The 72,089-nt window shown below is 38.4% G+C and overlaps 2 protein-coding genes across 2 annotated transcripts in view; both read right to left on the reverse strand.

Moving 5' to 3' along the window:
- Nucleotides 1-17,230: 17,230 nt before the first annotated feature.
- LOC117971030 (myosin heavy chain, fast skeletal muscle-like) lies at nucleotides 17,231-41,649 on the reverse strand. The gene is made up of 41 exons (XM_034918957.2): nucleotides 41,619-41,649; nucleotides 40,482-40,531; nucleotides 39,206-39,421; nucleotides 38,682-38,825; nucleotides 38,434-38,590; nucleotides 38,096-38,123; nucleotides 37,896-38,010; nucleotides 37,712-37,804; nucleotides 37,540-37,603; nucleotides 37,349-37,447; nucleotides 37,152-37,255; nucleotides 36,940-37,078; nucleotides 35,900-36,018; nucleotides 35,658-35,807; nucleotides 35,393-35,563; nucleotides 35,004-35,307; nucleotides 34,578-34,651; nucleotides 34,365-34,452; nucleotides 34,162-34,279; nucleotides 33,929-34,052; nucleotides 31,294-31,430; nucleotides 30,624-30,879; nucleotides 29,491-29,733; nucleotides 29,222-29,398; nucleotides 28,988-29,133; nucleotides 28,734-28,824; nucleotides 28,256-28,645; nucleotides 28,048-28,174; nucleotides 27,838-27,956; nucleotides 27,550-27,746; nucleotides 27,278-27,461; nucleotides 25,876-26,041; nucleotides 22,965-23,089; nucleotides 20,972-21,280; nucleotides 20,673-20,876; nucleotides 20,455-20,580; nucleotides 20,053-20,223; nucleotides 19,872-19,976; nucleotides 19,637-19,732; nucleotides 18,331-18,462; nucleotides 17,231-17,789 (listed from the first exon to the last, which is right to left on the reverse strand). Exons 3-41 carry the CDS (start codon nucleotides 39,407-39,409, stop codon nucleotides 17,769-17,771), a joined length of 5,817 nt encoding a protein of 1,938 aa, XP_034774848.2. The 5' UTR covers nucleotides 39,410-39,421; nucleotides 40,482-40,531; nucleotides 41,619-41,649; the 3' UTR covers nucleotides 17,231-17,768.
- Nucleotides 41,650-61,978: 20,329 nt separating this feature from the next.
- Nucleotides 61,979-72,089, reverse strand: part of LOC117971031 (myosin heavy chain, fast skeletal muscle-like) — a 21,581-nt gene continuing 11,470 nt past the window's right edge. The window contains exons 23-39 of the mRNA XM_034918959.2: nucleotides 72,081-72,089; nucleotides 71,847-71,937; nucleotides 71,369-71,758; nucleotides 71,159-71,285; nucleotides 70,948-71,066; nucleotides 70,669-70,865; nucleotides 70,397-70,580; nucleotides 69,447-69,612; nucleotides 66,354-66,478; nucleotides 65,367-65,675; nucleotides 65,069-65,272; nucleotides 64,852-64,977; nucleotides 64,450-64,620; nucleotides 64,269-64,373; nucleotides 64,052-64,147; nucleotides 63,028-63,159; nucleotides 61,979-62,497 (exon numbers count right to left, since the gene is read on the reverse strand). The exon at nucleotides 72,081-72,089 is cut by the window's right edge and continues 137 nt beyond it. Coding sequence (XP_034774850.2) covers nucleotides 62,477-62,497; nucleotides 63,028-63,159; nucleotides 64,052-64,147; nucleotides 64,269-64,373; nucleotides 64,450-64,620; nucleotides 64,852-64,977; nucleotides 65,069-65,272; nucleotides 65,367-65,675; nucleotides 66,354-66,478; nucleotides 69,447-69,612; nucleotides 70,397-70,580; nucleotides 70,669-70,865; nucleotides 70,948-71,066; nucleotides 71,159-71,285; nucleotides 71,369-71,758; nucleotides 71,847-71,937; nucleotides 72,081-72,089 — 2,572 coding nt within the window. The 3' untranslated portion in view covers nucleotides 61,979-62,476. The remainder of the gene's footprint in view (nucleotides 62,498-63,027; nucleotides 63,160-64,051; nucleotides 64,148-64,268; nucleotides 64,374-64,449; nucleotides 64,621-64,851; nucleotides 64,978-65,068; nucleotides 65,273-65,366; nucleotides 65,676-66,353; nucleotides 66,479-69,446; nucleotides 69,613-70,396; nucleotides 70,581-70,668; nucleotides 70,866-70,947; nucleotides 71,067-71,158; nucleotides 71,286-71,368; nucleotides 71,759-71,846; nucleotides 71,938-72,080) is intronic.

A 72,089-nucleotide genomic window follows, 5' to 3' on the forward strand; every position in this document is an offset into this window, starting at 1 on the left:
ACCTATGTTTGGCAACTTGGCCTCAGGCTGTGTGTGAATGTTAGAAAGTTAGTGTCACATGTGCGCAGCAAAACGGGGACACTGAAGTAGAGCAATTTTCATCCAGCAGGTGGGCACTCAAGTGATCCTCAAGTTTAAAAGTGAGCGGGGAATGGAAAGAAAGGGGGTTCCTAGCTTTCATCTGTGTAACACCCAAGGAGCATTCAATGTGAGAATGAACAGGCTGGGAGAAGCCGAGCAGCTTAAATCCAAGGAGAGGGGCTCCCGAGTGGCGCATCCGCTAAAGGCGTAGAGTGCAGGATGCGCCCTATAGCCTGGAGGTCGCCGGTTCGAATCCAGGCTATTCCTCTGCTGACTGTAGACAGTAGCTCCCAGGGGGCGGTGCACAATTGGCTAAGCCTTGCTGGGGGGGTTGGTGCCAGAGCTGTGACACTGTATCTTTGGGTTGGCTGCATGGCAGGCCTGCAGAGTGAAAATAAGCAGTCAGCTGATGGCACACTCTTCGGAGGACAGCGTGTGTTCGTCTTTGCCGCTCCCAAGTCAGCACAGGGATGGTAGCGGTGAGCTGAGCCTAAAATACAATTGGACATTTCAAATTGGGAGAAAAACGGGGTAAAATTGGTGACTACTAAATTGCTATAAATGCAAAAAATCTCTGTAGAGGTAAACAGGAATCGACAAATGGTAAATAGAGAACAAATAATAACAGAATTGTGGAAACAACAGGGTTTGTACCACCTGCTGACTGAATAGGAATCCGACCGATATGGTGTGGAACTCCTCATTATGATGATAGCTTCAGCCTGTATACAGCAGATTTTGTTTTGACTGAGAAAGTGAAATGTGTGAAATTATACCGTCCAAAAGAAGATGTAAATCACCACTTTACTAAAGAAGTACATTATAGTTAATGAACAACTAAGGAATAATTATTTTCATTATTGTGAAAAAATGTCTGCATTAGTGTGGTAAAGATGGCTTTGAGTGGCGTGGGTGGTGACGTCAGTGTCCAGGAAGAAGCACACAAACAACCAGGGATACGGGGTTGAAACGGTTACATGACATAACAGCGAGTCCAAAACTGCACCGACATCACCGCGAAGGACATTACATTACCGACCATTACAGTGACTGCCCATAACAGCGCTACGACATCACCATGCCAAACTACAATTCCCAGAAGACACTGCAAAGTTCACAAAAGCGTCACTTCCCAGGAGCTCGGACACACGATGCAGTTAGAGCGGGGTTCACCACAGATTTTCTGATTGCAGAAGACAATAGTTTTTGGGACCAAAATAGCGCCAACAACAACAACTGTTTATTTCTTCCTTGAGAAATGGACGCTCTGAGAAATGGGATGGGGGGCTGTTAGTAAACAAAGAAAAAACATTCGCACATCCAAGATCAACGTTTCGATCTGCAAGAGATCTTCATCAAACCTGATATGCAACTGCTTTACAATTGTGCAATACGAGTCTCCCTGACACTGCTAAGTCATATTAAAACCTGCATACTGAGGGGGCGGGGGAGTTCCTGGCAAGTGACGTGTTTGTGAACTTTGCAGAGTCTTCTGGGAAATGAATTATAGTTCGGCGCGGTGATGTCATAGCGCTGTTATGGGCAGTCGCTGTAATGGTCGGCGCTGTAATGTCCCTCACGGTGATGTCATGATACGGGTTGAAACGGATGTAGCCGTATATTTATAAAATAAAAAGACTTTACAAAAAACACAATCAAAAGGGCAGGCGAGCCAAAACCAAATTCACAAAAACTAAATACAAAATGAAGAAACGAGTACCTTTATAACTACTTCACAAACTTAGTCGCAATCGCCCATTTGGCACTCTCTCTCCTCCAACCAACCCCTTAACAATCCCACAGTGGGTCATTTTATACTGTGGCTGGAGCCTTAATGACCCATCAATAAAACAATTACCTTATTAAGGCTCCAGCCACATTCTTCACAAGCTGTTTTAGTGGATGGGGAATTAATACCATCCTTGTTACAACACACAATTCAAAATAATAATACATAATACAAAATAAATACACAAAACTATAATAATAATAATAATAATAATAATAATAATAATAATAATAATAATAATAATAATTTAGATAACTGTTCATTTTGTGCTGATTATGTGCTAACTGCAAGGCTACTGAATATTACATTTCTTGTAATGTAGTCAAACAGCTGTTTTGGACATTAGCAAACACACATTGCTCAAAAGGAATCTTGTCAGCGTACCCAAACAGAATTGGCTTGATATTTTGCATTTAATTACCCTGTAACATTACCCAATCTTGGTACTAGTCCCATACTAAGCTGTTGGGTCGCTGGTTGTTCCAATTTAGAACTACCTGAAGTAGTTAGTGAAGCTAAGGAACAAGAAGACATTTCTGGAGCCAATTATTGTTTATTGCTCTAATATAGTGGTGGGTAACCCACGGCATGTGATCCGCTTGCAGCCCACAAAGCATGTACCTGTGGCCCCCTTGTCCAGATGAAAAAAAATTACAAACCCCTCGGCCCGCATCTACCTGCCCCACTCATCCATCCAAAAAAAATCTGTAAGAACGAAAGTGAGTTAATGCTCTCTTCCATGGATGAATATAAAATCAAAACAAGAATGTACACTGCTTCTTTAAAAAGTGAATAATTTACTGTGTTAACAGAGTGCTGTTGCAAGGTATGACATTTCAGTTCACGCAAGAGTTTTGTTGCTGGTTAAACCCGCCAGTTTATTTGAATTCTTCTCTGTGGTGATAATTATAGTTTCAAAAAAAGGAGAAAAAATAAATGGATTGATTTGTGACATTTTTGATCTCACATACCTAACTTTTGGGGTGCATTGCATAATCCACCAGGAGGCACTTTGTGCAAAGCTAGACTAGGGAGATGGACTGAAAGCTGTTATGAACAAAATGGTGCATACTGTTAATTTTATGTGAACGCGGCCATTGCACAAATAAACAAATAATAATATATGAAAGCGGTTGTAGGTATGTCACACTTCACACATTTCCCGTTTAAAATTAACTCAACACTTTCTACTGTCCTTCATTTATTTTGAACATTTGTAAAACCATATACAGCAGGTAGCCAAGAGAATATGGATTTAATTGAAACAGAATTGAATAGCATAATTCATTTTTTCATTCAAACTGCAATGATGTTATACTGCAGTTTTAATACAGCCATGTTATATTAAATGCTCCATCAATAAAATCATTTTATTTTCATATGGTAAGCTGTAATTCTACCTGTGCTGAGTCCACAGTTTATCGAAATATCAGAAGCATGTTTTATAGTTCGTAATTGGCAGTAAACGTACATTTCAAGGGGCTTAACTTTCCACTGCAGTACATGGTAGGAATTATCGGCCATAAAACTGTTCCCTTGACTGCGCTCTACATTTGGATGTGTGACAGAATCTTAGAATATTTTTCTGCCAGGTTCTGCTCAGGACAAGCAGATGGCAAAATGTGTTTTAACTCTGTCAGCCAAACTTTTATAGATTGAAACACATCCCACATTAAACGTTACAACCATCTAGTGCATCAATGCTTGCCTATTTCCAATTATTTGATTAATGTTTCATACCCTCCTGTCCCTACCTTTATAAAAGTTTCCCACAGTAAAAGCATAGCAAATTGTAATAAGCCATAGTGAAAGCATGTTAAAGTATACAGTAGGTAAGCACTGTAAATCATAGAGAGGTGTGGTAAAGAACCCGATTTGACTGTAATCAGTGCATTCCATAGGCATACTCAAGTCACATCAGACGCATTTGAATAGTCTCTGTGGTCCCCCATGAGCCACACATGAGGTCCGTAGGTGATCATTAACACACTGAATGGTGTTCACAGACAGACAGGCTGCATCCTGTAGCAAAATAATTATAGAAACATGTTATACTTGGGGCTTCTGATTTTCAGTTTTAACCGATAAAACCCGATAAAACACCCCTGATACAAAAAAAATCAAATTGGTGGGTAGGCAATAAACACTGGAAAACACCGGAAAATCTGTGGAAATGTTTAATCAATTCACATTGACTTTACCTTTTTTTCCATTAAAAAATAATGTCCCGTCTTCCTGACTTGTATCTATCATTGATTCATTCTGAATACTTTAAACCTGCTCCAACTACTGAGAGACCGCACTTTCCTACAATTCTATTGGAGACTCCACTTGCGAGATTTAAAACGAGCTTACAACCAGGATGGAGGATTGTTAGCGGGATTTCAAGCTGTAATAGTTAAGATACGGATGATTTAAAACAGAATTGTGGCAAAATGTACAAAAATGCCTACACACAAAAACCCCAGAATAATGTGCCCGTGACCAGGGATTTCTCTGTGGAAGACAGCAAAGGAAAGAAGGTACAACTTAAGCGTGCAAGTACTGTCGAGTTACTACTATACATATTTAGACAGAAAAAAAGCTCAAACATTTTGGAAAGTAATCGAAAAGATTAATTTCATACAGTATATCGAAAACGAAAGCCCCGAAAAAAATGATTTACATAAAGCTCGAAAATAACTAAAAAATAAGCACCGAAAAATACAATTAATAAAAACCACAAAACAGAAGCCCCAGTTATACTCAGTCCAGAGACAATTACTATTCAACTTCTATTACACATTTTAGAGACATTACAATTATATGCTTGATGTCAGTTATTATTAAAAATCCCTTGTGTATTTTTTTAAATTAAAATAGTAATTCCAAACATAACACCATGAATTTCATGGAGGTGTAGAGAACAAAAGCTGATAATATCAGAATTTTATCTTTTGCTGTTTTTAAGATATTATTGTTTTTGTTAAATAAATGCTGTTTAGCTTATTTGCGTATGTGTCGCTGACGTCACTGAGAAGGGCAGAAGAGTCAGGCTTGAGGTTTTCTATCTCCTGTACCAGCGTCCCCTTGCAAGCGTTTTCACAAAGGTGTTTATATCAAAGTTGTATATAGAGATTATAGACAACATTATAAATTTGTTAAAGTGACATACACCCACAAATACTTTTTTTTAAAGGATTGTTCTGGGTCATATCTCTAGGACCCTGGGGGCTAACCCCCCCATTCAATATCTCAGGGTCATGTCTGGGGCTCCTCTTTCACAGGGAACCAAAATGGTACGTGTCTAACTAAACTGCTTAATTTTTTTGAGGATGCAACATTGACAATGGATAATTGCAAAGCATATGACATGGTTTATTTAGATTTCCAGAAAGCTTTTGACAAAGTCCAGCAGAAAAGATTAATTCTCAAACTAAACTCAGTAGGGATTCATGGAAATGCATGCACATGGATTAGGCAGTGGTTAACATTTAGAAAACATAAAGTACTGATTAGAGGAGAAACCTCAAATGGAGCGAGGTAACCAGTGGAGTACCACAGGGATCAGTAGTAGGTCCTCTGCTATTCCTAATCTACATTAATGATTTAGATTCTGGTATAGTAAGCAAACTTGTTAAATTTGCAGACAACGCAAAAATAGGAGGACTGGCAAACAACATTGCAGCAGCAAAGGTCATTCAAAATGATCTAGACAGCATTCAGAACTGGGCAGACACATGGCAAATGACATTTAATATAGAAAAGTGTAAGGTACTGCATGCAGGCAATAAAAACGTCCATTATAAATAGCACATGAGAAATTGAAGAAGGGATTTATAAAAAAGACCTTTTATAAAGACCTTTTATAAAAAAATTATAAAGTAATGTTAAAACTTTACAATGCATTAGTAAGACCTCACCTGGAATATTGTGTTCAGTTCTGGCCACTTGTTACAAAAAGGATATTGCTGCTCTATAAAGAGTGCAAAGAAGAGCAACCAGAATTATCTTGGGTTTAAAAGGCATGTCGTATGCAGACACTCTAAAATAATTTAATCTATTCAGTCTTGAACAAAGACTATGTGGTGATCTGATTCAAGCATTCAAAATCCTAAAAGGTATAGACAATGTCGACCCAGGGGACTTTTTTGACCTGAAAAAAGAAACAAGGACCAGGGGTCACAAAATGAGATTAGAAAAAGGAGCATTCAGAACAGAAAATAAGAGGCACAATTGTGAGGATCTGGAACCAACTCCCCAGTAATGTTGTTGAAGTTGACACCCTGGGATCCTTCAAGAAGCTGCTTGATGAGATTCTAGGATCAATAAGCTACTAACAACCAAACAAGCAAGATGGGCTGAATGGCCTCCTCTTGTTTGTAAACTTTCTTATGTTCTTATGTTCTTATCTTAAAAACTACAAAAGATCAATTCTGTGAACACCATTTAATGCATTAATGATCACCTACGGACCCCACGTGTGGCTCATGGCGGACCACATAGACTATTCAGATGCGTCTAATGTGACTTGAGTACACCTATGGAATGCACTTATTAGACAATTCGGGTGCACCACCACACCTCTCTGTGCTTTACAATGCTTAGCTACTGTATACTTTAACATGCTTTCACTATGGCTTATTACAATTTGCTATGCTTTTATTGTGGGAAACTTTTATAAAGGTAGTGTCAGGAGGGCAGGAAATAATAATCGAATACTTGGAAATAGGCAATCATTGATGCAACAGATGGTTTTAACGTTTTATGTGGGATGTGTTTCAATCTATAAAAGTTTGGCTGACAGAGGTAAACTCATTTTGCCTTCTGCTTGTCCAGAGCAGAACCTGTCAGAAAAATATTCTAAGATTCTGTCACACATCCAAATGTAGAGCGCAGTCAAGGGAACAGATTTATGGCCGATATTTCCTACCATGTATGGCAGTGGAAAGTTAAGCCCCTTGAAATGTACGTTTACTGCCAATTACAAACTATAAATCATGCTGCTGGTATTTCAATAAACTGTGGACTCATCATAGGTAGAATTACAGCTTACCATATGAAAATAAAATGATTTTATTGATGGAGCATTTAATATAACATGGCTGTATTAAAACTGCAGTATAACATCATTGCAGTTTGAATGAAAAAATGAATTTTGCTATTCAATTCTATTTCAATTAAATCCATATTCTCATGGCTACCTACTGTATATGGTTCTACAAATGTTGAACATAAATGAAGGACAGTAAAAGTGTAGTTACATTTTAAACGGGAAATGTGTGAAGTGTGACATACCTACAACCGCTTCCATTATGTTATTATCTGTTTATTTAGCAGACGCCTTTATCCAAGGTGACTTACAGAGACTAGGGTGTGTGAGCTATGTATCAGATGCAGAGTCACTTACAACAACATCTCATCTGAAGGACGGAGCACAAGAAGGTTAAGCGACATGCTCAAGGTCACACAGTGAGTCAGTGAGAGAGGCAGGCGTTGAACCATGGACCTCCTGGCTACATGCCCTTTTCTTTAACTACTGGCCCACACAGCCTCCTTATTATGTAAGATTAATTTAATTATAATTGTCTCTGGATTGAGTATAACACGTTTCTATAATTATTTTGACACACCATTCAATGGTTTAATAATCACCTACATACCCCATGTGTGGTGCACGGGGGAACACATAGACTACTGAAGTGTGTCTGATGTTTCTTGATAACGCCTATGGAATGCACTGATTACAGTCAAATCAGGTGCATAAAGCATATTTAAAAACATTGTAAATTATATTAAGTGCATAGTATAACAATGTGAAAAGCTAATGGAAAACTTCAAAATTATAGTGTAAAAATACTGTGGTAAACTTTTATAAGGGTAAATCTGTGTCCACCAGTTTCAAACTATGTCCTGTGGTCTTGGTCTCTGTCATGTTCTTTTGATAACGCTTGCTAAGATTGAAGCATTTTAATCCAATCTCCAGCTCTTAGTTACAGGCTTGTGACAGGGTAGCGTCAGCCCAAGAATTTACCGGCAGGGAGAGAGACTCATAGCTTTTTCACACTTCCATAAGAACATAAGAAAGGTTGCAAACAAGAGGAGGCCATTCGGCCCATCTTGCTTGTTTGGTTGTTAGTAGCTTATTGATCCCAGAATCTCATCAAGCAGCTTCTTGAAGGATCCCAGGGTGTCAGCTTCAACAACATTACTGGGGAGTTGGTTCCAGACCCTCACAATTCTCTGTGTAAAAAAGTGTCTCTTATTTTCTGTTTTAAATGCCCCTTTATCTAATCTCCATTTGTGACCCCTGGTTCTTGTTTCTTTTCTGGTCGAAAAAGTCCCTTGGGTCGACATTGTCAATACCTTTTAGGATTTTGAATGCTTGAATCAGTCTGCATACGACATGCCTTTTAAACCCGGGATAATTCTGGTTGCTCTTCTTTGCACTCTTTCTAGAGCAGCAATATCCTTTTTACAGCGAGTTGACCAGAACTGAACACAATATTCTAGATGAGGTCTTGCTAATGCAATTTAAAGTTTTAACATGACTTCCCTTGATTTAAATTCAACACTTTTCACAATATATCCATGCATCTTGTTGGCCTTTTTTATAGCTTCCCCACATTGTCTAGATGAAGACATTTCTGAGTCAACATAAACTCCTAGGTCTTTTTCATAGATTCCTTCTTCAATTTCAGTATCTCCCATGTGATATTTATAATGCACATTTGTATTCCCTGTGTGCAGTACATTACACTTTTCTCTATTAAACAAAACTTCAAATGTCAAGGAGCAAGCTAACAAGGTAGTTAGTAAAGTATGTCAAAGATGAATCATACAAATGGTGTTGTTTTCTAAAGTGAACATTAGAATTCTCCATAGTGTATTAAAATGGTTCAGAACACGTTCCTTTTAAGGCATGCTTTTCAGACTAACAGTATACTGAACTGCAGAGACCCACAGTGTAATTTATTGGTTATATATTTTTTAATTAACATAACTCCAGAGTTCAAAAGGTGTTCTACATGTAACAACTACCAAAGAATCTATTATTCTGTGGTCATCAACAAACTCAGAGATAGCTGTTCAGAACTACATGTCTGATACATGTAAGAAATAGAAACTTTAAAACTAGCAAGTGATTCTAAAATAAAAAAGGTGCTCAAAACAGCTTAATTCTTTATTCACAATGGTAGCAAAAGGCTTCTTTTCATTTTGGTAATATTTTCTTTAGTTTGCTCATCAATGCCAGCAAATGATAGAAGTGTTTCTTCAGAGGATTTGAATTGCATTGTTTCAAACTTTTGTGGAGCTGCTTTTGCGAGCTCCTCAATAACATCGACATTATGATGAGAAAAAGCTACAGAGATTATTTTCACCCTTTGGAATGTTCTCAACACCTTCTTATACCTCTCAATAACTCCTTTAGGGTCTTTGGCTGTAAAGAAGTAGAAAAAAAGTATTTAATAATTCAATTTTTAAAAAGTATTGAATATTTCTTAATAGTGCACACTATTTTTTAGATTGCAAGTTATTGTTATTATATATATATATATATATATATATATATATATATATATATATATATATATATATATATAAAATTACTGTGTTAACAGAAAAAAAAACACGTTTTTATATATACAGTAGATGCCGCAAAAAGCTGTCATTAACCGAAAGTTGCCAATATGTGAAAAGCCCCCGTTTTCACTTGTATTTTTATGGTACACCGATATATACTGTAGTTGTACAAATATGTCTCTGGAATACATGCGTTTTAAATGTGAGTGTTAAAAAATGAACAGGAGAAACACAAATTACCCAAACATAGAACTGTTTACTTCACCTGTGTGTAAAACAAAAAAAAGGCAGTAGGCTTAAATAGTACTACAATTGTCCTTACAATGAGTAAAGCAAACATGGAAAATGTGTTGTACTTACAATCAATTCTAAAGAACACACTTTAAAAAAAAAGAAATTGTCCTACGTGGTCTGCTTTTTACAATGTATCACCTCCCGCTGTAAATCCTCAATTTTGCGTGTAGTAGCCAGTTTAAATGGCACGATTCTGCCTCAGTCCGCCAGAAATACGCAGTTGCCAAGTCAGTGTTGTAACAGCTGCATGAAGTATCCACGTGCATCATGTAAGTGCGCTCTGCAGCACTGTCAGCTAGTAATAACGTTTCAATAAGCGGTGTGCCGTGGCTAATATCGGAATTCGAATAACATTAAAGTCTATGGGACGGGATTGGTTCCTGGGAAAATGTTATTAATAATAGCCATCTTGCTTACACTCACTTACAGATGTACAGCTATAACTATGAAACTGAGAGACCAATTACCTGCGAAAAATCCCAAGTAGTAAGTAGACGTGCCGATGAAGGAAGATAGCAAAACATGAAAAAAAATACCCAAAAAAAGAAAAAGAAAATCACTGTCTTTATGCTCAGTCGCCCCGACTGACACTTCAAATAATGTATTGTTAGAGGTTTGTAAACGCTAAAGAAAAACACAAAAAGACACGTGTGCACATTATCCACCCCTCTCTGACACAGATCTTGAACAAATTATTAAAATCCGAGACGTCACTGAATTTATTTTTTATTCCTCACGTCTGTTCTGCTCAGTGTGTCTGCACTGACAGAAAGAAAAAAATAACTCTGTGCCGTCTCAACTCTGCCCCCTGGTGTATTCTTTTCTTTGGCAATGTGCACACTATCAGCCCATCTTGCTCGTTTGGTTGTTAGTAGCTTATTGATCCCAGAATCTCATCAAGCAGCTTCTTGAAGGATCCCAGGGTGTCAGCTTCAACAACATTACTGGGGAGCTGGTTCCAGACCCTCACAATTTTCTGTGCAAAAAAAAAAAAAAAGTGCCTCCTATTTTCTGTCCTGAATGCCCCTTTATCTAATCTCCATTTCTGACCCCTGATCCTTGTTTCTTTTATCAGGTCGAAAAGTCCCCTGGGTCGACATTGTCTATGATTTTTAGAATTTTGAATGCTTGAACCAGATCACTGCGTAGTCTTTGTTCAAGACTGAATAGATTCAATTATTTTAGCCTGTCTGCATACGACATGCCTTTTAAACCCGGGATAATTCTGTTTGCTCTTCTGTGCACTCTTTCTAGAGCAGCAATATCCTTTTTGTAACTAGATGAGCAGAACTTAACACAGTATTCTAGATGAGGTCTTACTAATGCATTGTAAAGTTTTAATATTACTTCCCTTGATTTAAATTCAACACTTCTCACAATATATCCGAGCATCTTGTGGGCCTTTTTTGTAGCTTCCCCACATTGTCTAGATGAAGACATTTCTGAGTCAACATAAACTCCAGGTCTTTTTCATAGGTCCCTTCTTCAATTTCAGTATTTCCCATATGATATTTATAATGCACATTTTTATTGCCTGCGTGCAGTACTTTACACATTTCTCTATTAAATATTAAATTTCCCATGTGTCTGCCCAGTTCTAAATGCTGTCTAGATCATTTTGAATTACCTTTGCTGCTTGTGACAAGTTGTGAACGGTGTAGTGCAAAGGATGTACAAACAGAATTCTCCCAAAAATAATCCTTTTATTATCACAACAAAAATAGCACAAAGTAATCCAAAATCAAAAATAATAATCCACCTTTCTACCAGCGATGGTATCAGGGTAAAAACAGAAAGTGTCCAGTCTCTGAAAAATAAACAAAACGACACTCCTCAACTACAATCCTCCGTGCATGAAAATGTGCTCTTCTCCTCCGGGATTTGTGGTGCGTGCGCTGTACTGTGCTGTGCTCTGGGGTTTGTGCTGGGTTTGTAGCTACAGCCTCCCGTCCTCCGGCTCCTCTGCAGAATACACAAAAACAAACACAACAACTCCTTCTGGTCGTTTAACCTCTCAGCACAAGGGGAGGTTTTGACATAGCTGCTTCCCTTTGTTCCCAGCAAACTCCTCCCTGCAGTCAGCGCGTCGCCATGTTTTCTCCAATTGAGGGCTGCCCCGCAGCTGACCGCCCCTCCTAATATGGACACCTTCCGGTTTCCACCTACCACCGAGGTTGCAGATCTCGGAGGCAGCTTACCTTCCCCCTTACACAGAGCCCTTTCTAATCGGGAGGGAGATTTACAGCATCGATCCTTTCTCTCTTTATCACACTGCTACAACAACAACTCCTCCTATTTTTGTGTCGTCTGCAAATTTAACAAGTGTGCTTACTATACCAGAATCTAATCATTAATGTAGATTAGGAACAGCAGAGGACCTAATACTGATCCCTGTGGTACACCACTGGTTACCTCGCTCCATTTTGAGGTTTCTCCTCTAATCAGTACTTTCTGTTTTCTACATGTTAACCACTGCCTAATCCATGTGCATGCATTTCCTTGAATCCCTACTGCGTTCAGTTTGAGAATTAATCTTTATGGAGGACTTTGTCAAAAGCTTTCTGGAAATATAAATAAACCATGTCATATGCTTTGCAATTATCCATTGTTATTATTATTATTATTTATTTCTTAGCAGACGCCCTTATCCAGGGCGACTTACAATTGTTACAAGATATCACATTATACAGATATCACATTATTTTTACATACAATTACCCATTTATACAGTTGGGATTTTACTGGAGCAATCTAGGTAAAGTACCTTGCTCAAGGGTACAACAGCAGTGCCCCCCACTGGGGATTGAACCCACAACCCTCTGGTCAAGAGTCCAGACCACTACTCCACACTGCTGCCCACATTGTTGATGTTGTATTATAGTTTCCATAAGTTACATATAATAGAAGTCAGGCTTATTGGTCTGTAGTTACCTGGTTCGGTTTTGTCTTCCTTTTTGTGGATCGGTATTACGTTTGCAATTTTCCAGTCTGTCGGTACAACCCCTGTGTCAAGAGACTGTAGCATGATCTTGGTTAGTGGTTTGGAAATAACTTCTCTCATTTCTTTGAATACTCTCATTTCTTTGAATACTATTGGGAGGATCTCATTTGGCCTAGGTGATTTGTTTATTTTAAGAGCTCCTGGTCCCTTAACATATCTGCCTCTGTTATGATAGTTATTTAAAACTGGATAGGAACAGGTCGACATGTGGGGCATGTTGTCCGTGTCCTCCTTTGTAAAAACCTTTTGAAAAGTAATCATTTAATATATTTGCTATTTTTTTTCTTCGTCTATGATTTTGCCATTTGTGTCTCTTAGACAGTTAACCTCCTCTTTGAATGTTCTCTTACTGTTATAATATTGGAAAACAATTTGTCATTTCCACCATTTCAATTTCGTCCGTCATGCTCCCCACCGGGTTTTCTCATTTGATATGGGGGAAGTTATAATCCCCCATTAGTATGGCTTCTCCTTTGCTACGCGCATTTCTAATGTCATTGTATAACAAATTATGAATTTGGCAGTCAGTAGCATGCTCCTTTTATTATGCCCTTTGAATTTTTTGTCCATTATTCTGACCCATGTTGATTCTCAGTTGTTTTCTTTGTCCAGATTTAACACCTGGGCTTCAAGACTATTTCTTATGTATAGCGCTACCCCTCCGCCTCTTCTGCCCTGCCTGTCTTTCCTATACAGTGTGTACTCACTAATATTATATGCGTCTCCATCACTCTCAGACAACAATTTTTCTGTAACACCTATCACATCGTAGTTACTTGTTAGTGCAGTAGCTTCAAGTTCTAACATTTTGTTTCTGAGACTTCTAGCATTAAGATAAATACATTTCATGGCTGTCTTACCTGAGTTGTTTGATGTGGTCTCCCTTCTGTTTTTTTTGTTTTTTCCCCCCTGAGGGCCTAAGTGTGGGGTGTAATGTTGTTCAGAGGTTCGAGGGTTAACTATTACCCTTAGCTGATATAATGCTATAGACTGAAAAGCATTTCTTATTCAGTTATATATATATATATATATATATATATATATATATATATATATATATATATATATATATATATACAGACGTGCTCAAATTTGTTGGTACCCTTACAGCTCATTGAAATAATGCTTCATTCCTCCTGAAAAGTGATGAAATTAAAAGCTATTTTATCATGTATTCTTGCATGCCTTTGGTATGTCATAGAATAAAGCAAAGAAGCTGTGAAAAGAGATTAATTATTGCTTATTCTACAAAGATATTCTAAAATGGCCTGGACACATTTGTTGGTACCCCTTAGAAAAGATAATAAATAATTGGATTATAGTGATATTTCAAACTAATTAGTTTCTTTAATTAGTATCACACATGTCTCCAATCTTGTAATCAGTCATTCAGCCTATTTAAATGGAGAAAAGTAGTCACTGTGCTGTTTGGTATCATTGTGTGCACCACACTGAACATGGACCAAAGAAAGCAAAGGAGAGAGTTGTCTGAGGAGATCAGAAAGAAAATAATAGACAAGCATGGTAAAGGATAAAGGCTACAAGACCATCTCCAAGCAGCTTGATGTTCCTGTGACAACAGCTGCAAATATTATTAAGAAGTTTAAGGTCCATGGAAATGTAGCCAACCTCCCTGGGTGCTGCCGCAAGAGGAAAATCGACCCCAGATTGAACAGAAGGATAGTGCGAATGGTAGAAAAAGAACCAAGGATAACTGCCAAAGAGATACAAGCTGAACTCCAAGGTGAAGGTACGTCAGTTTCTGATCGCACCATCTGTCGCTTTTTGAGCGAAAGTGGGCTCCATGGAAGAAGACCCAGGAGGACTCCACTTTTGAAAGAAAAACATAAAAAAGCCAGACTGGAATTTGCTAAAATGCATATTGACAAGCCACAATCCTTCTGGGAGAATGTCCTTTGGACAGATGAGTCAAAACTGGAGCTTTTTGGCAAGTCACATCAGCTCTATGTTAAATATGGAATAAACAATGGTGGATGCCAATTACTTTTGTCAGTTTCAAGTTATTTCAGAGAAAATTGTGCATTCTTTGTTTTTTGTGGAGGGGTACCAACAAATTTGAGCACGTCTGTATAATCAATAGAATTCAATAATTTTTCTCTTCACTTTCAACTCCAGGGGGTTGCCCCTGTTCAGCAGGCACAGACACCTCCCCGACCCTTGTTTTCTGATGTAACAGCCCCAGGGACCTCATCCCTCCCCAGGGCCACCCTCTTATCTGAGCTGGAGTCAGCCAATGGGCTGCGAGAGAATGCTGCCACCCGTGTCACACGGGGAACCCAGGCCTCCTTGTGGATGCCCCATGTTACAGGTGTCTAATAACACTGTAGTTCTGATTTTATTTTGAAGTAGTTTGCTTGTGTATAGTTTTATATATTTTTTTCTTTAATCACTTATTTTAACGGAGCACTCTTATGTAGAATTGATTTGTATGATGTGTTTTTGTATTTATTAGCACTAATGTTTTAAAATCACCCAACCCCCATGGAGAAGACTACGCTGCGATCTGATTCAAACATTCAAAATCCTAAAAGGTGTAGACAATGTCGACCCAGGGGACTTTTTTGACGTGAAAAAAGAAACAAGGACCAGGGGTCACAAATGGAGATTAGGTAAAGGGGCATTCAGAACAGAAAATAGGATGCACTTTTTTACACATAGAATTGTGAGGGTCTGATAGCAACTCCCCAGTAATGTTGTTGAAGCTGACACCCTGGGATCCTTCAAGAAGCTGCTTGATGAGATTCTGGTATCAATAAGCTACAAACAAACAAACGAGCAAGATGGGCTGAATTGCCTTCTCTCGTTTGTAAACTTTTGTAACAGTGAGAGAACTGGACTGGCCGTCTGACGCATGCACGATGCTGCAGGAAGGGGGCGGCAGTCCCGTGGGGTCTGCCTGCCAGTCATGGCGGTGACACGGAGAGGTGGGGAAGGGTGTGTGTGTGCTTTTCCCCTCTCTGAGTGGCTGGGAGGCGGACTTTAATGGGATTGCTAACCTATAAAGTAACACTCTGTTGTTTCCTCAGATCTGCCCCTTTAAACTGGAACAGCGAACAAGGCGGTCTCGCGTTGACTACCGAAAGACGGGAGGATAACAAACGCCCGGAAAGAAAAATCAAAGAAAATAATTTGAAAGAAAGAAAGGGAAAAGTGGGGGATCGTTGGGCAGCCCCAGTATTTGTTGTACAGTGAGACAGCAGAGTGTAGGACGGAGTCCCGGGTCGTACGGGTAGCGGCGACTGGGGAGATTCACGCTGCGAAGTGCAGCACATTTATTTTGTAGTTTTTCCTTACTGTGTTTTATTTTCCCTGTTTCCTTTTGCCTTTTTCGTTTTTATAATTTGTGAGCACCTGCGAGTGCCGGACTGTAGCTGAGTACCCTGCCGTGGTATTCCCCGTTGGTTCTGGATACCATAGCTGGTAGCCAGACCACGGACCACAAGCGCCCTCTACGGGCTCAGAGAAATCGGTACACCTCACCAGAGTACAAAAGAAAATAATAAAACCAAGCACCTGTGTGGTGTTGTCAACTACCATTTCTGTTTCCCGTGTCAGTGAATACCCGCACCCTCCCACACTTTTTTATGTTCTTATGTTCTTATGTTAATGCAACGGAGTCCCACCCCCTTTCTAGCTGGCTGACTTCCCTTGGACCCTGGGAAAGAACTGTCAGGCCAGCCCATCTAGGTATCTCTGTTCTCACTGCTTAGCGCCCTCACAGGTCGGGAGGGAGATTTACAACCAAGAATCATTGTATTTCTGTCACACCAACTAACAGAGCATCACACATATGTCGATTGTGGGTGATCAGTTAATTAACCCCGATTGACAAATTAAAGCACTACTTCAGATAAACAAGCTGCCCTGAGACAAGGAAGTAGGCTGTAGGTACAGTTTGTGGAGTGTGCTGTTCCAGCACTGGCATAAATGCTACCAAACTGCTGGGGATTTTCATTTATTCATTTTTTGTTTGTTCTTTTTATGCATTTTACTTACATTTCAATTACTAGGAATATACCCCTTGTGTAAGTCATCCCATTTTAAAGGGGTCCAGGAAACACATTGTTGGAATAAATGCAAGCAGACATCCTTGACCTCATTCAGTGTTGGTGTGATTTTCTGAATCAGCTACCCTATCAAATTCCCCTCTCTTTTTTGTGATCTCTGCAATTGTTCCAAGTGGGTCTGAGTGCAGCTGCTCAAATATTGAGTTTAATTCATATTTTCAAATCTCTGAGCTGTTTTGAAATGGCCAGCTCAAGATCATAGTTGACATAATTGCTGTTTTCTTAGATTCTCTATTAAAGTAAGTGAAGTGATGTCTATGCAGTTGATGTGTGCAGCAAGGCAATATATTTGCTCAAACAATGCTTTTTACTCTTTAATAAAATATATTTCTCATATTGAGCAGCCCAATAATTAAATAATTTGTTTCATGTGCAGAATAAAGACTAGCAGAAAAAAACACAAACCACAAAGCCTTGAGTAGATGCTTGCATGCCACTTTTATTCTCAAAACTACTAGTGCTGGACAATAATGACATTTTCTGTTATCAGCTGTAAATTATCACAATAATCATTATTATTATTTGTTTATTTAGCAGACGCCTTTATCCAAGGCGACTTACAGAGACTAGGGTGTGTGAACTATGCATCAGCTGCAAAGTCACTTACAACAACGTCTCACCAGAAAGACAGGGCATAAGGAGGTTAAGTGACTTGCTCAGGGTCACACAGTGCGTCAGTGAGTGAGCCGGGATTTGAACTAGGGACCTCTTGGTTACAAGTCGTTTTCTTTAACCACTGGACAGCCTTATTATCAGCTGATAAATCAAATATAGAACATTTCTTGTACCGTGTCTTTTTTTAATCAATGCAAAAATATGATCGATAACATCACAATAATCAATTATTGTTTCAACACTAAAAACTACCAGCGCTATTACAGGAACTAGTTCACTGTGAAATTCATATTTTATGAATCTCTCTACATTTCAGCTTGAGTCTTCTGCTGCTCTTCTACTCTGCTGCTGCTTTAACCTTTTGGAAAAGAAATAAATGCATCATTAAATACTGAGGAAAAACACAAACACAGATTTACTGATTTACTAGTAATTAAAAAACAGAAACATGCTAGAACATTACACAGGACACACTGCTTGACACAGATATTCCTGTTTATATATAGTTAATCAATGTAATGAAAAGTATGAGCTTACATGTGGATGTGTTACTGTTCCAGAGTTCACTGTTTATGACAGCTTTGTTTGTTATTGTGTAACAGACAAATCCTTTTGTGTCACTACCTGACAGGAAAGACTATACAGTCAGGCATGGACCCTGTTCATAGTGTGCACCCTGAGGCACACCTCTGTTAGGTTACAGGTTACTTTATATAGTGTGTAACACTACACTCAAGAATAGAGTTCTGAGATGTAAACTGTGTTTCGGCTACTCCTTTGAGTAATCAGTAATTGTTTAGATATCTCATATCATAAAACATGGTGGTGTAGTGAGACTGTAGTCCAGAAACTGTGTGTGTGTGATACCCCTACCACTGTGATTTCACCTTTTAACTTACCTTTCCCACATCACGGGTTTTAGTCCTCAGCTTGTTGACCTGGGATTCAGCGATATCAGCGCGCTCCTCACTCTCCTCAAGCTCGTGCTGCACCTTCCTGAACCTAGACAGGTGGGTGTTGACTTGTTCCTCCTGAAAGGCAAATACAATGAACAGGAACATTTGTTTTACTTGTGAGGGCCAGTGCCTATCAAATACATCAGGGGTTGAATTAAAATGAAAAGTAATGTGTTACTGTCAGATCTTGTGACTGTGCATATCCACACGGACAGATTTAATTGTCAGTTTATTTGCATCAGCAAAGCCATGGATCATGTTTTCTGTTTATAACACATTCTCAGGAGCGTGCCGGAGCAATTGAAAACATAACTTGATATGAACAATATGCACTAGCCAGTGTAAATGAACACTGAGTGTATCCATTTGAATTCAGTTTCTTAAAATCAAATTAACTAGTAGGTAAAGCTGCCATTTTAAATGTTGAATATGTTTTGACATGCAAATAAATAAAGTGCTAAGAGAAGGGAATCACGTCTATCATACAACTTTAAAGAATGTTTTGTTAGTGTGCATCCCAGTAATTTTTGCACTTTGAAGCCGTGGTATACAGTAATCCAAACCATAGCTACTGAAATGCTGCACCACATTAAAAAGTCTCTCTATTGGCTTGGGGCTTAGTAAAATGCATTTTGGAGTTTTATCCCTGAATTTTTCTCCAATAGATGCTAATTTAGGGCAGCAGTGTGGAGTAGTGGTTAGGGCTCTAGACTCTTGACCAGAGGGTTGTGGGTTCAATCCCCAGTGGGGGACACTGCTGCTGTACCCTTGAGCAAGGTACTTTACCTAGATTGCTCCAATAAAAACCCAACTGTATAAATGGGTAATTGTATGTAAAATAATGTGATATCTGTATAATGTGAAATAATGTATAATGTGATATCTTGTAACAATTGTAAGTCGCCCTGGATAAGGGCGTCTGCTAAGAAATAAATAATAATAATAATAATTTATATTTGGTTTATAAACATTTTGGGCAATTGAGTGTTAATTCGGTTAAGCTTTGCCTTTTGATCACTGAATCTCCCAGCAGAAAAAAGCAAAAGCTGCTTTATAAAAATTATTTTAAAATATCACCCAAGTCTTTTATGCTAATAAAAAAAAAACACTTTGCATGCAATTACATCATCGATTTAATTCTATCAAAATTATAATGATATGTCTGCAAAGGGGTTAAGGGTAGTAATTCAAGAAAACAACAATGTCCTAAAAAAAGGGAATATATGAAAACAACAAAAGTGTCACTTACAGCTTCCTCAGCCTGCCTCTTGTAAGTCTTCACTTTCAGTTGCAGCTTATCAACCAGATCCTGAAGTCTGAACACATTCTTCTTGTCTTCTTCAGCCTGCATGCAATAAAATAATAATAATAATAATAATAATAATAATAATAATAATAATAATAATAATAATACATCACAAATGTCTAAGCCTGATAATGTAATGCTGAGACTTCATCAGAACTTTCAGAAGCTGGTGTATTACCTGGTAGGTGAGCTCCTTGGCCCTTCTTTCATATTTCCGGACTCCTTTAACTGACTCAGCACTACGTCTTTGCTCGGCTTCAAGCTCATTTTCCAGCTCGCGCACCTGGAAATTATTGTAAATATTAAACCCAGTTCAGTTTCTTGTACAAGGGAATTATTAGTCTGCATGTTCAGCTCACCCTGGTCTCCAGTTTCTGGAGCTGTTTCTTTCCACCCTTCATGGCCAGCTGCTCAGCCTCATCCAGACGGTGGGTCAGGTCCTTCACTGTCTGCTCCATGTTCTTCTTCATTCTCTCCAGGTGAGAGCTGGTGTCCTGTTCCTTCTTGAGCTCCTCTGCCATCATGGCAGCCTGATAATTGAAGAAAGTAGATTAATGGAATGAAGTGATTTAGAACTGTAGCAGCAGTAGGAGTGGGGGGATTGTAAGGGATTCAGCCACTGGAGCTAAATGCAATAGCTTGATGGTAGAGCTCTGACCCTGAACACTATAATCAGAAATGTATACCTTATACTGGTCTGTTGAATAGCTTGGTCACAATTGGAGAGGCAGACAGACATACGGACAGACACTGTGACTCACATCAGTAATAGATTTCTTGGCTTTTTCTTCTGCATTTCTTGCTTCTTGGATGGCATCCTCTACCTCACCTTGCAGCTGGGAAATGTCATTCTCAAGCTTCTTCTTGGTGTTGATAAGACTGGTATTCTGTCAAGGTAAAGGTTGTAAGATTATGACAACTGATAAATATAAAAAAGAACAATAATTTAAAAATTAGGTGGGAAACAAAATCTTCCAACCTGGGAGTGCAGCAGCTGCACACGCTCACTGGCATCAAGGAGCTCCTGTTCAGCCACTTTGCGGCCTCTCTCTGTCTGTTCTAGGGCAGCCCTCATCTCTTCAATTTCAGCCTGCATCAGGGTGTTCCTGCGTTCTACCATGGCGAGCTGTTCCTTCATGTCTTCCTGTCCTCGGAGAGCATCGTCAAGGTGCAGTTGGGCATCCTGGACAAAACACAGAAATCAGTAAAATCATTAGGAACATTTTTAAGACAATGGAAGTGTACTTTAATAGCTGCAATGACAGAAACAGTCCGCACCTTGAGTTGACCTTGGACGTTTCTCAGTTGTTTCTGAGCTTCAGCTGCTTGGCGGTTGGAGTGACTCAGCTGAATTTCCATTTCATTCAGATCTCCCTCCATCTTCTTCTTCACTCTCAGGGCGTCGTTGCGACTCCTAATTTCAGAGTCGAGAGTGCTCTGCATAGAGTCGATCACTCTCTGACTGTTTCTCTTCAGCTGTTCAAGCTCCTCGTCTTTCTCAGCGATCTTTCTGTCAACCTCAGACTTCACCTGGTTCAGCTCAAGCTGGACGCGAAGAATCTTTGACTCCTCATGCTCCAACGAGGCCTATAAAAAGAAAAAAAAAATCAATACATAAATAAGCATTGTAAAAATTGTTATAAACATGTCTGTGTTCACATTACTCCAGTTGTAGGAAAGACGTTGGTTTAGCTACCCTAGCTTTTGTTATACCTGAATCATTCACATTTCTATGGTTTCAAAAATCATACCTAATATCATACCTAAAAACATGACATCATGCTGAAGTCATCACCAATTATACCAAGTAAACAATATTTAATTTAAAATAATTGTACTTACACGAGACTGCTCCTATACCAATGTGATGCATGGATATATTTAAATGTTTACTAACAGCGTTGGTTACTTGAAAAATATTTGTTTAACAGTAGCACATGCAAACAGATGTGATAATACTGAGCATATGATTGGAAATGACAATAACACCTAAAAAGCTACCTTTTCCTGTTGGTGATCATAAAATGTATACTGGTAGTGTTTTGTACATTTTGTGTTTGTGTGATTCTGTTTTTTACGTCCTTTCTGCAGAAGATTACGTGATATTAAGTCAGAAGAACTGGATCTTGACTCCTGAAACCTCGTGAGCCACAAGCACGATTCCTGCTCCGGTTTACATGGGTTTTTACAGCTATTTTTATCATGAGAAAGCGATTGACCCTGCCCTTAAAGTCGCGCTGTCAAAAGGATGTCGTTTTGCTGTTTCACGATGTATTCGCGTGACAACGTCACACAGTCATGACTGTAGAGTCGATTTTCACGTGCATGTAAATGCAGCCTGCCGGACTGTCTAACACTGTTCTTTCATGGTTTAAGTCCTATCTTGCAGACAGATTCCAGTTCGTCTCGTATGTGGAGGACATATCTGAAAGGTCTGGGACTGTTACAGCTTTTAAATCTAATCTTAAGACTTACTTTTATAAATTGGCCTTTCTATCCTAGTGTGCCTTTACTGTCTTTTTAAACATTCCTGTATATTGTTTGTGTTTTTTGGATTGTATTTAACTATGAAGTGTTGTTGCTGTACAGCATCTTGAGATGCCTTTGGTGTAAGTGGCCCTTTATAAATAAAATTGGATTTCATTTGATGAAAACAAATAATAACTTGGAAAATATGAATAGTTTTGATCATGACAGGTTTTATATTTAAATCACACTGATTGTTCCTGATTAATACTCAATAATTGTAAACAAGGGCAACCGCGATACTGCATTGTTTTGTGTTGAGCAATTAGGTTAATTCCATTAAATTAGTACCTAGCAATTCCAAATTTCTTAAAGATAATTTCTCAGAAAATACGAGAGCTGGTTCACCTTTAAACACATCACCATTTCATCTATTATGTTATACCTGGGGTGATAGCCATTGTTGTTTTGGTTACCAGGTCATCATGAAATACCTTTTTGAAGCACTTGAAAATTGCCATTTTTGATAGACAAATCAAAATTGTATACCTCATGTGGACACGCAGACCCGAATCCCTGCTTATAAAACAGATTGTCTGCCATATGTTTGGAAAGTACAGAGACACCTTTCTAAATGGTCAATCGCTGGGATCTTTTAATGGACACTATTTCAGTTTTTTAACTGAACAGTCATGCAGCCCATTCCTACATTTATTTCATTTGCCTTATAAAGTATAAAGAGAATGAAAATGAGAGAGATATGCAGAAAATGGAGACGGGAAGATGTGTGTTTTTAAATAATTACCTCTGCTTCCTCCAAGGCGGTTTGGATTTCTGACTTTTCAGTTTCAATCTGCTTCTTTGACTTCTCCAGTTCATGAATAATTTTCCCACCCTCACCAATCTGCTCAGTCAGATCAGAGATCTCCTCTACAAGATGAAGAAGATGAAGAATGTTGTTAATATCAGAGTACTTTAAAACAGGCAGGGACTATAACTCTGCTGGCTCCTACAGTCGTGAAAGACACACTACTGTTTTTACTACAGGACAATATGAGTATAAAATTGGTTAAAAATGGTAAATGAGTAGTATGTTGTTCGTCTTAAGTGATGATGACTGTCTGTGGTTGCTTGTGTTGCCTTGCACCTTCCACTGCATATAAGGGGGTGGGAGGGAATGCAGAGTTTGGGTTAAAAACTCTAACATTGCATTTCCCTCTTTTTGTCGTTTTTATATCAACCCTAACAGATGCATTGTCAAAGTTTTTTGTAAAGAATATATCTATAAGAATATATAGATCTGCAAAGATCTCACTCACTGTTTACAGGCCACTGTCATTTCCACTATTCATGATGCTATCTCAAACAATTTGTTACCCACATATTCAAGTAATCTAATAGTGTTGCAGTTGTTTTTACTTACTTACAAAAATCCACAAAACAAACAATCCAGGTCACCCAATTGTATCTGCCTGTTCCTGTCCAACAGAACTGATCTCCAAATTTCTTGATGAAATCTTCAAACCCCTTGTTGAATCACTGCCTTCTTATGTTAGACTCTACATATTTTCTAAAACAATTGGATAATTTCAAAGAACAACACCCTTGTGATAATATAATTATTTTTACAATCAACATTAAAAACCTCTACACTGTTATACCGAATAATGAAGGGCTAATTACAATAAAGCACTTTCTTGATGAACCGACAGTGAAAGAACCTCGAACAGATATCCTTCCGAGACTGGCTGAACTTGTGCTCACATTGAATTGTTTTTTCTTTGATGGTAATTTTTATACTCAATTGAGGGGTGTTAGCATGGGAACTAAAATGGGACCATCACATGCTTGCCTTTTTGTGGGACCGGTTGAAAACACATTTTTACAGCAATATAATGGAAGCACACCTAACCTATCTCTTAGGTACATTCACGACATCTTTGGAATTTTCACCAACTCCAGTGAGGATTTAAAACAGTTCATTCAGTCAGGAACACATTTCCACCCAGCCCTGGATTTCACATGGAACAGAGCAGAAACTGGCAATAGCATATCTTTCTTAGACATTACCATCACTGTTTTGAATTCCACCACTAACACCACTGTCTACTACAAACCAGCTGATTCTCATTCATATCTGCAGTATGACTCCTCACACCCTAAGGCTTGCAGTGACTTGATTCCCTATTCACAACTGTTAAGACGTATTTGCAGCGACAATCAAAATTTTTTTGTCAAAAGTGAGGAAATGTGTGTATTTTTTGGAAATTGTGGCTTTCCGGAAAAAATCATGACTAAAGCTAAATCCTGCATCAAATATAAATAGAAAAAAATGCTTTATATAATAATAATATACAACTCGCAGCTGATAGAATCCCTCTGGTCTTCACTTACCACCCTACCAACAGAAAGATACAGACAACTGTGCAAAGAAACTTTACAATTTTACAACAAGACCCATCTACAGCATCTATTATCAAGACTCCCCCCTTGATGTCATATAGAAGAGACAAGAATATAAGAGAATATGTGGTACACAGTGCTATTCGTTCTTTCGGAAGAACCTTTGAAAGGCACATATCCATGTAATAGACCACAATGTAATATCAGTAAATACATTCATTCTAAAGCAGAGATTGGAGGCATTAAATATTCATTCAACATTCATTAACATTTTACATGTACCTCTAAAGGAATAGTCTACTGCATTATCTGCAAGAAATGCAACAAACTGTATATTGGGGAAACTAAAAGGCGTTTAGCAGACCAGTTTGTAGAACACTTAAGAAGCAATCGCATTAACACCACTGCATTTCCAGTAGCCCATCACTTCAACAGTGATGATCACACTGCTGAAGACATCACAGTCTGTGTGATCAATCAGTGCTATGGAACAAATGTTGCTCGGAAACAAATGGAAAGAGAGTTTATCTTCAAACTGGGAATTTTGGAACCTCTGGGAATGAACATTCCATTCTAATAATCATGACACCATCCACAGAACTTTTGTATAATTACAATTCTTGAACAACAACAAGTTTACTGCACTGTGTTTACTTCTCTTTTTAAACAGCTGAAGAAGGGATTTTGCCCAAAACGTCGTGAAAATAAAAGATTTTTTAATCTTTTAAACTTTTTGTGTGCATTTTGTAATAAACCTTTTCTTTCATATGCTTTCAATTTTGTACACTGCAATTCAAAGGGAGATTTATTTAATTGACTTGAGGGTCATTGTGTTGACATGATAAGAAGTTGTACTATTCTAAAGCTGCTGTTAGGAAACTGCCCTGAAGTTGAAGAAAATAGTGTAGTCTTAAGGCTAGGTTCTTACATGTTCTGTAATTGTAAGTGCGTCAGTAAAGCAAACCTTTGCTGTATCTCTTTGTAAGTGCCAAAAAATATTTACATTATTCCTTCAGAAATGGGGATTTTCACAGGGAAGTACGTATTACACAGCATTCGATAAATCCCCCTGGAATCCTATACTGTGCGATGACCACGATAAAATACAGCCTCACACAGAATGCCCCCTGCCTCATCTACCTATCCAGGGACCAGTCTGCGAGGCAGTTTATGCCAAGGCCATTTGTTTATTCTTTTTCATTGAGGGGTGTCCCTGGTTTTACTTGCTGGGTCAGGTAGATGTAATGCAAGATATGTTTTAGTAAGTAACGTCAAGGTAAATACCCTGCGGCATGCAACGCAAGGGGGCTTACGCTGTAAATTCTTGTTCTCCCGTTTAAGGGTTTCAAGGTGGTCCAAAACTTCTTCATAGGAGTTCTTCATCTTGAAAAGTTCAGTGCTGAGAGAGCGAGTCTCTTTCAGTGCAGCCTCCAGCTCTGCCTGGGCTTCTTCAAATTTCTGCTTCCAGTCAGCTAGAACCTGAATGAATATGTGTCATAAATATGCATCAATAGTATTCTATTAATATTCGTAGTAGCTGATTGATCTCAGAACTTTGTGAAGTTTGGTCTTAAAGAATCCAAGTTATTCTGCCTCAACAACATGACTAGGTCGTCCATGCCATCCCCTCACCACTCTCTGTCTGAAGAAATGTCTCCTTCTCTTTGATGTAGGAATTTCGTAATAGGTTATATATATATATATATATATATATATATATATATATATATATATATATATATATATATATATATATTAGAACAACTATTTCTTTATAAATGTTATTTTCTGCAACAGAAAATTAAGATGTTTGTCGAGTTTGAGCCAGGAATGCAATAGGGGCCTCTTTATGAAGCAAAGCAATGTGTTTGTTCTGCTTTGGTTGTATTGCCTATGCAGAATAGATAGTGCCAAGTGTGCAAAAATAGAAGAAGGAAGGATCATAAATGATGTCACTACAAGCGGGTGTGTTGAAGTTATAAAACTGCATTGAATGTATTTCTCGGAGCTCAGTTGATCTCGCTGTAGCCTGAGGCCTATAACTCCATCCATTTAAAATTATTATTTCTAAGCTATACAAAGAAACATATTTAACTTGAATAATTTTGTTTATCGGTTTAATTTTTCCCTACACTGTCCTAAGTCTATTTCTGCTTATTTTCCAACTAAGTCCGCTGGTTCTGGTTACTGTACCATGCTTAAAGTATTGGTTCGGGTTAACTATGTCAACTCCTTTTAATTCAGTAAACTAATTTAGCTGTGGGATTGCAACAGGCTTACAATAAAAATAAGAATGTTCTTTGTTTTTGGGGGGAGGGAGGGTTGCGGTTCTCCAAGTACACAGATTTTTAGTTTTTTTTAGTATGTCATCATTCTTAACAACCTAAAACAATCAAGAAGTTCATGCTTGTTCTAAAACAGCACAGTGAAACAAACTATTCAATCACACCTGCAGAGTGAAGTGATTAGTGTGAGAGTCTTTTAAATACATGTACAAGGGGATCGTTTCTAGATTTAAGAGAGAACCTATTGTCTGTTTTACTGGGCATTAATGATCATTTGTGCCTGTAAAACACATTAATCAACTCATCACCGTATGTGTGAGAACAATCAATCCACCAGCTGTCATTATGTATTTGTGGAAAACTGATGGTCAACAGCAGACAACATCTTATCCCTCTATAGCTGCCTTTGTGATAAACATCTTTTTGGTACCTTGTCGAAGTTTCTCTGCTTCTTGTCGAGAGCAGAGGCTTGTGCATTTGCTCTTTCTACATCAACCATGAGATCTTCAACTTCACTCTGGAGTCTCAGTTTTGTTTTTTCCAGAGAGGCACACTTTGAGTTCACAGCCTCAATGTGTTCCTCAGCATCTTGAAGGCGCTGTGCTAGCTTTTTCCTGTGAAAAGTGTTCAAGTACAGAAAACGGTTAAAGAATGATAGAATTTAAATGAATATAAAGTTGTAAGTTAACTATGACTATTTACTTTGCTTCTTCAAGCTCCTCCGTGCGCTGGATAGCATCAGTTTCGTATTTTGATCTCCACTGAGCCACCTCACTGTTAGCCTTTGACATTGCACGCTGCAGCTCAGCCTTGGCTTCCTGCTCCTCCTCATATTGCTCACGAAGCAGGTCACAGTCATGGCGGGCAGATTGCACACCATGAGCCAGGGCAGTCTTGGCCTTTAAAGAATTATGGGAATGTTACAAATTACATTTAAAAACAGTGCAAGAAAAAAACACTGTATATAAAAAGTAACGTGACATGTATTACTTTTGTTTCTTCCTCAATGTGCCTCTTGAGCTCCTCAATTTGCTGAGTGAAAGCCTGTTTTCCTCTTGTGAGCTGAGAAATTAAAGATTCTTTCTCATCCAGTTGGCGAGAGAATTCACCTGAAGTAAAAATATTCATAGCTATTTAAAAACAGTCCTTCCTTTACAACATGTAGAATAACATCATGCAGTAACTGTAGTAAAAGCATACCATTCTCTGTCAGGAGACGGGCTCTTTGAGCACTGATGTCATTGATCTGACGGATATTCTCATCGTTCTTCGTCTTAATTTCACTATATTGGTCTTCCAGAGAACGACACATCTTTTCCAGGTTTGCCTTTAATTAAAAGTTGAAAAAGATGTGTACAAGAACTCAATTCTTTATTGTATATTGAGATCACACACTTGTGCTGTTTACCTTGGATTTGGCTACAGATTCCATGTTGCTGGAGAGGTCATCAAGCTCCATTTTATATTCACTCTTTTCTTTCTCAAGCTTCTGTTTCACACGCTGGAGGTTGTCAATCTGTTCTCCCAGTTCCGCCACGCTGTCGGCTTGCTTTTTGCGAAGAGCAGAGGCAGTAGCTTCATGCTGCAGAGTGGACTCCTCCAGGTCTCGTCTGAGCTTCTGAAACTCAGCTTCACGTTTCTTGTTCATTTCAATCTGAGCTGAAGTTGCACCGCCAGCTTCCTCAAGCCTTTCACTGATCTCTTCAAGTTCCCTGGAAAGATCAGCTCTCTGCTTTTCAATCTTTGCCCGAGACGCTCGTTCGGCCTCGATTTCTTCTTCAAGTTCTTCAATGCGCGCCTAGAAAATAAAAAATTGAGCGGTTGAAATTAAAAATTTATAATCATTTCTCATCTGTGAATTAAAAGATTTTGTTTCCGCACAATACCTGAAGCTCTTTAATCTTCTTTTGAAGTTGAGCACCCAAAGCTTGTTCATCTTCAATTTTGCTCAGCAGCTGACTTGTTTCAAAGTCCTTCCTGTAAAGTATAAATATATATATATATATATATATATATATATATATATATATATATATATATATATATATATATATATATATATGTATTTCTTTTTACATGGTTCTTTTGTTATGTATCCAGAGTTTCTTTAGGATATACATTTTACAAAATACAAAATTACTTTTTTATCTTCTCATCTGATTGCTGCTTGTCATTTTCCAGATCCATTATGGATTCCTGGGCTAGTTTCAGATCTCCCTCAAGCTTTCTTTTGGCTCTCTCAAGGTCCATACGGAGTTTCTTTTCTTGCTCCAATGAACCTTCAAGCTAAATAAAAGGAACAGCAAATTATATTATATTAATATATTTGATTAAGTGAAACCCCTTGAGAGCCTGCACCGTCGGCTTCACTCACATCGTCCACTTGTTGTTCCAGCTTAGTCTTTGCTTTGGTCAGAGTGTTGACTTTGTCCTCCTCTGCTTGCAGGTCATCAAGGGTCTGTTGGTGTGCCTCTTGGAGGGCTTTCTTTTCCTTGGTTAATTTTGCAAGACTTTCATCCTGAGCAGCCATTTCTTCAGTAAGGTTTTTAACCTATATGAAAGGGTTAGAAACCAAATAAACTGATGTATTTGCTGTCCAGTTTTTTCAGTAAATAATTGTATGTCTTTTGTTAAAATCCTAACCTTATTTTCCGTGGCATGCTTCTCCTTCTCAACTTTGGCCAATGTAAGCTCTAGGTCATCAATGTCTTTCTTGAGCTCACTGCACTCATCTTCCAGTTTCCTCTTCTTGGCAGTCAGCTCAGCATTCATTTCCTCCTCATCTTCCAATCTCTCAGTAATCTCTTTAACTTTAGCCTCAAGCTGGATTTTGTTTTTGATAAGCCCTTCACATCTTTCTTCAACATCAGAGCGACTTTCCGATTCCTGTTAAGACATTGTCAAAGTATTGTTATCAACAAATGTAGATTTGAATGCATAACTTATTTAGCACAGCACATTTACATGATACTGATACAGCAATCTCCTGAGATATCAGTTAAAATGTGCCCATTCCCCACTTCCAAAAATGAATCTTCAGTACAGAGTCACTACATGTCACTAATAATGGGATCATGCTGATGCAAACATTGCCACCCATTTAATAGTAGGCAAGTGTAACAGAAGACACTTTATTAAATCCACAGAGAGCATCTTTGCTAGAGATTGGGATTCACTATCTCAACAATCAAATTTTGTTTTCTAAAGTATGTTTTCTCACCCCTTCACTGGCTTCTTTCCTGTAAATAACCAATCAGCTGCTGCCCCTATTGATTGACATGCTTTCAGACAGTAACTTGTTTTAGCCCAGAAAACACTATTGAGGTGAAATGACCCAGTAAGTGCAAACAGATAACCAGAGAATACGGCTTAGAAACTGAGAGCTTCCAGCTTCATGTTTTAAATAGAAAATACCTGTGTGCTATAATGTGTTTCTTTCAAAAGTGCACATTTATGGCCTATGTTGCTAATGGAAGTGCTTGAATTACTTTAAGAGAAAGTATATAAAATAGTTAATAAAGCTCAATTATAACCTGACCACTTAATTGAGTAACTCTTAATCAATACTGTACAATGGGGCCCATTGTGACTTAATACTTTTTATGGGTCTCCACAGTCCTCAAATAGCAGACTCCTGTCCATAAATTGTACTTATTTAGTCCATAAGAAGACACTTTTAAATCTAGTGCATCGCTAATTTATCTAGGCTGTGACTAACATTGAAAGTAACATTATGTATGTGGACTAAAAAGCCATAGTACAAAATAGACTCGTACCGACTGGACTTGAAGCAGCAGGTCATTCTTTTCCTGCATCACAGAATTCATTTTCTCCTCAAGCTCCTTTCGTTTTGCTTCTGCTTTGGCCAGATTTTCTTTGCACTTTTCAAATTCTTCCTTCATGTTGGACATTTCCTTTTCAGATTCAGCACTCTTCAGGAGTGGCTTGATCTTGAAGTAGAGCTTCATCCATGGCCAGTGTTTCACATTCATGAATGAACGAATGTTGTACTGGATGGTGAAAATAGACTCCCTACAATACAAGAACAAGGTAATAACTTCAGTTCTAGATTACTTATTTTACTTAAGTGCAAATGCTGACTAAATACTACATGCAATCTGAATAATACAATGCACCATATGGCTACTTCATAAGCTGGGCTGTTGTGAAAAAGACCATTACCAAAAAAATAAAATAAAAAAAATAGCGTGGGGAACCGTTAGTTAAACTGATTTTTGACTCTATTAAGAACAAGCCTTGGTGTAGTCATGACTATATATTAATACCTCTTATGACCTGCTTTCAGTCATATTACATAATTACATTGATCTGGGGGGTTTACTTTTTTAATTATCTCTTGAAATGAATCTCCTCAGTAACTCAAATAAATCAAGCAGTTCAAATGTTTTTGCAATTCTTCTGAGGTTACAGTATTTCTTCATTCACCTCCTTTCCATCATCTTTTGGAATTCCCTTCTCATCAGAAACCCACGACAGCGAGCCTGGGTAGTAGTCATGAGTGCGGCCAATTTTTCATCTCGCATCTCCTCAAGTACACCCAGCAGACCAGCTTTAAAGAACACCTGTATTCAAGAGATTCACGGTAAAATATGGTTTTGTCTTATCATGGCACCACATTCAATTAAGAGAAGGGAGTTCACTTAATCATGTAATAAACATCTTGAAAATGATTGATTTTCATAAGTGTAATGTGCTTTACATTGACCTATAAATTAATGCTGGGACAAATATCCGAATATCCGAACGAATATTGTTTTACATGTATTCAGATACAAAAATCAGGTGTTCGTATTCGCTACAAATGACAAAAAATACCTTGCACTTATTTACCGCCTCACCAGAATTTGCACGACTGTATAAGAAATGGCAAATGAAAAAGAACTATGTGTGATATGTAAGCAATAAGGCACGGCAGGGTGTGGAATATACACCAATGAAAACACATAAAAGTTGGAAACGGTTATTTATTGGCTGATTTCTTCAGACCAGCAACAATGATGTGGGACGAAGGAGGGATCATGGAGCATGATAGAGGGAGGAGGGAGTTTTAGAGAAGGGAGGAGGTTGAAGGGAATTTCAGAGGAGGGAAGAGGGGGTTTCAGAGGAGGGAGGAGGGAGTTACAGAGGAGGGAGCACATAATGACTCCTTTTTGCCTGATGTACAAAGATGTCCTAATATGGACACCGTACAAGCGATTTTGAGCAACATGGTGTTTGATCATTGTTGTCCTTGTCGTTGTCTAAGGAAGTGTAGGGCAGAGTGTGGCTCCACTGTCTGTGATCATTTGAAGAAGGTGCCCAGTAATTTTTAAGGCTTCCCTCACACCTGTGACCAGTGACAGACATTATTTGCTGTGTTTCAAACCTGGCTTCGCAAAGGAGATGCACCAATTTGGACCTAACGCTGTGGTTTGTCTATCGACGACTCAGTCATAAGAACATAAGAAAGTTTCCAAACGAGAGGAGGCCATTCAGCCCATCTTGCTCGTTTGGTTGTTAGTAGCTTATTGATCCCAGAATCTCATCAAGCAGCTTCTTGAAGGATCCCAGGGTGACAGCTTCAACAACATTACTGGGGAGCTGGTTCCAGACCCTCACAATTCTCTGTGTAAAAAAGTGCCTCCTATTTTCTGTTCTGAATGACCCTTTATCTAATCTCCATTTGTGACCCCTGGTCCTTGTTTCTTTTTTCAGGTCAAAAAAGTCCCCTGGGTCGACTTTGTCTATACCGTTTAGGATTTTGAATGCTTGAATCAGATCACCGCGTAGGTCCATTGCCCAGGCCCACAAAAGCCTGGTGCCAGCCCTGATAATAGCAGTGCCATTTTAACTAATTAAGAAGTTACTGAGTTGAAGAGGGGAACAAAAAACTAAACTCGCGCCACCGGTAGTTTTTATTCTCTTTTTGAGCTGGTACAACTCTAAAAGGATACTTGCTATTACTTATACTTATATATTATTAAAATCATCAAGGTAGTCATCACTCTTTCAGTAACCACTGCAAGCAATGAACGTCTGTTTTCTGTTTTAAGTTTGGTTAAAATCTATTTACGAACTTCCATGACCAGTCCTCATCTGAGTGAACTGCTTGTAATGGCAGCTGAAAATTATTGGTAAAAAAAGATTGATTGTTCTGGCTGATATCTTTGCTTTAAACTACTAGCTGTAGTAACTGGTGGTTCTGCTGATATCTGACATGAAGCCTAGACGATATCCTCTGCTTCACTAGGTTTATCCATGCAATGTGACTGAGGTTTTCTTTTGTACATTTGTTGCAGAGTTTTATTATTCTGGAGAGGGTCCCCAAATGCATTCTTTGCCCTCCCCTCCCCCTTTTGTGAAGTATGTGATAGTTTGGGTTATTCACTATTTAAAAGAGTCAGTAGGTGTTTATTTTTTTAATTTTTTTATATATAAAATTTAGTGGAATAAACCGCTACAGAATAAGACCATATTGCTACCTACTTTCCTGGCAGGTAGCAAATCCTCACTACTGTTTTTTGTTGTGACTTTCTGTTATATGGAATGTAACAAACGAGAAGCAAAATTGAGTTTTTTTGTTACCTTTAATTTTACCATGCCATTTCCAACTTTTGTTTTATTTGAAGTGTTTAAAGTTTAAATTTCAGTTTTCATTTGCTTGTTCAGCTACAAAAAGTCACAAGTAAACCTTGTATTATTAGTTTATCAAAACATGTCTATGGCCATTGTTTACTGTGAAGAAATGGCAATGGCAAGGAATGAAACAAATAAATAAATAAAGAACACAAGAACAAGGTTCAAAATAAAAGTTTTAAGCAAAATAAATCCCTACTTTCCAGACTTTAAGAACATAAGAACGTTTACAAACGAGAGGAGGCCATTCAGCCCATCTTGCTCGTTTGGTTGTTAGTAGCTTATTGATCCCAGAATCTCATCAAGCAGCTTCTTGAAGGATCCCAGGGTGTCAACAACAACATTACTGGGGAGTTGGTTCCAGACTCTGTTCCAACCCTGTTACACTATGCAATACTATTCTCAAGGTAATGCTAATTGAAAAGATATATTTATGTATACTAACCTTGGTGTGCCCAAATTTATACTCCTCGTGATTTACTTCAATTGAGGCCAAAAGCTTCTCTGATGCTTTCTTGTTGTCCATGAACTGACCCTCAGGGATGACACTTGCATTTAACACTTTGTATCTGTCAAAAATAGCAAATATGTGTGATGATATACTTTTAATAGTTGCAAAGAGAATTGTAAAAGAAAGAAAAAACATGAATGAGAGGGTAAACTCAATGGTGTTGATACCTTTGCTTGAAGTCACCATATAAGATTCTGCTTGGAAATCCCTTTCTGCAAATTCTGATACCTTCTAGCACACCATTGCATCTCAGCTGGTGGATGACCAAGAAGTTTTCCATTAAACCTAAAATTACAATTAGAAGTGTGTCACAAACTTATTTTAAAATCATGATACCTGTCACAGACATACATGATCATATTATAATTACCTGGAGTCTTTGTCTCATTGGGAATTAAGCAACGCACAAAGTGTGGATGGGTACTTCTTAAGTTGGTCATCAGTTTGTTCAAGTTCTCCTGTAGAGTGACAAATATACAATACATTTAACATTTGTAATTTACATAACTAGCACAGACTTTAAATGGTGGGAGGATCAGAAATAAACTGACAAGACTGCAGAAGAGAAAGCAAAAACACATACCCTGAAAAGGGCTGACACTGTTTGAAAGGAGCCACCCTTCTTCTTCTTTCCACCCCCCTTTGCAGCAGCAGCCTCTTTAAATACAAAGAATAAACTTCAGACTGATATGATACAATTGATTCTAAAACAATCTTTAATACTCCAAAATTGATTCCTAGCATCTGTTCCTATTTCTAGGGGGTGCTTGAACTGAACATGTGTCTACCTGAAAAGAGGGGTAATAATGCTACTTTTCTAAGATGCGTTGAAACACATTTAGATATTATGAATAACAATAGCATTTAGCCGCTGTCAAAAAGAAAATACACTCAACGCCCTAAACAGCAATGAACATTCAGTATAATAAGTGAAAGTGTTACAGTAATGAAATGAGTCACACATAATGTGATTTCAAAGGTGAATGAAGGTATGGCATTTTTCAAGCACCTGCAGCTGGAAAAGCGGCATAAAGGTGGGCCAGGAGTTTCATGGATGATTTCTGGTACAGCCCCACTACAGTGTCGTTCAGTGGGTCCTTGTTCTTGTCCAGCCAGCCAGTGACGTTGTAGTCCACAGTGCCAGCATAGTGCACCAGGGAGAAGTGGGCCTCAGGTTTGCCTTTGACTGGTTTAGGTTTCTGGAAGGCGTTGCTCTTGCCAAGGTGCTGGTCAAACAGCTTGTTCTTGAAAGAAGCGTCTGAGGCCTTGGGGAACATGCACTCCTCTTCAAGGATGGAGAATATTCCCATAGGCTAGTGAGAATTAAAATTCAAGTGTTAAAAAGAGAATAGCAAGAGACCAAGGATGGTGCAATGGTTACTATGTTCTTTTACATACCTTTTCAATAAGCTCAATACAAGCAGCCAAGTCCATACCGAAGTCAATGAAGTCCCAAATAATCCCTTCTTTCTTGTACTCTTCTTGTTCCAGTACAAACATGGTATGATTGAAGAACTGTTGCAGTTTTTCATTGGTGAAGTTGATGCACAGCTGCTCCAAGCTATTGTACTAAATACATGTATGAAATATTTGAATATTAACAATAGCAATAATAAAACAAAGGAGTAAAAAATATATAAGCAGTATGACAAATTAAACTTACATCAAAGATCTCAAATCCTGCAATATCCAGGACTCCAATGTAGAATTGTCTTGTCTGCTTTGTAGCCAGCATCTCGTTGATACGGATAACCATCCACAAGAACAATTTCTCATAGACAGATTTAGAGAGAGCACCAACAGCATGATTTACCTAATAAAAGATACAAGAATAATTGTTAAATGAAAATAATATGAAGTTGAATTGTGTGCAATGTGCATGGAGGTCTAGAGCAAACACATTACCTGGGGGACAGTCTGCCCCTTGGTCACATACTCATTCCCCACTTTCACTCTCGGGAAGCACAAGGATTTGAGCAAGTCGGCTGAGTTCAATCCCATCAGATAACTGACTTTATCAGCCACTGAAATCAAACACAAAATCTTGTTGATGACATCTGGTAATCTTAGATGTTTAAATGGGTTGATATCGATAGAATATCTACATCTGTATTTCATAGCTGTTAGCCCATGTGTTTCTCAAACTCTTTTTAACTGTCATGTAAGCTGAATGTTTTGTGATGTAAATGTTTTGGGCTTTGCAGACCATTTCTAGAGAATCACACCTGTTCAGTAATCAATCAGGTTGTTTTAGTTTCCAACTTTTTATTATTATTATTATTATTATTATTATTATTATTATTATTATTATTATTATTATTATTATTATTATTATTATTAATTAGTCATTTAGCAGATGCTTTTATCCAAAGCGACTTACAAGAGACCAGGGTGAGAACTATGCATCTCAACTACTGCTGCTGAAAAGTCACTTACAAAAGGACCTCAGTTTTACTTCTCATCCGAAGGCTTATAATATAAATTAATGTCCCATCAAGTACCAGAATAAAGCAATAGCGATATCTTTCACTCTTGGGTAGCATAAGGCTTTCAGCAATTCGGCTGACTTTAGTCCCACTAGATAACTGACTTATTTACCAGTGAAAGAGAAGATATTTTCTGTACTTTCCAGTTTAGATCCTAAATCCATTTCAATCTTTAAATTGATGTAATAGTTACATATTATTGTATTGAAATGTGTAACAAATGATCTTTCACCAAATATGGTACATCTATGAGCAGGAACAAGCAGTGCTTTTTTAATATTGTGATCACAACATAAGAAGTCATTATATTGAATATAATGTTAATGACAACATAATGCATATTCAGATAACTGCTAAATGATAATTAACATGAATTAAGATAGCTATGATAGGAACAGCAAATGTTTTTTTAAGTATGATTTAAAGCACATATTGCCTGTGCTTGTAAATCAAAGTTACCTTCAGTGCCATCTGGTTCAGCCTGCTCCTCACGCTGCTTCTGCTTGAACTTCATGTTACCATAGTGCATCACCGCACCAGTTAGTTTGTAGATGCCCATTTTCTCTTCATTGGTGAATCCAAGAATGTCAATGGCAGACTGGATAATAAAAAGAACATTAGGCACATAAAGGTAATGAAATCATTAAGCAAAGCTAATCGATGGAACTTACATCTGTGGCATCCAACTCCTCTTTGTCGTCAATGCTGGCGACGGTGATCTGCCCTTGACTGATCAGAGGGAAATCATAGGGGTTGGTGGTAATGAGAAGCATGTCTGGAAGGAAGAACAGCAACAAACACAAAATTGGTTATTTTGAGACAGACAGATCAATCAGCCAGTTTAACAGAATGATTTAGTTTCACCTACCAATAAGCTCTGGCTTGTGGTTGGTCATGATCTGATAGAAGATATGGTAGCTCCTTTCTTCTTTCAACTGAAACGTGACTCTGGATTTTTCCAGCAAGTCTGTGATGAGTAAGTATTACAGTCAGAATTTGAAATGTCTAAAACTAAGACACAAATGTAAAGAGATACTACAGTAGAAGAAATAAACGTACATGTCTCAATATCAGCGGAAGCCAGTTTTCCTGTTGCTCCGAAGTGAATTCTGATAAATTTACCCTTAATGAAAATAAAATAAAATCACGCACATATGTTAATGCACTGTTAATGGTTTATGAAAGTCCAAACATGTAGTAATATAATGGGAACAAAAGCATTGTCACTTACAAAGCGAGACGAGTTGTCATTTCTCACAGTTTTTGCATTACCAAAAGCTTCCAGCAGAGGGTTAGCTGAAATGATCTGATCCTCCAGGGTTCCCTGTATAAGACACAATCCTAGAGTTAGATAATGGAACTGGAACCCATTGAATGTTCCGTACTATTTGATGTCAATGGCAATAGTTTCCAACCTGGACTTTTCCAGGAGCCGCCTCTTTCTTCTTCTCACCACCAGCCACTGCGATTGTCGCAAAGTACTGGATGACACGTTTGGTGTTCACAGTCTTTCCTGCACCAGATTCTCCACTAAATAAAACAGAAAAACATGTTAAGATGATATTTCTTGAGAGATTTATTTTTTAATAATGTTTGTAATTTTACCCATACTTACGTGATCAGGACTGACTGGTTTTCACGATCTGTAAAGGTAATTATATTAAGAATTTGATTAAAGATGGTATCTGAATTATTATTTAGTTTAACTGATAATAATGAGTAACAGATCCAGTGTGGGGTCACAGTAAATCAATGTCCATATTTTAATTTCTTTCCCCTGTCATGATATTAGAATTTACAAAAACAATGCTTTTCATAACTCATTCCATTTAGGATCAGAACTGCATGATATAAGATCCATTACTTCACCAAAAGGCATGAGATATAGAAACAGAAGGAATTAATTTAATGTACTTACCCCAGATAAAATCAGCTTGTTTTTGAAATACTTACCAGTAAGCATGAACTGATAGGCATTGTCAGAGACAGAGAAGATGTGTGGTGGAGCCTCCATACGCTTCTTGCCTCTGTATGCATTAACACAAGACTGGTCGTACACTGGAAGCCACTTGTATGGATTCACAGTAGCACAAAACAGCCCAGAGTAAGTCTGAAATTGTACAATGGAATATTACATACAGTTCATTCATAAGTAAATAGTCTTTTGATTGTATTTATTTATTTTGTATGAACACTCTTACGTAGATCATCCATGCGGCATAACGCTCTTTGAGGTTATACAGCACAGTTGGTTCACTGAGGTGGGTCATCATGGCCATGTCCTCAATTTTATCATACTTGGGAGGGTTCATAGGGTAGACGTCATCTTCTTTAACAGTGACGGTCTGAAATGCAAAAAAAGACAAACTTAAATCCTGAGAAACAAAAGTTTTTGAAAGGCAAAGGTTTAATACATCATACATATTTACAACACAATTGTTGTAACTGTCTATGTAAGTTCATAACCATTTTTATGTGTTTCATATCAAGATATTATAATTGCTGGTACTCAGAATATTGGGGTATATCCTCACTAATATGCAATTTGCATGTTTTTTAAACAAAATTTCAATGTTAGAAAACTATTAAAAAAAAACTAAGGTTATCCAGGTAATTGGAAGCATTTATCTAGCATAAGGAAAGTGCATGCAGTATACAATGCAGTAGTAAATAATAGAAATCTAAGCCAATAAGAAGATGCTGTTTTTACTCTAATGTGACTTACTTGTCCTTCATCAGTTTTTACAGTGACTTTGCCACCTTCTTTACTCTGGATAACACCTTTTAAGTACATCTCTTTGGCATCTGCTACGTAGCAGGCAGTTTTTGCATCAAAGGGTTTGCTTTGCGCCTCAATTCTTTCCTTCTCGGGCTTCCGGAGGTAGATGGCCGCCTCCCCGTATAACTGCATCTCTGCGTCCGTACTCATGATGACGGTTTACTGTGGAAATGCATAATGAAGACAGCAAACTGAACATGTTGGTCATTATTATATTATATCTGGAGTACAGTAATGTAAAACCCAGTGATCAGTGGTAAGCTGGTGTAACAAATTAAATCAATTGTTTTGGTTTAAACCTTGTGGTTCCATTCTACGTGTAACATTGACACCCTCCTGCCAAGTCCAATAGATCTGATCTCAAACATGGAAAAAGTTAACCCAAACCAATCAGTGCAGTACAGAAACCAGGACCAGAGGACAGAGTTGAAAATGACAGTTGGAGATTTACATAAGACAAAGGGAATGAGACACGCAGAGTGGCGTGTGTGTGGAAATGGCTACCTAGTCATGTTGTTGAGGCAGAATCACTTGGATCCTTTAAGACCCAACTTGACAAAGTTCTGTGATCTGCTACTAGGATCCCAATGAGCCTAGATGGGCCAAATGGCCTCCACTCGTTTGTACATTTTATTATGTTCTTGTGTTAAAAAATAACAACACTATTCAGCAAAACACAGTACTTTAGAACTCGGCAGATGAAAAAGAGATGTTTCCATTCCAGTCACTGAATACAAAATTAATTATTGCCTTTAACATATGGATTTTGCCATAGGAATACAAGTAAATACTTGCAAATGGATACATAACTGGTTAAAACATAGGAAGCGAAGAGTATCTTTAAGAGGTGAAACCTCTGTCTGGGCAATGTACAAAGTAGGGTGGCACATGGCTCTGTCCTTGGACCACTGATGTTTCCACTGATCTACATCAATGACTTAGATCAGGGAATAATTAGCAAGTTTGTCAAATTTTCAGATGACACAAAGTTTGGGTGATTGGCTGATACGATTTCAGCCACCCCAGTAATACAAAAACATTTGACATTAGTTTTGAATGGCAGTCACAAAAATATAAGCTCCAAATACCCAATGGGGGTGGGGGGGGGGATATAACTGGAACAGGCTCACCAAGACAAAGACCATTGTGTTGTAATTGACTCATCACAGATGATCTTATCAATGATATCATTCACAAGGCAGATTTTACAAATATTCCTTACCTTCCTTCACAACATGCGCAGGAAGATGATAATTTTGATACTCCACAGCACTGCAAATAAAAAAGAGAAAAGCAATTTATTCTTCCTGTTGTGATTCTTTTTTTATATTGCTCGTTCTGGACTTCCCATTTATTCAGTGCATTAATACTGACTCCCTGTCACTGTAGATAACTCTCAATAGAGGTTTTCACTGGACTCCACTAGACCACTGAAATGAAGAAAATACAACACTCCAGTGATATGAAACCCAATTAAAACACACAAGTTTGTGTGAAATGTTTAGAGCATGGCCATAAAAAAACAATATTAATGTGACATTATTAGTCGTATTGATAGGTATAAACAATAATGTATATATTTACAATGTCTAGTAATGAAATTCATAACACAAGTCTAATCCACAATGGGCTGACCTATCCTTACAAAGAACAATAAAGTAAATCATAACAAAAAATATGGTTGTCGAATTAGCAATTATGCAATGTTGTGGGATTATATTAGCAGGAATATCTAGAGATTAAAACACAATACCAAACCATTTAAAGAAATTATGGAATTTGATGTAAAGAAATTCATGTATAAAAATAATATAGATTTAAAAAAGAAAACATAATAATACATATTTTTTCTAGCTTAGCATTTTCTGGTACATGAGCAAGATGGGCCGAATGGCCTCCTCTCGTGTGTAAACGTTATGTTCTTATGTTCTTATATATGCTTTTATTTTTCGTTTTATTGTATTGAAAGTTTTCATTATTTTGTAATTTCAAAAAAGCATTCTCGTAAAAAAAAAATCTCATTTATTTTGCAAATGTTTAAAGCCCTGAATTATAAAAATGTGAGATACTTCTATGTGTTTATCTATTTATATGTGCTTTTTAAAAATCTTCTTTGTTTTAGGCTAAATAGATTAAGTTTTAACAGTTTAACAAATAGTAATCTGTGCTACTTGTTTGTGTTTGCAAATTCTTCTTCCTAGCATGTAAACACTTCTGTCCTAATCATGTTCAAATGCTAATCCATATATTGTTCTAATATTAACATATTCACTCTGTATTAGTAGCTGTGCTGCTTATTCTAAGGCTGCCATCAAAGTACAACAACTTAATACAGACACTTAAACCTAAAGCAACTTACCACTACTTGACACGCCTATCAGTGAGGGTGAAGGCTCTGCTCTTCTGATTTTATTAAGAACATTTTGCCAGCCCAGCAAAACTGGCTTCTGTATAAGGTCATGAAACTTTACTCACTAAAGATACCCACACACCCATATGAAACTTTATTCCATTTACTATTTGCGTGTGTCCACAAGATTTGGCTAAAGGTTATGATGATAACACAATATTTATTGAAACTGATCCAGTTAAGTTTGTTATTTCATATGATCTTCTATTTATGCCTCATAGGCAGGTCATATTGGGGGTTAGATGTTGTGCCATTAATGACTGAGGCCCCTATCGGATTTATCAGGGTAAACTACATGCATCCAGTAAATATAGCTTATAAAGAAGAACTTACCCAAATTAACAGAACAGACACCATTCAACTTTTCACTTCTTCCTTGTTTTAATTCAATATTAACACATTCACACACACACAGTCACTTAGAACATGACCATGCACATTAAAAACATACATGAGGATGCAATTTACTACTCATGAAGCTGTATTTTTTTATAATTCTATAGATATTAAGGTTGCCTACTTTCCATGGATCATCGTGGGTTTGAGGAAGTTACCTATTGTTACCTGCTATAGGAACTCTAAGAAAGAGTTAACTTTTACCTATGTTTGGCAACTTGGCCTCAGGCTGTGTGTGAATGTTAGAAAGTTAGTGTCACATGTGCGCAGCAAAACAGGGACACTGAAGTAGAGCAATATTCATCCAGCAGGTGGGCACTCAAGTGACCCTCAAGTTTAAAAGTGAGCGGGGAATGGAAAGAAATGGGGTTCCTAGCTTTGATCTGTGTAACACCCAAGGAGCGCTCAATGTGAGAATGAACAGGCTGGGAGAAGCCGAGCAGCTTAAATCTCCATGGAGGTAAATAGGAATCGACAAATGGTAAGTAGAGAACAAATAATAACAGAATTGTGGAAACAACAGGGTTTGTACCACCTGCTGACTGAATAGGAATCCCATCGATACGGTGTGGAACTCCTCGTTAGGAGGATAGCTTCAGCCTATATACAGCAGATTTTGTTTACAGTGAAATGTGTGAAACTATATCTTCCAAAAGAAGATGTAAGTCACCACTTTATTAAAGAAGTACATTGTAGTTAATGAAAAACTAAGGAATAATTGTTTTCAATTTTAGGCTACAAAATTCGGCATTAGTTTATTAGAAAAATTTCAGCATTTACATTAAAATAACTTCATTTTGTACTGATTATGTGCTAACTGCAAGGCTAATGAATATTTCACTTCTTGTAATGTAGTCAAACAGCTGTTTTGGACATTAGCAGACACACATTCACTCAAAAGGAATCTTGTCAGCCTATCCAAAAAGAATTGGCTCGATATTTTGCATTTAATTACCCTGTAACTTTACCCAATCTTGGTACTAGTCCCATACTAATCTGTTGGGTCACTGGTTGTTCCAATTTAGAACTGCCTGAAGTAGTTTGTAAAGCTAAGGACCAAGAAGACATTTCTGGAGGCATTTAGTGTTTATTGCTCTAATATAGTGGTGGGCAACCCACGGCTAGTGATCCACTTGTAGACCACAAAGCATGTACCTGTGGCCCCCTCGTCCAGATGAAAAACAAAATTACAAACCCCTTGGCCCGCATCTACCTGCCCCACTCATCCACCCAAAAAAAATTCCCAAAGAACGAAAGTGAGTTAATGCTCTATTCCATTGATGAATATAAAATCAAAACAAGAACGTACACTGCTTCTTTAAAAAGTGAATCATTTACTGTGTTAACAGAGTGCTGTTGCAAGGTATGACATTTCAGTTCACGCAAGAGTTTTGTTGCTGGTTAAACCCGACAGTTTATTTGAATTCTTCTCTGTGGTAATAATTATAGTTTCAAAAAAAGGAGAAAAAATAAACAGATTGATTTGTGACATTTTTGATCTCACATACCTCACTTTTGGGGTGCATTGCATAATCCACCAGGAGGCACTTTGTGCAAAGCTAGACTAGGGAGATGGACTGAAAGCTGTGATAGACAAAATGGTGCATACTGTTAATTTTATATGAGCGCGGCCATTGCACCATCGGCTGTTTATCGAACTTTTGAATCAACTGGATACTGAATATGGGAACCTCATCTTCCACACTGAAGTACGTTGGCTAAGCAAGGGAAAGGTACTGGAACATTTCACTACACTAATCCCATCTATGCACCAGTTTCTTATTCAGTTTTCCCATGCACAGGCTGAACTTGACAATGAACAGTGAGTGCTGGATTTGGAATTTCTCATTGATATCACCCATCATCTCAACACACGGTTATACCGTGGAAAAACTACCTCCTACCTAAATTGATTAAAAGCATCAGGAAATTCATGCTACATTTACAGTTAATGTCAGCTCAGCTGCAGTTTCACGATTTCACACATTTCTGCCATCTTAAAGAAGCAACAAACTGCTCTGATGCCGGCGGAGCATTTTGAGAAACGGTTTTCATCACTGAATGAGCTGAAGCCAGTTATGTCATTGCTTACAAACCAGTTCGGATTTGACTTTGCTAACAGTGGAACTGTGTGCCAGAGGCTTGGGCTTGACAAGAAAAACTTTGAGGAGGAACTCCTTCACATGCGTGCACTGGATGAAGACGTCATCAACCAGCTGAAGAAAGAGGGCAACTATGGCAAACCTTTCCAGGCCCTGTTCTCCGCCTTTGCGCTGCAAAGCTGTTGTCCATTTTTAATTCAACCTATACATGCGAACAGACATTGTCTGTGATGGGAAACATCAAAAACAACAAACACAACAGACTGACAGATGGAAACCTCACTGCTGAGGTGCGATGTGCCTGCACCTGCCTTACTCCTAACATCAAAAAGCTGGTAGAAAATATGATCACAGAGAAGTCGCATTCAGTAAATATTATATTTATGATTTTAAATGCTTTTTCTTTTGTATTGATGTGTTCAATCCTTTATTCATTCTTAATGTTTATATAATGTAATATATAGCTCTTTAACTTAAAATGTTTCATTTTGCCTTGTAATTGCGGTAAAGGGGGTCTTGCGGCCCTTGGAGTTGTTTGAGGGCTCGACATGCGGCCCTCTGATTAGCTTAGGTTGCCCACCACTGTGTTAATACTTGACTAATCATATATTTAAGTCTCGTTATACTGTTCTGTTCATCAGTGAACTCCTGATTTCTGCCCCATTTTCGTGTGAATGTACAGTCCCTAATGATTCAGTCCTTCTCCTTCCCAGAATCCTACTGGAAATTAACATTGCAGTCGAGAGTTCACCTCTAAATATGTGCATAATATAATCAATACTACAAACTGGGCCTGTTCACTGACCGAGTTCAAGAGAGGGATAATAAACAAGATGAAAGGAGTCAGATTGAACTGCTTCAGAGCTCCTGTGTTTGTGAGATGTGAAAACAGCAGCTAGGCCCAGAGGTTAAAACAGACACTTTGAATGCACTGGATCTCTACATAGTCACAGCAAAAACATTTTAAAAATCTGACTCGGGACTTGACACAAGCTGATTTCATATCGTTAAAGCAGGAAATGAAAGAATTTTTCCTGCTGAAGTTTCAATGGAGCCTTTTGGATTTCTTTCACATGGCAATATCATTTATCAACGTGAAAGCCCAGCTTGCCAAAATGCATGGGTCCAGCAGTGCAGATGTCAAAACATCTGGATCGCTATAACAATGGCAGAACACATTTAAAGAAAAGGGCTTAGGGCTTGTAACCAGGAGGACCCTGGTTCAAATCCTGCCTGTCTCACTGCCTCACTCTGTGACCCTTAGTCACTTAACCTCCTTGTGCTCTGTCTTTTGGGTGAGATGATGTTGTAAGTGACTCTGAATCTGATACATAGCTCACACACCCTAGTCTCTGTAAGTCACCTTGCATAAAGGCGTCTGCTAAATTAACAAATAATATAATGGAAGCGGTTGTAGGTATGTCACACTTCACACATTTCCCGTTTAAAATTTAATCAACACTTTCTACTGTCCTTCATTTATTTTGAACATCTGTAGAACAATATACAGCAGGTAGCCATAAGAAAATTGATTTAATTGAAACACAATTGAATAGCTTAATTTGTTTTTTCATTCAAACTGCAATGATGTTATACTGCAGTTTTAATACAGCCATGTTATATTAAATGCTCCATCAATAAAATCATTTTATTTTCATATGGTAAGCTGTAATTCTACCTGTGCTGAGTCCACAGTTTACTGAAATACCAGCAGCATGTTTTATAGTTCGTAATTGGCAGTAAACGTACATATCAAGGGGCTTAACTTTCCACTGCCATACATGGTAGGAAATATCGGCCAGGGCTCCCTTGACTGCGCTCTACATTTGGATGTGTGACAGAATCTTAGAATATTTTTCTGCCAGGTTCTGCTCTGGACAAGCAGAAGGCAAAATGTGTTTACCTCTGTCAGCCAAACTTTTATAGATTGAAACACATCCCACATAAACCGTTACAAACATCTGGTGCATCAATGCTTGCCTATATCCATGTATTTGATTAATCTTTCCTACCCTCCTGTCCCTACCTTTTATAAAAGTTTCCCACTGTAATAGTATAGCAAATTGTAATAAGCCATAGTGAAAGCATGTTAAAGTATACAGTAGGTAAGCACTGTAAATCATAGAGAGGTGTGGTAAAGCACCCGATTTGACTGTAATCAGTGTATTCCATAGGCGTAATCAAGACACATCAGACGCATTTGAATTGTCTATGTGTTCCCCCATGAGCCACACATGCGGTCTGTAGGTGATCATTAACACACTGAATGGTGTGCACAGAGAGACAGGCTGCATCCTGTAGCAAAAAAAAAAGCAGAGGTCAGTGAGCCATTGGCAAACTCAGACCACAACATGGTCTCATTCAAAGTGATTTTTAAAACCCCAAAAGTAATGACTAAGGCTAAGGTTTACAATTTTAGAAAAGCAAACTATGAAGGTATGAAACAGAGACTAACAGACAAGGATTGGAGAAAAATAGAGAAAACATCCACAGAAAAGGGATGGCTGTTTTTAAAAAATGTAGTACTAGAGGCGCAAAACAATTACATCCCAAAAGTAGACAAATCTAAATCTAAAACAAAAAGGCCAAAATGGTTTAATAGATCAATTAAAAAAAATATTCAGCGAAAAAAGGCACTTTACAAAGCATTTAAAAAGGACCACAAACAAAGTACACAGAAAGAGTACTTGGAACTGCAAACACAAGTCAAAAAGGAAGTTAGAAAAGCCAAGAGAGAGATAGAAATCAATATTGCTAAGGGGGCTAAAACCAATTCCAAAATGTTTTTCCAATATTATAACAGCAAGAGAACATTCAAAGAGGAGGTTAAATGTCTAAGAGACACAAATGGCAAAATCATAGACAAAGAAAAAAAAACAGCAAATATATTAAATGATTACTTTTCAAAAGGTTTTTACAAAGGAGGACACGGACAACATGCCCCACATGTCGACCTGTTCCTATCCAGTTTTAAATAACTTTAGCATAACAGAAGCAGAAGTGTTAAAGGGACTAGTAGCTCTTAAATTAAACAAATTCCCTGTGCCGGATGAGATCCTCCCAATAGTACTCAAAGAAATGAAAGAAGTTATTTACAAACCGCTAACCAAGATCATGCAACAGTCTCTTGACACAGGGGTTGTACCGACAGACTGGAAAATAGCAAACGTAATACTTAATAGCAAAAGGGAGACAAAACCGAACCAGGTAACTACAGACCAATAAGCCTGACTTCTATTAAATGTAAATTTATGGAAACTATAATAAGATCCAAAATGGAAAATTACCTATAGGGGAACAATATCCTGGGAGACAGTCAGCATGGTTTTAGGAAAGGGAGATCATGTCTAACTAACCTGCTTGATTTTCTTGAGGAAGCAACATTGACAATGGATAATTGCAAAGCATATGACATGGTTTATTTAGATTTCCAGAAAGCTTTTGACAAAGTCCTGCATAAAAGATTAATTCTCAAACTGAACACAGTAGGGATTCAAGGAAATGCATGCACATGGACGAGGGAGAGTTAACATGTAGAAAACAGAAAGTACTGATTAGAGGAGAAACCTCAAAATGGAGCAAGGTAACCAATGGTGTACCACAGGGATCAGTATTAGGTCCTCTGCTATTCCTAATCTACATTAATGATTTAGATTCTGGTATAGTAAGCAAACTTGTTAAATTTGCAGACATCACAAAAATAGGAGGAGTGGCAAACACTGTTGCAGCAGCAAAGGTCATTCAAAATGATCTAGACAGCATTCAGAACTGGGCAGGCACATGGCAAATGACATTTAATATAGAAAAGTGTAAGGTACTGCACACAGGCAATACAAATGTCCATTATAAATACCACATGGGAGATACTGAAACTGAAGTAAGAATCTATGAAAAAGATCTAGGAGTTTATGTTGATTCAGAAATATCGTCATCTAGACATTGTGGGGAAGCAAAAAAAAGGCCAACAAAATGCTCGGATATATAGTGAAAAGTTTTGAATTTAATTCAAGGGAAGTAATGTTAAAACTTTACAATGCAAGACCTTATCGAGAATATTGTGTTAAGTTCTGGTCACCTCACTACAAAAGGGATATTGCTGCTGTAGAATGAGTGCAAAGAAGAGCGATTAGAATTATTCCTGGTTTAAAAGGTATGTTATACGCCTTTCCTTCCCCACCTCTGACTCCACCATCCCCTCTCGTATCTCTACCTGTCTGTTTGCTATCTCCTCCTGGTTGCACTCGGATCACCTCAAACTCAACCTCTCTAAATCTGACCTCCTTTTCTTTCCCTCCTCCTCCTCCTCCTCCCCCTCCGCTGATCTCTCTATCTCCGTTCCTCTGGAATCTACCAGACTCTCTCCCTCCTCCTCAGCTAAGAACCTCAGAGACACCCTGGACCCCTGCCTCTCTTATTCCCAGCACAACTCCACTCTGGCACGCACTTGCCGATTCTTCATGAGCAACATACGAAGAATCTGACCCTTCCTCACCAGCTATGCCACCCAGCTCCTGGTCCAGGCCCTGGTACTCTCCCGCCTAGACTACTGCAACTCCCTGCTGGCTGGCCTCCCTGCGTCCACCACCCGTCCGCTCCAGCTCATCCAGAACTCCGCTGCTCGCCTGGTGTTCTCTCTGCCTCGCTTCTCCCATGCAACTCCACTGCTCCGTTCACTCCACTGGCTCCCGATCACCGCTCACATCCAGTTCAAGACTCTTGTACTCGCCTACAAATGCCTTGACCAGACTGAACCCAGCTACCTCCAGACCCTCATCTCCCCCTACACCCCCACTCGACCTCTCCGCTCCTCCTGCACTAGAAGACTGGCTCTACCTCCTCTATGCTCCCCTGCCTCCAGAGCCCGCTCCTTCTCCACCCTCGCCCCGCAGTGGTGGAATGACCTTCCTACAGATGTCAGGACTGCCCAGTCCCTGACCACCTTCCAGTGCCTCCGCAAGACTCACCTCTTCAGACAGCACCTGTAGAACTCCTCTTCCCTCTGGACACTTCCAACTCTTCCTTAAATGCGCTTTACTTGCTCTTATTTGCTCCCTATTTTACTGCATTTAATCCTGTACTTTAGAGTACTGTAATCTGCCAAGTGTAATTTAATCTGTAGTATTTTTTGTATTTAATTATATCCTGATGTAACTATCACTGACACTGTTATCTGCTCCGTTATTGAATCATATTTTGTCACACTTGTACTTGCTGGAACCAAAGTCATTGTATTTTACCTTGCTCTTAATTGTATTAATACTTGTACTGTGATTCTTGAAATGTATTTTTGTTTACGACTGTAAGTCGCTCTGGATAAGGGTGTCTGCTAAGAAATAAATAATAATAAATATAATAAAAAATAATATGCAGATAGGCTAAAATAATCAAATCTATTCAGTCTTGAACAAAGAAGACTATGCTGCGATCTGATTCAAGCATTCAAAATTCTAAAAGGTATTGACAGTGTGAACCCAGTGGACTTTTTCAACCTGAAAAAAGAAACAATGACCAGGGATCACAAATGGAGATTAGATAAAGGGGCATTCAGAACAGAAAATAGGAGGCATTGTGGGAGTCTGGAACCAACTCCCCAGTAATGTTGTTGAAGCTGACACCCTGGGATCCTTCAAGAAGCTGCTTGATGAGATTCTGGGATCAATAAACTACTAACAACCAAACAAATAAGATGGGCCAAATGGCATCCTATCGTTCTTAAACAAATTTTCCTATTTTCACAGTTTCACGCTCAAGTGGACTTGTGATCGTAGATTTCTAATACCTTTTCAGCTCAGGTGGCAAAAAAAGTCAGAATTGGGGCCCTTCCCAGCTGGGGGCATGTCACTTGGAAGGATTGACCAGGGGCCTGAGTGCGACCCCCGTGGTGAATCTGAAGTGTCAGGGACCCCCAGGACCCAAGATACAGCTCCCAGAAATGTCTGTGGCAAACCGCATTATAAACACCTTCTGGAAAACGCCCGACATTTGTCAGTGGAAGGGCGTAGACACTCGAGAGGTTGTTTTTGTTTCCTTAGACCCTTGGACATATAGAGACCTCCCTCGAGTTCGTTGCCCCATGGAGTGTTGAGCTAAGGGGTAAAATACGAGCCCCTCCCCCGATCGTGAATCTCTATGAAAAAACACTTTGATAAACAGTCACATTTTGTGGAACTTAAACACGTTCGGAAAAACACCATTTTTGTTTCCTTAGACCCTTATGCATCTAAAGACCACCCACATGAAAAACTCCCAGGGGTCGCTGAATTACAAGAGAGAGAAGTAACTAAAAATATATTTTTTTACATAGGCCTCAAGGCCTAACTGTATTTTTCCATAGAAAACAATATATTTTATAACTCCTCGAACGGGGGAAGATTTGGAAACTCAGAGAATGTTTATAGCATAACAGTGTGTCTAGATAATCTATCTAGAGGCTCAGGTTTGTGACTTGTTTGGTTGCCGTGCAGCAGCTATCTGAAGTAGGGTTGCCAACTGTCCGGTTTTAGCCCAGACAGTCCAGAATTTAAACTTGCTGACCGCCTTTCTAGTACACTGAAAACCAGACACGCATTGCCCGTTAACACTCCATTAACAAAAGTTGCCGAAGCTCTGTGCCAGTGGTGTAAATTTGTTACAGACTGCTGTGTCTTTAATTATCAATTGCTGTTGCTAAAACAATGAAAGAGCTGGACAAATTGATCTCAACACAATGTGCAGCACAATTTAAGCTTCTAATAGCAATATAATTTAATATATGCTGCCTTTCAATTATTTTCAGCAAATCGCTGTAAAGATCTTGCTAGCAGCCAAACAGAGGAAGAGGCAGTGTCTGCATTGTGTAGCAAGCCAGCTGGTTCTGTGATAGTCTGTCTGCTTTATGTTCCTTAAAAACAGAAAGCAAAAAGAATCAAGGTCAATTGCTAATATACAGTATATTGATAATATATATATATATATATATATATATATATATATATATATATATATATATATATATATATATATGCAATTAAATGTATACAGATATATGTGAATAAAACATTTCTCTCATGGAATAAGTGTATAATTCTTGTAAAAAAATAAGCCATGTTCAGTGTATGACTAGAACTAGTAACCACAATAAAATATTTAGATGCTCCGTGAAAGGTCATGTATTATTATTTTTATTTTACTACAATAAAGTGTAGTTCATTTTAATTGTGTAGAAAATATTTTGCTGGCTTTTGCATACATGTTAGTGTTGATTGTTATAAATGTGTCCGATTAAAAAAAAAGCAAAGTTGTCAACCCTAATCTGAACACAACCCTAATATTGATTTTTAAGCCGTATATCTGGAAGCGCAGCACCTAGGCACTCTGTTCAAAGTGTGTTGTGATCAGAGTAGCATGCCCAATTGCTATTATTTGTTTATTTAGCAGACACCTTTATCCAAGGCGACTTACAGAGACTCGGGTGTGTGAACTATGCATCAGCTGCAGAGTCACTTACAACTACGTCTCACCCGAAAGACGGAGCACAAGGAGGTTAAGTGACTTGCTCAGAGTCACACAATGAGTCAGTGGCTGAGGTGGGATCTGAACCGGGAACCTTCTGGTTACAAGCCCTTTTCTTTAACCACTGGACCACACAGCCTCCTGCTATCCTTTAAAAAAAGTATTTTTGGGCTTATGTCACTTTAAAGACACGCTTTATAATGGTGTCTATAATCCCAATATACAACTTTGTCAAAAACACCTTCGGGAAAATGCCCACCAGGGGACGCTGGTACAGAAGAGACTGTTCTGCCTGTCTCAGTGACGTCAGCGACACATACTCAAATAAGCTAAACAGCATTTATTTTACAAAAACAATAATATCTTAAAAACTACAAAAGATCAATTCTGTGAACACCATTTAATGTGTTAATGATCACCTACGGACCCCATGTGTGGCTTATGGCGGACCACATAGACTATTCAAATGCATCTGATGTGACTTGAGTACGCCTATGGAATGCACTGATTAGTCAAATCGGGTGCACCACCACACCTCTCTGTGCTTTACAATGCTTAGCTACTGTATACTTTAACATGCTTTCACTATGGCTTATTACAATTTGCTATGCTTTTACTGTGGGAAACTTTTATAAAGGTAGGGACAGGAGGGTAGGAAAGATTAATCAAATACATGGATATAGGCAAGCATTGATGCACCATATGGTTTTAACGTTTTATGTGGGATGTGTTTCAATCTATAAAAGTTTGGCTGACAGAGGTAAACACATTTTGCCTTCTGCTTGTCCCGAGCAGAACCTGTCAGAAAAATATTCTAAGATTCTGTCACACATCCAAATGTAGAGCGCAGTCAAGGGAACAGTTTTATGGCCGATATTTCCTACCATGTATGGCAGTGGAAAGTTAAGCCCCTTGATATGTACGTTTACTGCCAATTACAAACTATAAATCATGCTGCTGGTATTTCAATAAACTGTGGACTCATCATAGGTAGAATTACAGCTTACCATATGAAAATAAAATGATTTTATTGATGGAGCATTTAATATAACATGGTTGTACTAAAACTACTGTATAACATCATTGCAGTTTGAATGAAAAAACAAATTATGCTATTCAATTCTGTTTCAATTAAATCAATATTCTCATGGCTACCTGCTGTATATGGTTCCACAGATGTTCAAAATAAATGAAGGACAGTAGAAAGTGTTGTGTTAATTTTAAACGGGAAATGTGTGAAGTGTGACATACCTACAACCGCTTCCATTGTATTATTTTCTGTTTATTTAGCAGACGCCTTTATCCAAGGTGACTTACAGAGACTAGGGTGTGTGAACTATGCATCAGATGCAGAGTCACTTAAAACAGCATCTCACCCAAAAGACAGAGCACAAGGAGGTTAAGTGACTGATTGAGACAGGCAGGATTTGAACCAGGGTACTCCTGGTTACAAGCCCAAAGCCCTTTTCTTTAACCAATGGACACACAGCCTTTATCCAAGGCTACTTACAGAGACTATGGTGTGTGAACTATGTATCAGATAAGAACATAAGAACATAAGAAAGTTTACAAACGAGAGGAGGCCATTCAGCCCATCTTGCTCGTTTGGTTGTTAGTAGCTTATTGATCCCAGAATCGCATCAAGCAGCTTCTTGAAGGATCCCAGTGTGTCAGATTCAACAGCATTACTGGGGAGTTGGTTCCAGACCCTCACAATTCTCTGTGTAAAAAAATGCCTCCTATTTTCTGTTCTGAATGCCCCTTTATCTAATCTCCATTTGTGAACCCTGGTCCTTGTTTCATTTTTTTCAGGTCAAAAAAATCCCCTGGTTCGACATTGTCTATACCTTTTAGGATTTTGAATGCTTGAATCAGATCACCGCGTAGTCTTCTTGTTCAAGACTGAATAGATTCAATTCTTTTAGCCTGTCTGCATACGACATGCCTTTTAAATCAGGGTAATTCTGGTTGCTCTTCTTTGCACTCTTTTAGAGCAGCAATGTCATTTTTGTAATGAGGTGACCAAAACTGTACACAATATTCTAGGTGAGGTCTTACTAATGCATTGTAAAGTTTTAACATTACTTCCCTTGATTTAAATTCAACATTTCTCACAATATATCCCAGCATCTTGTTGGCCTTTATTATAGCTTCCACACATTGTCTAGATGAAGACATTTCTGAGTCAACATAAACTCCTAGGTCTTTTTCATAGATTCCTTCTTCAATTTCAGTATCTCTCATGTGGTATTTATAATGGACATTTTTATTGCCTACATGCAGTGCCTTACACTTTTCTCTATTAAATGTCATTTGCCATGTGTCTGCCCAGTTCTGAATGCTGTCTAGATCATTTTGAATGACCTTTGCTGCTGCAACAGTGTTTGCCACTCCTCCTATTTTTGTGTTGTCTGCAAATTTAACGAGTTTGCTTACTATACCAGAATCTAAATCATTAATGTAGATTAGGAATAGCAGAGGACCTAATACTAATCCCTGTGGTACACTACTGGTTACCTCGCTCCATTTTGAGGTTTCTCCTCTAATCAGTACTTTCTGTTTTCTACATGTTAACCACTCCCTCATCCATGTGCATGCATTTCCTTGAATCCCTACTGCGTTCAGTTTGAGAATTAATCTTTTATGCGGGACTTTGCTCAAGGTCACACAGTGAGTCAGTGAGAGAGGCAGGCTTTGAACCATGGACCTCCTAGTTACATGCCCTTTTCTTTATCTACTGGCCCAGTAGTTTCCCCCATTGTGACATGATGAACATGATGTTTTAAACATGGTTATTTCTAAAACTCTACAGTAACAAAATCCAAAGGCTATTATATATTGAATTTAAATGAAAATAACTAGACTTGCTACTGTATGCTTAATGGTCTTATTCAAAGGCTTATGATTACCCCCTACACTCTTTGTCAAATACTTTAACACACATTTGTATATGAAGTTAAACTGACCCATTGACAACACACTGAAATGTTAACATAATATGTGGCTAAGAGGGACATATTTTTTGACTCAGCTTAATATAATCAAATAGAGCTGGTTTTATATAGGTGTCGTTGTCCATCCATCAACTGTCCAAAGCCCCTCTGACCATTGTTCCAGAGTCCAATTTCTGTGTTCTTGTGCATATGTTAGCCTTGTTCCCCTTTCTTAACAGAGGTATTCTTACTGCAACACATCCTTTAAGTTCTGATTTCAAGAGTGACCTTCGTACTGTTGATTTGATGGACAACGACACCTGTGCCTTCTGCCAGTTCTGTTGCAATTCAACGCTTGTCTTCTTTCTATTGTTAGACAGCTTTTTGGGTCTTCCAGTCCTGGGTTTGTCAATTACAGGTGATGTTTCTCTGTAGCTGTTGATTATGCTTTGGATACCACACCTTGAAAATCTAGTGATGTGAGCTATTTCATTCAATGTTTTCCCTTCTTTATACAAGTCAAGGTTGTTATAATAGTAGAAAACACTAGTGGAGGCTTCGAGTAAATTATTGATGTTCATAATGCATATAATGCATCAGAGTAGAAAAATGCAACATGTCTAAGACTTTTGCACGTGTGTGTGTGTGTGTGTGTGTGTGTGTGTGTGTGTGTGTGTGTGTGTGTGTGTGTGTGTGTGTGTGTGTGTGTGTGTGTGTGTGTGTGTGTGTGTGTGTGTGTGTGTGTGTGTGTGTGTGTACACAGCGGCAGCAGTGTGGAGAAGTGGTTAGGTCTCTTGACAACATTATTACAACATTCTTTAAGCTTTGCCACTTTTTAAAAAAAAGTATTTCTCCTTTAAATTGTTTAACGCTGACAGGTATCATTTAAAACAGAGACAAAAAATTGCAAGAATTTAACTGCAAGATCTACTGTTGTTTCATTAATTGTATTCCATATATTTTTTCTAATTAATAAAGTGATCAGTAATTGCGCGTCTTTTTTGTTTCCTTTAGAAACCAGACCTTAACAGAAAAAAATGAAAATAAAATTAAGCTCCATATATTGGAAATGTGTAAAGTATCTGAAAATCACATTCAATATGGTAATTAAAAAATACCATATATTAACATCGCATGTATCAAAACATACACAAGAAAAATATCTTTAAATATGTTACGTTTAGATTTTGTTTTTAATAGGCCTACTTTAATCTATTTTTCTGAAGTGTTTACTGAAATTTTCCAAGCACTATCTGTAACTTTTTAAAGTTATTATTATTAGTAGTCGTAGTTATTAATCTAACTTTGATAAATACAAACAAGAAGAGAACCGCGACCTCGGGATCCATTCTCAAAAACAAATCCACACCACTCCTCTGTGCGCCTGTGTCCACTGAATTTGACGTCACATTCCCCAGTGCAGTTTGTACTTTGAACAGTAGTGCGAACAAACCCGAGCTGCGCTGGTTGGGCTCGGCTGGGCTCGGCTTGGCTCATCTCGGGTGTGCAACTGTGAAAAGTCTATCAGCAAGCGTTGTAGGAGGCTGTGTGGCCCAGTGGTTAAAGAAAAGGGCTTGTAACCAGGAGGTCCCTGGTTCAAATCCTACCTCAGCCACTGACTCATTGTGTGACCCTGAGCAAGTCACTTCACCTCCTTGTGCTCCGTCTTTCGGGTGAGACGTAATTAGTGACTTTGCAGCTGATGCATAGTTCACACACCCGAGTCTCTGCAAAATAAACAAATAATAATAAGCTACTACTGTAAAAGTGAGCAGTGGTTAGGGCTCTGGACTCTTGACCGGAGGGTTGTGGGTTCAATCCCAGGTGGGGGAACACTGCTGCTGTGCCCTTGAGCAAGGTACTTTACCTAGATTGCTCCAGTAAAAACCCAGCTGTATAAATGGGTGTATATACACGAACTCGAATATTCGGGCTCCGTGACTTGGCGATATTAACGATGAATCCTTTTTATTTTCTATTACACAAGTAATATTACAGTTCATAGGAAAATATGCAGAATAAAAAAACCAACTAACGAAATATTATCCAATCACTAGTTAGCTATGTTGTCTTTGCAGCCAATCATAGTAAGAAAAAGAAATTGGAAGTGGTTAGGTTGTAGCGTAAACACACCCCCACACAAATCCAACTGCAGCTATCGCAGACCAAGTTTTTATTTCTTCTGTATTGCATTAGGTTTGATGAGGAATAAATAATGTCAGCATGGTAAACAAGTGAGTCATTATTTGGCTTTTAAAAAGCGTTTCTCTTTACTATTTAAACCGCGTTCTAAGTTTTTTAAGCACTGTGATACCAAGGTTTTCAAAATAAGCCAGCGACTGCGCACTTCACCGTCTAAAATTATATTTGTGCCGGCTACTTTTGTTTAAAAATATTATGATTATTTTCGTGTATTATCATTCAGTACATTTTCTGTCCTATTATCGCACTGTAAAGCTATACATAGTACATAACTACGTAAGCCCTGAACCGCAAGGTGAAAAATAAATTCAATGGGATTATCTCGTACATAAGAGATAGTTTCTCGAGATCGAATGATTCTTCTTGTGTGTCAGTGTGTGTGTGTGTGTGTGTGTGTGTGTGTGTGTGTGTGTGCGTATACCTTCAAAAAATCCCAAATAGTAAGTAGATATGCCATTGAAGAACAATTACATGAACTGGAAGATATCAAAACAGAAAAAAAATAAGAAAATCACTGTCTTTATGCTCAGTGACCCCGACTGACACTTCAAATAATGTATTATTAGAGGTTTGTAAACGCTAAAGAAAAACACAAAAAGACACGTGTGCACATTATCCACCCCTCTCTGACACAGATCTTGAACAAATTATTAAAATCCGAGACGTCACTGAATTTATTTTTTATTCCTCACGTCTGTTCTGCTCAGTGTGTGCACTGACAGAAAGAAAAAAATAAAACTGTGCCGTCTCAACTCTGCCCCCTGGTGTATTCTTTTCAATGGCAATGTGCACACTATCAAAAAAAAAAGATTTACTTTCTTTTCCATGTTTTAATTCAGTTTATGTACTCCACTTAGTGTGTAGTTCAAAAGTTATACATGGAGCTACATTATTTGGCGTAAGGTATCTAATAAAAAAAAACACTACACATTTTTTGCCTCAATCATGATTTCTGCTTTTTTTCTTCAAATCCACTGTGGATTTACTTGGATTATAAATGCAATAAGGCCCTTTAGGGTGTCCTGTATATGCTGACTATACAGACTTCCGAGTGCCTCACAACACCCCGATGTGTCCGTATATTCAGCGTATACAGATGGCCAGCCAGGCCTTATTGAATACGTATATGCATATATACAGTGCCTATAGAAAATCTACACCCCCTTTCAAAATGTTCACCTTATGTTGCCTTATAGCCTGGAATTAAAATGCATTAAAATATTTTTTTCATTTATTTACATCCTACACCACAACTTCCAAGTGAAAAAAATATTCTAGAAATTTGTAGTAAATTAATGAAAAATAAAAACTGAAATAGCTTGGTTGGATAAGTGTCCACCCCCCTTGTAATAGCAATCCTAAATTAACTCAGGTGTAACCAATCACCTTCAAAATCACACACCAAGTTAAGTGGCCTCCACCTGTGTTAAACTGTAATGATTCACATGATTTCAGGATAAATTCAGCAGTTCCTGTATTATTATTTATTTCTTACATTTGTTACAAGATATCATATTATTTTTACATACAATTACCAATTTATACAGTTAGGTTTTTACTGGAGCAATCCATGTAAAGTACCTTGATCAAGGGTACAGCAGCAGTGTCCCCCACCTGGGATTAAACCCACAACCCTCCGGTCAAGTGTCCAGAACCCTAACCACTACTCCACACTGCTAGGTTCCCGCTGCTAGGTAGTGCATTTCAAAGCAAAGACTCAACCATGCACACCAAGGTGCTTTCAAAAGAACTCCGGCACAAAGTTGTTGAAAGGCACAGATCAGGGGATGGGTATAAAAATAATATCAAAGGCCTTGAAAATCCCTTGGAGCACGGTCAAGATGATTATTAAGAAGTGGAAGTTGTATGGCACCACCAAGACCCTGCCTAGATCAGGCCGTCCCTTCAAACTGGATGACCGAGCAAGAAGGAGACTGATCAGAGAGGCTACCAAGAGGCCAGTGGCAACTTTGCAAGAGCTACAGGCTTTTATGGCCAAGACTGGTCAAAGTGTGCATGTGACAACAATATCCCAAGCACTCCACAAATCTGTCTGTATGGTAGGGTGGCAAGAAGGAAGCCATTACTCAAGAAAGCCCACCTTGAATCCAAAAAGTATGCAAAAAACACTCCGGAGATTCTGTAACCATGTGGCAAAAAATTTTGTGGTCTGACGAAACTAAAATTGTACTTTTTGGGCCTAAATGCAAAGTGTTATGTTTGGCGCAAACCCAACACAGCGCATCACCCAAAGAACACCATCCCTACTGTGAAGCATGGTGGTGGCAGCATCATGTTATGGAGATGTTTCTCATCAGCAGGGACTGGGGCACTGTGACAGAAATATAATGAATCTTAGTGGTAAATCTCCCTCCCGACCTGTGAGGGCGCTAAGCAGCGAGGACAGGCTGCACTGGCAGTTCTTTCCCGGGTTGGGGAGTCAGCCAGTCTGAAAGAAGATGAGACTCCGCTGAAAGAACGTATTGACCCGGAAGGTAAACAATGTAGCAGCCGGTGATTGTAAAGGCAGCTGCATTCGTTTACCAAGGGGTCATGTGTGACAGCATAAAAAGGGGACGGAGACTTGTAATCAGTTCCTTCGTTTTTGGTTATTAAGAAGTGACCTGGAAGGACCAGTGTTTTATTTTTGTGAAAATTGTGACTGTTTCTCTTGTTCTGTCTATTTGTTTGTTTGTATTCACTAGACAGCTAACACATTCCGGAGCTGTCGCCAGAGGCCAGCACAAACCCAGAACAGCACTGCACTCGTATCAGACTTGTGTATGTGTTTTGTGTTTTGTGTGGGTGTATAATAAAAACAGGACTATTATTTGCTGGGCAAACCCGGGGATTATAAATGAAGTAACACACGCTGCAGTATTACTTACCTTCATTATTGTTTACTGTTTGTTTGGCCAACAGGCACTGGACAAAAACAAATAAAACAAACCTTTTCACCTGGATTACAATTGTCTGTCTGTTCTTTAATCACCTTCATCTGCACACTGTTAATCACTTTGCCACAGGCACTTGTCAGGATAGAAGGGAAAATGAATGGAGCAAAGTATAAAAGTCCTTGAGGAGAACCTGCTGCCCTCTGCAAGAAACTGAAACTGGGACGGAAGTTCACCTTTCAGCATGACAACGACCCAAAGCACACAGCCAAAGCTACACTGGAGTGGCTAAGGAACAAAAAGGTAACTGTCCTTGAGTGACCCAGTCAGAGCCCCGACCTAAATCCAATCGAAAATTTGTGGCATGACTTGAAGATTGCCGTCCATCAACGCACCCCAAGGAATTTGACAGAGCTTGAACAGTTTTGTAAAGTAGAATGGTCAAATATTGCCAAATCTAGGTGTGCAAAGTTGGTAGAGACCTATCCCAACAGACTCACAGCTGTAATTGCTGCCAAAGGTGCTTCCACCAAGTATTAACTCAGGGGGGTGGAGACTTATCCAATTATGACTCAGTTTTGTATTTTTAATATATAATTTTTTTCTCAATAAAAACTTTTTCCTCCTTAACAGTGTAGAGTATGGTATGTAGATAAGTGGACAAAAATCCTTATTTAAATGCATGAAACTCTGAGGCACTGACACAACAAAATGTCAAAAAAGTTCAAGGGCTTGTAGACTTTCTATAGGCACTGTACATACATAAGAACATAAGAAGAACATAAGAGAATTTACAAACGAAAGGAGGCCATTTGGCCCATCTTGTGCGTTTGGTTGTTAGTAGCTTATTGATCCCAGAATCTCCCCACAGAATCTGCTCGAGAAAGAGCGCAATGAAGAGCGACCAGAATTATTCCTGGTTTAAAAGGCATGTCGTATGCAGACAGGCTAAAATAATTAAATCTATTCAGTCTTGAACAAAGATGACTACGCGGCGATCTGATTCAAGCATTCAAAATCCTAAAAGGTATAGACAATGTCGACCCAGGGGACTTTTTTGACCTGAAAAAAGAAACAAGGACCAGGGGTCACAAATGGAGATTAGATAAAGGGGCATTCAGAACAGAAAATAGGAGGCACTTTTTTACACAGAGAATTGTGAGGGTGTGGAACCAACTCCCCAGTAATGTTGTTGAAGCTGACACCCTGGGATCCTTCAAGAAGCTGCTTGATGAGATTCTGGGATCAATAAGCTACTAACAACCAAACGAGCAAGATGGGCTGAATGGCCTCCTCTCGTTTGTAAACTTTCTTAATCTTTTATGCGGGACTTTGTCAAAATGACCCCTTGTTAAACGAGTGCAACCGCCTCTTCAATTTGCTGCTGACACGTCATTCCCCTTCCGGGTCAATGCGTTAATGCAACGGAGTCCCACCCCCTTTCTAGCTGGCTGACTTCCCTTGAACCCTGGGAAAGAACTGTCAGGCCAGCCCATCCAGGGATCTCTGTTCTCGCTGCTTAGCGCCCTCACAGGTCGGGAGGGAGATTTACAACCAAGAATCATTGTATTTCTGTCACACCAACTAACAGAACATCACACATATGTCGATTGGGGGTGATCAGTTAATTGACCCCGTTTGACAAATTTAAGCTGCCCTGAGACAAGGAGGTAGGCTGTAGGTACAGTTTGTGGAGTGCGCTGTTCCAGCACTGGCATAAATGCTACCAAACTGCTGGGGATTTTCATTTATTCATTTTTTTGTTTGTTCTTTTTATGCATTTTACTTACATTTCAATTACTAGGAATATACCCCTTGTGTAAGTCATCCCGTTTTAAAGGGGTCCAGGAAACACATTGTTGGAATCTTTAGGAGATAAATGTAAGCAGACATCCTTGACCTCATTCAGTGTTGGTGCTATTTTCTGAATCAGCTACCCTATCAAATTCCCCTCTCTTTTTTGTGATCTCTGCAATCGTTCCAAGTAGGTCTGAGTGCAGCTGCTCAAATATTGAGTTTAATTCATATTTTCAAATCTCTGAGCTGTTTTGAAATGGCCAGCTCAAGATCATAGTTTACATAATTGCTGTTTTCTTAGATTCCCTATTAAAGTAAGTGAAGTGATGTCTATGCAGTTGATGTGTGCAGCAAGGCAATATATTTGCTCAAACAATGCTTTTTACTCTTTGATAAAATATATTTCTCATATTGAGCAGCCCAATAATTAAATAATTTGTTTCATGTGCAGAATAAAGACTAGCAGAAAAAAACACAAACCACAAAGCCTTGAGTAGATGCTTGCATGCCACTTTTATTCTCAAAACTACTAGTGCTGGACGATAATGACATTTTCTGTTATCGGCTGTAAATTATCACAATAATCATTATTATTATTTGTTTATTTAGCAGACACCTTTATCCAAGGCGACTTACAGAGACTAGGGTGTGTGAACTATGCATCAGCTGCAGAGTCACTTACAACAACGTCTCACCAGAAAGACAGGGCATAAGGAGGTTAAGTGACTTGCTCAGGGTCACACAGTGCTTCAGTGAGTGAGCCGGGATTTGAACTAGGGACCTCTTGGTTACAAGCCCCTTTTATTTAACCACTGGACAGCCTTATTATCAGCTGATAAATCAAATATAGAACATTATGATCGATAACATCACAATAATCAATTATTGTTTCAACACTAAAAACTACCAGCGCTATTACAGGAACTAGTTCACTGTGAAATTCATATTTTATGAATCTCTCTACATTTCAGCTTGAGTCTTCTGCTGCTCTTCTACTCTGCTGCTTCTTTAACCTTTTGAAAAATAAATAAATGTATCATTAAATACTGAGGAAAAACACAAACACAGATTTACTGTTGAACTAGTAATTAAAAAACAGAAACATGCTAGAGCATTACACAGGACACACTGCTTGACACAGGTATTCCTGTTTATATATAGTTAATCAATGTAATGAAAAATATGAGCTTACATGGTGGATGTGTTACTGTTCCAGAGTTCACTGTTTATGCCAGCTTTGTTTGTTATTGTGTAACAGCCAAATCCTTTTGTGTCACTACCTGACAGCAAAGACTATACAGTCAGGCATGGACCCTGTTCATAGTATGCACCCTGAGGCACACCTCTGTTAGGTTGCAGGTTACTTTATATAGTGTGTAACACTACACTCAAGTTCTGAGATGTAAACTGTGTTTCGGCTACTCCTTTGAGTAATCAGTAATTGTTTAGGTATCTCATATCATAAACATGGTGGTGTAGTGAGACTGTAGTCCAGAAACTGTGTGTGACATCCCTACCACTGTAATTTCACTTTTTAACTTACCTTTCCCATATCACGGCTTTTAGTCCTCAGCTTGTTGACCTGGGATTCAGCGATATCAGCGCGCTCCTCACTCTCCTCAAGCTCGTGCTGCACCTTCCTGAACCTAGACAGGTGGGTGTTGACTTGTTCCTCCTGAAAGGCAAATACAATGAACAGGAACATTTGGTTTACTTGTGAGGGCCAGTGCCTATCAAATACATCAGGGGTTGAATTAAAATGAAAAGTAATTTGTTACTGTCAGATCTTGTGACTGTGTGTTAATTGTCAGTTTCTTTGCATCACCAAAGCCATGGATCATGTTTTCTGTTTATAACACATTCTCAGGAGCGTGCCGGAGCAATTGGAAACATAACTTGATATGAACAATATGCACTAGCCAGTGTAAATGAACACTGAGTGTATCCATTTGAATTCAGTTTCTTAAAATCAAATTAACTAGTAGGTAAAGCTGCCATTTTAAATGTTGAATATGTTTTGACATGCAAATAAATAAAGTGCTAAGAGAAGGGAATCACGCCTATCATAAAACTTTAAAGAATGTTTTGTTAGTGTGCGTTCCAGTAATTTTTGCACTTTTAAGCCGTGGTATACAGTAATCCAAACCATAGCTACTGAAATGCTGCACCACATAAAAAAGTATCTCTATTGGCTTGGGGCTTAGTAAAATGCATTATCTGAGCTTTATCTCAGAATTTTCTCCTATAGATATTTCACTGCAGTAAATATCTTGCTAATTTATATTTGGTTTATGAACATTTTGGGTGATTTAGTGTAAATTCTGCTAAGTTTGCCTTTTGATCGCTGAATCTCCCAGCAGAAAAAAAGCTGCTTTATAAAAATTATTTAAAAATACCAGTCTTTTATGCTAATAAAAAAAAAAAAACTTTGCATGCAATTACATCATCGATTTAATTCTATCAAAATTATAATGATATGTCTGCAAAGGGCTTAAGGGTAGTAATTCAAGAAAACAACAATGTCCTAAAAAAAGGGAATATATGAAAACAACAAAAGTGTCACTTACAGCTTCCTCAGCCTGCCTCTTGTAAGCCTTCACTTTCAGTTGCAGCTTATCAACCAGATCCTGGAGTCTGAACACATTCTTCTTGTCTTCTTCAGCCTGCATGCAATAATAATAATAATAATAATAATAATAATAATAATAATAATAATAATAAATGTCAAAGCCTGATAATGTAATGCTGAGACTTCATCAGAACTTTCAGAAGCTGGTGTATTACCTGGTAGGTGAGCTCCTTGGCCCTTCTTTCATATTTCCGGAGTCCTTTAACTGACTCAGCACTACGTTTTTGCTCAGCTTCAAGCTCATTTTCCAGCTCGCGCACCTGGAAATTATTGTAAATATTAAACCCAGTTCAGTTTCTTGTACAAGGGAATTATTAGTCTCTATGTTCAGCTCACCCTGGTCTCCAGTTTCTGGAGCTGTTTCTTTCCACCCTTCATGGCCAGCTGTTCAGCCTCATCCAGACGGTGGGTCAGGTCCTTCACTGTCTGCTCCATGTTCTTCTTCATTCTCTCCAGGTGAGAGCTGGTGTCCTGTTCCTTCTTGAGCTCCTCTGCCATCATAGCAGCCTGATATTTGAAGAAAGTAGATGAATGGAATGAAGTGATTTAGAACTGTAGGAGCAGTAGGAGTGGGGGGATTGTAAGGGATTTAGCCACTGGTGCTAACCTCAATAGCTTGATGGTAGAGCTCTGACCCTGAACACTATAATCAGAAATGTATACCTTACACTGGTGTGTTGAATAGCTTGGTCAAAATTGGAGAGGCAGACAGACATACGGACAGACACTGTGACTCACATCAGTAATAGATTTCTTGGCTTTTTCTTCTGCATTTCTTGCTTCCTGGATGGCATCCTCTACCTCACCTTGCAGCTGGGAAATGTCAGACTCAAGCTTCTTCTTGGTGTTGATGAGACTGGTATTCTGTCAAGGTAAAGGTTGTAAGTTGATGACAATGATAAATATAAAAAAGAACAAGAATTTAAAAATTAGGTGTGAAAGAAAATCTTCCAACCTGGGAGTGCAGCAGCTGCACACGCTCACTGGCATCAAGGAGCTCCTGTTCAGCCACTTTGCGGCCTCTCTCTGTCTGTTCCAGAGCAACCCTCATCTCTTCAATTTCAGCCTGCATCAGGGTGTTCCTGCGTTCTACCATGGCGAGCTGTTCCTTCATGTCTTCCTGTCCTCGGAGAGCATCGTCAAGGTGCAGTTGGGCATCCTGGATAGAAAATAGAAATTAGTAAATCATTAGGAACATTTTTAAGACAATGGAAGTGTTCTTTAATAGCTGCAATGACAGAAACAGTCCACACCTTGAGTTGACCTTGGACGTTCCTCAGTTGTTTCTGAGCTTCAGCTGCTTGGCGGTTGGAGTGACTCAGCTGAATTTCCATTTCATTCAGATCTCCCTCCATCTTCTTCTTCACTCTCAGGGCATCGTTGCGACTCCTAATTTCAGAGTCAAGAGTGCTCTGCATTGAGTCGATCACTCTCTGACTGTTTCTCTTCAGCTGCTCAAGCTCCTCGTCTTTCTCGGCAATCTTTCTGTCAACCTCAGACTTCACCTGGTTCAGCTCAAGCTGGATGCGAAGAATCTTTGACTCCTCATGCTCCAACGAGGCCTATAAAAAAAAGTATTGTAAAAGTTGTTATAAACATGTCTGTGTTTACATTACTCCAGTTGTAAGAAAGACATTGGTTAGCTACCCTAGCTTTTGTTATACCTGAATCATTTACATTTGTAAGGTTTCAAAAATCATACCTAATATCATACCTAAAAACATGACATCATTCTGAAGTCATCACCAATTATACCAAGGAAACAATATTTAATTTAAAATAATTGTACTTACACGAGACTGCTCCTATACAAATGTGATGCAGGGATATATTTTTTAAATGTTTTCCAACAGCGTTGGTTACTTGAAAAATATTTGTTTAACAGTAGCACATGCAAACAGATGTGATAATAGTGAGCATATGATTGGAAATGACAATCACACCTAACAAGCTACCTTTTCCTGATGGTGATTTATTAACATGTCATACTCTGCTTTACCTTACACAGCTTTGTAAAATATGTATTGTTGTATGTATTGTTGTAGTTGCTAGGCGATCATGAAATGTATACTGGTAGTGTTTTATTATGGGATGCTTACTTTGACTTTTTTTTTTGACTGAACAGTCATGCAGCCCATTCCTGCATTTATTTCATTTGCCTTATAAAGTATAAAGAGAATGAAAATGAGAGAGATATGCAGAAAATGGAGACGAGAAGGTGTGTGTTTTTAAAGAATTACCTCTGCTTCCTCCAAGGCGGTTTGAATTTCTGACTTTTCAGTTTCAATCTGCTTCTTTGACTTCTCCAGCTCATGAATAACCTTCCCACCCTCACCAATCTGCTCAGTCAGATCAGAGATCTCCTCTACAAGATGAAGAAGATGAAGAATGTTGTTAATATCAGAGCACTTTAAAACAGGCATGGACTATAACGCTGCTGGCTCCTACAGTCGTGAAAGACACACTACAGTTTTTACTACAGGACAATATGAGTAAAAAAAGCTTGCATGTCTTATTGGTGTTCGCTGTAGACACATTTGAAGTTATGCCTAGACTTACAGTGGCTCAACGGAATAATGCTATTGGACATTTGGAAGCCTTCGAATCTCAGTCCGCCATGGCATGGCGTCTGAATGTCTCCAAGACATGCATCATCATGATCCACAACGTATACAGCACAGCTGTGATGGTGAGGCCATCCCTCCCATTAAACTGTATTCTGCTGCTTATCTAGCATGACACTGAAAAACACTTGTTTGATCTGTGTTGTTGGTGCTGCCTTCTCAAACTGGCATGCACTCACCCATGTAAGACACAGATTCATAACAGTGGACCTCATACACCATTTTTGCAGGAGACAATATCATTGTGTCATGCATCTGTCACATGCGTGTCCTGTTCTTAAAGTGCTCCCATTCCCCCTATACAAGTTATTATGCATGCTAATGCCGACCCATCACCCATTCCTCCGTTGCAAAAGACTGTAGTATGCCATTGAACATCTGCAATTCCATACAAACAGAAAGTTATGCTAGCACATAGATTCATATTAAAGCACTATTGGTAATCCTTCTGTCATGCACCTGTATCTCCCTATTTACCATACATATACACTTCCCCTCATGCTGCCCTGCATGCAGCTCCACACCCCCCACACAACAAACTGACACACATCAAACACGTGGATGCCACACTAGACATTGATTTGTGTAAAGGGAACAGTGTGCCCCGGACTGGATGGTCTGACAATTCATTCCAGGGAAAGGTGGAAGTCGGCCATCTAGAAAGGGGGCGGAGCAACAGTACACCCTTGTGATAATATCATTATTTTTACAATCAACATTTAAAAACCTCTACACTGTTATACCGAATAATGAAGGGTTACTTGCAATAAAGCACTTTCTTGATGAACGGATAGAGAAAGAACCTCCAAAGATATCCTTTTGAGACTGGCTGAACTTGTGCTCACATTTAATTGTTTTTTCTTTGTTTTTAATTGAGGGGTGTTAGCATGGGAACTAAAATGGGACCATCACATGCTTGCCTTTTTGTGGGATCGGTTGAAAACAAATTTTTACAGCAATATAATGGAAGCACACCTAACCTATCTCTTAGGTACATTCACGACATCTTTGGAATTTTCACCAACTCCAGTGAGGATTTAAAACAGTTCATTCAGTCAGGAACACATTTCCACCCAGCCCTGGATTTCACATGGAACACATCAGAAACTGGCAACAGTATATCTTTCTTAGAAATTCCATCACTGTTTTGAATTCCACCACTAACACCACTGTCTACTACAAACCAGCTGATTCTCATTCATATCTGCAGTATGACTCCTCACACTCTAAGGCTTGCCGTGACTCGATTCCCTATTCACAACTGTTAAGACTCAGACGTATTTGCAGCGATGATCAAAATTATTTCGTCAAAAGTGAGGAAATGTGTGTATTTTTGGGAAATTGTGGCTTTCCGGACAAGATCATGACTAAAGCTAAATCCTGCATTTCAAATATAAATAGAAAAAATGCTTTATATAATAATAATATACAAAATACAAATGATAGAATCCCTCTGGTCTTCACTTACCACCCTACCAACAGAAAGATACAGACAATCGTGCAAAGAGACTTTACAATTTTACAACAAGACCCATCTACAGCATCTATTTTCAAGACTCCCCCCTTGATGTCATATAGAAGAGACAAGAATATAAGAGAATATGTGGTACACAGTGCTATTCGTTCTTTCGGAAGAACCTTTGAAAGGCACATATCCATGTAATAGACCACAATGTAATATCAGTAAATACATTCATTCTAAAGCAGAGATTAGAGGCATTAAATATTCATTCAACATTCATTAACATTTTACATGTACCTCTAAAGGAATAGTCTACTGCATTATCTGCAAGAAATGCAACAAATTGTATATTGGGGAAACTAAAAGGCGTTTAGCAGACCAGTTTGTAGAACACTTGAGAAGCATTCGCATTAACACCACTGCATTTCCAGTAGCCCGTCACTTCAACAGTGATGATCACACTGCTGAAGACATCACAGTCTGTGTGATCAATCAGTGCTATGGAACAAATGTTGCTCGGAAACGAATGGAAAGAGAGTTTATCTTCAAACTGGGAATTTTGGAATCTCTGGGAATGAACATTCCATTCTAATAATCATGACACCATCCACAGAACTTTTGTATAATTACAATTCTTGAACAACAACAAGTTTACTGCACTGTGTTTACTTCTCTTTTAACAGCTGAAGAAGGGATTTTGCCCGAAACGTCGTGAAAATAAAAGATTTTTTAATCTTTTAAACTTTTTGTGTACATTTTGTAAAAAAACCTTTTTTTTCATATGCTTTCAATTTTGTACACTGCAATTCAAAGGGAGATTTATTTAATTGACTTGAGGGTCATTGTGTTGACATGATAAGAAGTTGTACTATTCTAAAGCTGCTGTTAGGAAACTGCCCTGAAGTTGAAGAAAATAGTGTAGTCTTAAGGTTAGGTTCTTACATGTTCTGTAATTTACTTAAAAAATGAGCAGTTAATATTGTTGTCTCTACATGGTGTCTCATTACCTGATATCCTCGCACAACTAGTATTATACAAGTTTCAACAAACCTCATTACATCACAAATGATGTGATGCTTTTTCTTTATGAATATTCTTAAATAGTTAAATACTTAAATTGTTTCTTCTCTTTCATTGAGGGGTGTCCCTGGTTTTACTTGCTGGGGCAGGTAGATGTAATGCAAGATATGTTTTAGTAAGTAACGTCAAGGTAAATACCCTGCGGCATGCAACGCAAGGGGGCTTACGCTGTAAATTCTTGTTCTCCCGTTTAAGGGTTTCAAGGTGGTCCAAAACTTCTTCATAGGAGTTCTTCAACTTGAAAAGTTCAGTGCTGAGAGAGCGAGTCTCTTTCAGTGCAGCCTCCAGCTCTGCCTGGACTTCTTCAAATTTCTGCTTCCAGTCCGCTAGAACCTGAATGAATATGTGTCATAAATATACATCAATAGATTTCTGGTAATAGTCCTAGTAGCTGATTGATCTCAGAACTTTGTCAAGTTGGGTCTTAAAGAATCCACGTTATTCTGCCTCAACAACATGACTAGGTAGTCCACGCAATACCCTCACCACTCTCTGTCTGAAGAAATGTCTCCTTCTCTGTGATGTAGGAATTTTAAGTCCGCTGGTTCTGGTTACTGTACCGTGCTTAAAGTATTGATTCGGGTTAACTATGTCAACTCCTTTTAATTCAGTAAACTAATTTAGCTGTGGGATTGCAACAGACTTACAATAAAAATATGAATGTTCTTTGTTTTCGGGGAGAGGGAGGGTTGCGGTTCTCCAAGTACACAGAGTTTTTGATTTTTTAGTTTGTCATCATTCTTAACAACCTAAAACAATCAAGAAGTTCATGCTCCTTCTAAAACAGCATGTTAGCCAGTGAAACAAACAGGTACACAATTGTACTAAATGGAAAACTATTCAATCACACCTGCAGAGTGAAGTGATTAGTGTGAGAGTCTTTTTTAATACATGTACAAGGGGATCGTTTCTAGATTTAAGAGAGAACCCATTGTCTGTTTTACTGGGCATTAATGATCATTCGTGCCTGTAAAACACATTAATCAACTCATCACCATATGTGTGAGAAAAATCAATCCTCCAGCTGTCATTATGTATTTGTGGAAAACTGATGGTCAACAGCAGACAATATCTTATCCCTCTATAGCCACCTTTGTGATAAACATCTTTTTGGTACCTTGTCGAAGTTTCTCTGCTTCTTGTCGAGAGCAGAGGCTTGTGCATTTGCTCTTTCTACATCAACCATGAGATCTTCAACTTCACTCTGGAGTCTCAGTTTTGTTTTTTCCAGAGAGGCACACTTTGAGTTCACAGCCTCAATGTGTTCCTCAGCATCTTGAAGGCGCTGTGCTAGCTTTTTCCTGTGAAAAGTGTTCAAGTACAGAAAAATGTTAAAGAATGATAGAATTTAAATGACTATAAAGTTGTAACTTAACTATGATTATTTACTTTGCTTCTTCAAGCTCCTCCGTGCGCTGGATAGCATCAGTTTCATATTTTGATCTCCACTGAGCCACCTCACTGTTAGCCTTGGACATTGCACGCTGCAGCTCAGCCTTGGCTTCCTGCTCCTCCTCATATTGCTCACGAAGCAGGTCACAGTCATGGCGGGCAGATTGCACACCATGAGCCAGGGCAGTCTTGGCCTTTAAAGAATTATGGGAATGTTACACATTACATTTAAAAGACAAAAACACTGTATATAAAAAGGAAGGAGACATGTATTACTTTTGTTTCTTCCTCAATGTGCCTCTTGAGCTCCTCAATTTGCTGAGTGAAAGCCTGTTTTCCTCTTGTGAGCTGAGAAATTAAAGATTCTTTCTCATCCAGTTGGCGAGAGAATTCACCTAAAGCAAAAATATTCATAGCTATTTAAAAACAGTCCTTCCTTTTACAACATGTAGAATAACATCATGTAGTAACTGCAGTAAAAGCATACCATTCTCTGTCAGGAGACGGGCTCTTTGAGCACTGATGTCATTGATCTGACGGATATTCTCATCGTTCTTCGTCTTAATTTCACTATATTGGTCCTCCAGAGAACGACACATCTTTTCCAGGTTTGCCTTTAATTAAAAGTTGAAAAAGATTAGTGAACAAGAACTCAATTCTTTATTGTATATTGAGATCACACACTTGTGCTGTTTACCTTGGATTTGGCTACAGATTCCATGTTGCTGGAGAGGTCATCAAGTTCCATTTTATATTCACTTTTTTCTTTCTCAAGCTTCTGTTTCACACGCTGGAGGTTGTCGATTTGTTCTCCCAGTTCCGCCACGCTGTCGGCTTGCTTTTTGCGAAGAGCAGCGGCAGTAGCTTCATGCTGCAGAGTGGACTCCTCCAGGTCTCGTCTGAGCTTCTGAAACTCAGCTTCACGTTTCTTGTTCATTTCAATCTGAGCTGAAGTTGCACCGCCAGCTTCCTCAAGCCTTTCACTGATCTCTTCAAGTTCCCTGGAAAGATCAGCTCTCTGCTTTTCAGTCTTTGCCCGAGACGCTCGTTCGGCCTCGATTTCTTCTTCAAGTTCTTCAATGCGTGCCTAGAAAATGAAAAATTGAGCGGTTGAAATTAAACATTTATAATCATTTCTCATCTGTGAATTAAAAGATTTTGTTTCCGCACAATACCTGAAGCTCCTTAATCTTCTTTTGAAGTTGAGCACCCAAAGCTTGTTCATCTTCAATTTTGCTCAGCAGTTGACTTGTTTCAAAGTCCTTCCTGTAAAGTATAAATATATATATATATATATATATATATATATATATATATATATATATATATATATATATTTATTTACATGGTTCTTTTGTTAAGTATCCAGAGTTTCTTTAGGATATACATTTTACAAAATACAATCTTACTTTTTTATC

This window comes from Acipenser ruthenus, chromosome 57 (assembly GCF_902713425.1).
Source record: "Acipenser ruthenus chromosome 57, fAciRut3.2 maternal haplotype, whole genome shotgun sequence".
Lineage (NCBI taxonomy): Eukaryota > Metazoa > Chordata > Actinopteri > Acipenseriformes > Acipenseridae > Acipenser > Acipenser ruthenus.

Coding starts and splice junctions, on each gene's coding strand:
- LOC117971030 (XM_034918957.2), bottom strand. CDS start 39,409: ATGAGTACGGACGCAGAGATGCAGTTATACGGGGAGGCGGCCATCTAC. Junction 38,011..38,095: donor AACCAGTCAGTCCTGATCAC/GTAAGTATGGGT, acceptor TGTTTTATTTAG/TGGAGAATCTGGTGCAGGAA. Junction 20,581..20,672: donor TGCAGCTGCTGCACTCCCAG/GTTGGAAGATTT, acceptor TTACCTTGACAG/AATACCAGTCTTATCAACAC.